This window comes from Talpa europaea (genome assembly GCF_964194135.1).
Source record: "Talpa europaea genome assembly, chromosome: 1".
In the NCBI taxonomy this organism is placed as follows: Eukaryota; Metazoa; Chordata; class Mammalia; order Eulipotyphla; family Talpidae; genus Talpa; species Talpa europaea.
Window position 1 is genome coordinate 33,602,137 of NC_140073.1, and position 66,499 is coordinate 33,668,635.

At 42.0% G+C, this 66,499-nt stretch overlaps 1 protein-coding gene across 2 annotated transcripts; it reads left to right on the forward strand.

Annotated features, from left to right (window-relative positions):
• Nucleotides 1-283: 283 nt before the first annotated feature.
• On the forward strand, nucleotides 284-16,291 carry WEE1 (WEE1 G2 checkpoint kinase; the record flags this gene model as incomplete). 2 transcript variants are annotated; one of them, XM_084241209.1, is made up of 11 exons in its annotated part: nucleotides 284-956; nucleotides 2,380-2,585; nucleotides 3,106-3,166; nucleotides 3,376-3,548; nucleotides 4,017-4,138; nucleotides 8,044-8,190; nucleotides 12,285-12,380; nucleotides 12,716-12,801; nucleotides 14,282-14,452; nucleotides 14,546-14,691; nucleotides 16,138-16,291. In XM_084241209.1, the coding sequence occupies exons 1-11, from the start codon at nucleotides 375-377 to the stop codon at nucleotides 16,289-16,291; spliced, it is 1,944 nt and encodes a 647-aa protein (XP_084097335.1). In that variant the 5' UTR covers nucleotides 284-374. The 2 variants fall into 2 exon arrangements, with proteins under 2 accessions (XP_084097335.1, XP_084097336.1); XM_084241210.1 differs by lacking the exon at nucleotides 8,044-8,190.
• Between the last annotated feature and the right edge of the window lie 50,208 nt (nucleotides 16,292-66,499).

The window sequence follows — 66,499 nt, forward strand, 5'->3', positions numbered from 1 at the left end:
GCTCCACCCCCGCGGGCTACGTCGCGCCTTCCTTTTTTTTCAAACCCCGGGCTGGGCGGGGATTGGTGGGCTGGGCGCTCACGTGGTTAACGGTCGCGGGAAGCCGCGGAGCCCGAACCTGCGGCCGGACCAGCAGAGACCCCAGCCCCGGCGCCCGGGCCGCCCCGCCTCTGCCGGACAGTCCGCGCCGCCGCCGTCGCCGCCGCCGCCGCCGCCCCGAGCGCCCCGGAGCCGCCGCCCGGAGCCGCGCAGGCCGCCGCCGCCGCGGCCCGGCGCGCCCAGTCGCACGTGGCGGACCCGCCCCCTGGGCCGGCCGGGCCCTGGACTCCGCGGGCCGCGGCTCTCCCGTCCTCCGCCCCGGCCCCAGGGGCGCGATGAGCTTCCTCAGCCGGCAGCAGCCGCCGCCGCCCCGCCGCGCCGGGGCCGCCTGCACCCTGCGGCAGAAGCTCATCTTCTCGCCCTGCAGCGACTGTGAGGAGGAGGAGGAGGAGGAGGAGGAGGAGGGCAGCGGCCACAGCACCGGGGAGGACTCGGCCTTCCAGGAGCCGGACTCGCCGCTGCCGCCCGCGCGCAGCCCCGCGGAGCCCGGGCCCGAGCGCCGCCGCTCGCCCGGCCCGGCGCCCGGCAGCCCCGGGGAGCTGGACGAGGACATGCTGCTGCGGGGCGCCGGCTCGGGCGCGGACGCGGACGCGGCGGGCGGCGGCGCGGAGGGCGACTCGTGGGAGGAGGAGGGCTTCGGCTCCTCGTCGCCCGTCAAGTCGCCGGCCGCCGCCTACTTCCTCGGCAGCTCCTTCTCGCCCGTGCGCTGCGGCGGCCCGGCGGACTCGTCCCCGCGCGGCTGCGGGGCGCGCCGGGCGGGCGAGGGCCCCTGCTCGCCGCTGCCCGACCACCCGGGGACGCCCCCGCACAAGACCTTCCGCAAACTGCGCCTCTTCGACACCCCGCACACCCCCAAGGTGAGAGGGCGCGGGGCCCCGGCGCCCGCAGCCCGCGCCCGCGCCGGCCGAGCCTTTTAAAAAGGCCGCGGCGCTGCCCGGGTTCGGTTACATAACCGCCCGGCCGCGCCCCGCCGGCGCCCCTGCGCCGCCACCGGAGAGCTGGCAGCCCCGCTCTGGGGCCCGGCCCAGGAGTCGTCCGTTAAGATTATGTAACAGAACAATGGGCCTCGTCTGGAACTTCTTCATCTTTCAAAGGGCGCCGGCCAGGTGGGGGATGCCCGGGGCGCGCCGTCGGGGCCGCCCCGAGCGCAGCCCCGCGGGTGGCACCGGTCACCTGGTGGGGGGCGGCCGCGCAGGGGCCGGCCCGGCCACCTGACACCCCCGGGCCCGCGGCCATATGGTGCCTTTTAAACGCTGCGACCGGCCCTGTAATTTGGGCGGCGCACGAGGGACTTTGGTTAACTTTTTTTTTTTTTTTTCCCCTCTTCATGTGCGCATCGCTCGGTGTCTTGTGGCTTTTATGGGGCGGGGGCAGGTTTGCGGTATGCAGGGGAGACGGCTCGTCGACTTGGGAGGGAAGGCTGGTCTAGCTTTTACAGCCTAAAAAAAAAAAGAGGCATTGCTAAGGGGGTAGCATTTAAACCTCTCTCCAGACGTAATAATTGGGTAAGCGATTGTTTACACCTTTGGGTTTGCAGCGCCCGAGGTGGGTGAGCCAAACTCTCACGGTTAGGGACAGTCACTGTTACACACCCGCGCTCAGGTTGTTGCTTCGCCCCGTCTGCTTTCGCACCGCTGAAAATCTGTCTTCAGGACGTGTTCAGTACCTGAGCGGCAAGAGAGAATGCAGATTACCGCTTCCAGAACTTTGGAAGTAAGAGCAGGTGACTTGAAACTAAAGTAATTGACCCAAGACAAATATTTACAAGATTAATATGGAAAAGAGGCCTTTTAAAAGTGAAGCAGTGCTGTCAGTGGTGCACCTCTGGAGACTCCGAGCTTTTGAGCTTTACTGTTAATTAGCCCACTTGCCCAAGGCAACATCCCTCTGGAAGTGAGGGGTGGAGTCTAGTGGAGGTGGCGTTCTAAGCCCAGTTTGCATAGGGGTGGGTGGCCTTTTCTGGGACTCTGACCGCTTTCTGTTTTTAGATCGATTGAAAGGGTCAACTTTTAGCCTCTGGAATTAACTTAATTTTAGTCTTGCATTTACACTCTTTTTGGGTTGAAGACCTATTTAGCGATTTTTTTTTTTTCTTCAGAAAAGATGTTTAGTAAGTGTCCAGCTTCAGACTCCTAAATTAACCGCTGTTTATTTTGCTTGGAAAAAATGCTTATATCTTGTTTTGATCTACATATATGGACATGTGACAAGCTTTCTGAAGGTTAAATTGAGAAGGCTGACTATAGGACTTGGATCCTAAAACCCGTATTTTTCTTCCAGAGTTTGCTCTCCAAAGCTCGAGGACTGGATTCTAGTTCTGTTAAACTCCGAGGTGCTTCTCTGTTCATGGATACAGAAAAATCAGGAAAAAGGGAATTTGATATGCGACAGACTCCTCAAGTGAATATTAATCCTTTTACTCCAGATTCTTTGTTACTTCATTCCTCAGGACAGTGCCGTAGAAGAAAGAGAACATATTGGAATGAGTAAGTTATTTGTTATTCAACAGTTTTCTTCCCTAACCACCCAAGATTGTTTTGATATTCTTACCAAATTTAATTTCAACTGAATGACATGGAAGTTTATGTTCTGAATTTCTTTTTCTATTACTAGCACCTAATTCTCTGGAGAAATTGATGGGAAATAGCCAGCTGTGGTGGAAAAGGAGAGACGTGAGCAAGGAAGGAACAAAAAGCCTAGATAGCTTGTGGGAAATCTGGTGTCAAAAATGAGGCAGGCACACACATTCATTCCTGAGTGTGCACTTTCATCTACAGTAATGCTTCTTTTCTGACTCAAAACAAAAAAAAGACAGTTGATTTAGAAAGGCTTTAATTTTGATATGTGTGTGGTGGCTTATCTCAGCGGGACATTTTTATCAACTGCTCTGTATCTACTGATTACAAAATTAAATACTTCCTGTTTTTATTCATTAAAATTCTACTCTACTGTACACTTCGGTGTATCTGTCCGATATGTTGATGGAAAATACGTGATATTTTTCAGTTCCAGTGAAGACATGGAAGCCAGTGATTATGAATTTGAAGATGAAACAAGACCTGCTAAAGTAAATACCTTTTTGTTTTCTTTTTATTGTTTCTGAAATTTTATTTTCTACCTCTTAACAAGTTGCCATATGTACACGCGAAATAAATATTACAGCATAAGAAAAAATTACAACATTAAATGTAATGATTTTCAATTTCAGTGTTATCCCATGGCAAAAAATTGCTTTCATCTATGTTTTTATATATATGGATATACTTTTTATTACAGAGAATTACAATTACTGAAAGCAATATGAAGTCACGGTATACAACAGAATTTCATGAGCTAGAGAAAATTGGTTCTGGAGAATTTGGTTCTGTTTTTAAGTGTGTGAAGAGGCTGGATGGATGCATTTATGCCATTAAGCGATCAAAAAAGCCATTGGCTGGCTCTGTTGATGAGTATGTATTGAAAATTCTGTCTTTTACTCTTCTCTGTCGTATTACAAGCATTAAGGCCCTATTAGGTGATCAGGGACTGAAATTCTCCGACTTTTGAGAAGTTACAATTACATACTTTTAATTTTGTGCCATCGGTTCTTACTGACCTTGGTAAAATAATATGAGTAGTCTGATTTTGGAGCCTCACATAAGTTTCTTATTTCTGCTAGCATCCTTGAACTCGTAGTAAAATGGCGTTTCATCTTTTTGAGTTCTTGGGCTAACAAGAACCGTCTTTCTAACTGACATTCTTCTTTAGTGGAGGAAGCTTTTGGGAAAATCTGGTATACAGTGTTAACATTCTCTCTTAAGCATATTGTTCAACAGAATGGTAGATATAGAAGTTTCTTTTATAAAGTTTTCAGATAAATTCAGTTTAAATTTCAATAAAAATGATTTACCAGTCTCTTAATCTAAAATTTCTCCTAGGCAGAATGCTTTGAGAGAAGTATATGCTCATGCAGTGCTTGGACAACATTCTCATGTAGTTCGATATTTCTCTGCATGGGCAGAAGATGATCATATGCTTATACAGAACGAATATTGTAATGGTGAGTAATATGATGAGTCCTTTGCAAACTGGTGAGCCCAAGAAAAATGAACACTGACGGAAAACTTGTTTTTATTTGATGTCTTGCTTTAAATCTATCTCTTTTAACTATTATAAACTTATTTATTTTAAGATTTATTTATTTATGTATGCAAGAACTGGGGTACAGGCCAGAGTTGCGGAAGGTGAGAGGATTCACCAGAGGCAGAGTGGGGAACAGAACAGGCAGACTAACTGAAATACACGGCTGAGGGGAGCAGCAGGCAAGGCAGGAGAGGTCTGCTGCGCCATGTGGGTAGCTCCCTGGCCAGCCGGGGCTCAAACTTGTGCTGTAGAGGCTGCAGACATCTTCATAGTGCTGTCTTCAACCCCTTGCGCCACCAGGGAGACCCTCTATTAATTTAAAAACCAGAAGCCTAACATCAGTTTCAAGTGCAAGTGATGCCTACTTGAATGTTAAGACTGAAAATCTCTGCATATTATTTTATGTGTCTTTGCCACTTAAACTTGAGAGGATAGTGACTTTGCCATGTATATTTTAATATTCCTAATATCTAGCAAAGTGTATGTGTGGGCTATTGTAGTTAATAACAGATTCCCTGCTTCTAACCTTCCCTATCCATTTCCTTTTAGGGGATACTAAAACTGACTCATAAAATTATGGTGACTATCCATTGACCTAAATTCTCATTTGTTCAAGACAGCCTATAATCTTGCCTTCTCCCGTCTGTACAACATATTTACCACTAGAACTTTTCTATTAAGTAAGTTATGCTCTTTTAGTTCTCTGGACTGGTCCCGCTTTGCTCTCAAAATAAACGTGTAAGGTTAAATATTGGATCGCCTGTATAGCTTTCAATTCCAGCAAGTTCTTTAAGAACCAATTCATTCTTTGTCTTTTACTAAACCGTGGCCAAAATCCTGGCCTCAATTCTGATCCTTACAGACATCTGTTATTAAATATCCAAATTTGTCTACCTCAGAGATTTCTATTTTGATATGTCTTCTGTGAATATTTTATTAGTTAGAACTTAATGAACTCTTGAGAGGACACAGTGGAGATTTGTTTTCATTGCTTCTCTTTTTTTTCCTTAAGACCAGAACAGTCATTTTATAGTTTGTGAATAATTAAGTGGTATAAGTAGTGGATTTAGGCTTTTCCTATTCAAAAACAGTGAACAAAATAGAATTAAAAAAATCCATTTCTCATATCTAACCGCTCATTGGGCTTTTTGATAGTTCTCTACATTTGAAAGAACAAGTAAATGCCTTGTATGTAGTATTGCTGCTAGTTTGTTTCACGTCTCTTGAAATGTTTCTATTCATATCATCAAAATATTCTTGTAGCTGCCTCCTGTGTCCCATGCACTGTTCTGTTTTTGAACTTTCATTTTTCAGTTTCTGAATTCATTATAATAGAGCTGGATCATGATCTTGTCTTCATTCTTTGTTCCCTTGTTACCATCTCCCTTTTAGTTTTTCTCCCTTTCACCTTGTTTATGTAACTGGTTCTCTTAACAGTATTTCACTAGCAGTCCAGGGGGCACAAATTTGTAACAACCTACCAAATTCGTGGTTGTGTAATTCAAATGAGTTTGAGAAAACTCTTGGCTGGAAAGTGTAGAGGAGTGAGTTGTCTTCCCACCCTTTCAGATTAGAAAGTCATCCCATGATAAAGTTAGATCATCAGATAATCTTTTGGAAACAGTTTATTATTTTGAGCACTGTAATATACTGTAGATTTTTTAAAAACATAGATTTGTGTGAAGCAGAGCTGCTTCTCTATGATTGTTCTACATAGATGAAAGAAATGATTATCCTGATATGTTTGTATGCCTTTCCTTCTTTTGTTTCCCTCTACCACCATATCTACAGAAAGCTTTAAATGTCCTAATAATAGGACTGATCTTCAAATCCTTGTCCAGTTTCACAGGGAGAGGATTCTGTTATCATTCATTTGTGCACTTTGGGTAACTGATATCCTTTATCAGTACTGAGTTTCTATATTATCTCACAAAGTCATTTACATTTTAAACCTTTTGTTTTAGTTTGGTGTTAGACTGCAGTTTCTATCTTCAATTAACAAATGTAGAAAGGGCCTCCTGGTTGCACAAGGAGTTGGGCACAGCACTGTGAGGCTGTCCGCAGCCTCTGCGGCACGAGTTCGATCCCTGGCCTGTCAGGGAGCTACCCACATGGCGCAGCAGACCTCTCCTGTCTTGCCCGCTGCTCCCCTCAGCCGTATATTTCAATTAGTCTGCCTGTTCTGTGCCCCGCTCTGTCTCTGGCGAATCCGCTCACTACCCCTGCACCCCACCCTCCACCTCTGGCCTGTACCCAGTTCTTGTATGCATAAATAAATAAATCCTTTTTAAAAAAAAGTGTAGAAAAATGTTGATGGACAGAAAAAGAGAACCTGATATGTTAGATGAGTGTTTTGCTCTTTTCACTTCTCTTGCTTGCCCTTCCAGCAATGAAGTAGAAGGAACTGACACAGCTAAAGTTGCCAGACCCACTAAAAAGCAACCTTATTTTTTTTTCCTAACTTGATCTAGGACTTGTCTGGTAGTTTTATTGACTTGCTACCTTCTGGAAAATCCTCTTTTTCCCAGAATTCAAGAATTGTGCAGGTTTAAGTATGGAGAACATACTAATCCTAAGATATCCAGGTGTATGATTTATTTTTATTTTTGAAACACTTTTGACATTTTTGTTTTTCAGTTGTGCTCTTATTGTAGGACCTCCTTTCCTGATTAATGTATTGTTAACATTCCTGATGTTATTACCCTGGATTCCTAATTAAGCTTTAGGAGGTTTTTTGCTTGTTTTAAATAACTTATTTCCTCTGAGATAAAATGTAAGCATGTGAAGTTTTGAAAAATAGAAGAAAATTAGCTGGTTGGTTTGATTAAATCTATATAAGCAAGTTATGATCTTACTCATAATAAGAGTAGTAAAATTAAAACTACAGTAAGATACTGGTTTTTACCTATCAAATGTATAGAATGTTGACAAGGGTAGGGGAAAACAATAATGTATTTGTATACATTAATCGTGGACGTATATATTGACACAGTCTTTCCTGGGAGGGGGCAATAGGTACGTATTGCCCACATTTGTCTTCCAAAATCCCACATTCACCTATGGCACATGCTAATAGAGTTTAAGTCTAATCACTAGATGCTGAGTACACTGTTAATTTTTTTGTGGGCTTTAATCAAGTTTTGGCTCTGAAGGTGTGAATGTCAGCCTTAAACTCTTGCAGAAACATGGCAATGACCCTCTCAGCTGTAGAAGTGTATTCTATGTGTAATAAGATAGTGTTATACACTATGCATATGTATATTATAACATTGTATATACCCTTTGACTCAGCAGTTTGTTTCTAGGAGATAGTCTAAATATATGTGAAACCACCAGTGTTCAAAATTATTTGTTAGACATAATATGTAGTAACAAAAGGTTGGAAATTATTTTAAAACACCCTATTAGGAGATTGACTAATTATCACTCAATTATATTATGAAATTCTGTAGAGACAAAAGGGTAGTCTTTGTATATTGGTAAGGAATGATCTAGAATATCATAAAAATACATTTGCATGAAAATGTTAAAAAGAATATGTAAGAAACTGATAATACTGGCTTACTTTGAGAAATTAAATCTGATGGGTTGCTGGAATATATGAATGAGATAGGGACTTTACATTGTATTTTGTACACTTGGTAAGTATATTACCAGCCTATTGACAAAAAATAGAATTTTTATTTTACGAGCAGTTTGAAGGGAATAGATTCTATAAAATGTCACTTTCTTGTTTGAGCCTGGTTATTTAGTAAAAACAGAAGGAAGAAAAGTCAGAATGTTTCAGAAAGAAAAAAATGCTAATTTTCCCATGTTTGTTAGGTGGAAGTCTAGCTGATGCCATAAGTGAAAACTACAGGAGCATGAGTTACTTTACAGAAGTAGAGTTGAAGGATCTCCTTTTGCAAGTTGGCCGGGGCTTGAGGTATATTCACTCAATGTCTTTGGTTCACATGGATATAAAACCTAGTAAGTACCTGGGTTCTTTAGACTTGTTGGGAATAAATTACTTTAATGAAACAATATGAAAACAGAAATCTTCCTCTATTTTTTCACTGTTAGTTTTCAAAGACCTTTGACCAATGTGTCTATATTGTTTTATGAGATTGTAAACTCATTTTTACTAAAAGCTGAAAAAAAATTGCTGCATCTTATGGGAACCACATGGTCTTATGCTGGGACTCTAATGGGGAGTTTGAGAACATGTTTAAAGCCCCTCTTCTGTGCTAGGTCATAGAACCATAATTCTGAATTAATGCTGGTGCTGCTCACATGGTAGCATTTGGAATGAGAAATTTGAAAATGTTTTGAACACTTAAGTGCTTTACACATGTTTCAGTTTATAAAAGAAATAATAAAACTGGATGACTCAGGGGAAAATGATAGATATGCTGATAACTACATAAAGGTTATAAGTGAGTCAAGACTGGAAAATACAGGAATATAGTGGTTTTATTTTTCCCCTTAACTTTGTATATTTGTATATTTGAAATTTTTAATCCTCAAATGCCTTAGTATTTTCAAGTTTTCTACTTAAAACTAAGGGTCTACTATGTCTGAAACTTAACACAAGATCTGAGTGCAGGCAAACCACATAGTTCATATTTACTGCCATCAGTCTAAACCTATCTTTTCCTTTTTGAAAATAAATTTGTAATAAGTTAACATACACATTCTTCTCACAACTAATAGAATTAAATGTGTAAGAGGACTTCAATTCCCATGAATCACATAGTTCCATAGACTGAAAAGCTCATTAAAATCAATTTAAGAACACCTATCCTACAATGTTTATTTATTTTTTTTAAAGATTTATTTATTTATGCATACAAGAGCTGGGGTACAGGCCAGAGGCGCGGGAGGGTGAGAGGATTCACCAGAGACAGAGTGAGGAACAGAACAGGCAGATTGACTGAAACAGACTGCTGAGGGGAGCAGCGGGTGAGTCAGGAAAGGTCTGCTATGCCATGTGAGTCAGCTCCCTGGCTGGGGATTGAACTCGTGCTGTGGAGGCTGCGGACAGCTTCATAGGTTGCATCTTTTTTTTTTTTTAAAGTAAATTTTTTTTTTTTTAATAGAGGCATGTTTTATTTATTTATTTATTTGTTTGTTTGTTTTTTGTTTATACATGCACTGGGTACAGTCAGAAGCACGGAGGGTGAGAGAATTCACCAGAGCCAGAGCAAGGAGCAGAGCAGGCAGAAGGACCGAAGTACACTGCTGAGGGGAGCAGCGGGCGGCAGGAGAGGTCTGCGCGCCATGTGGGACCCTCCTCCGGTGGCCGGGGAGCAGCCGGGGATCGAACCGGCGCCGCAGAGGCCGCGGGCAGCCTCGCAACCCAGCGCTCAACCGCTGCGCCACCGGGGAGGCCCCATAGGTTGCAGCTTAACCCCTTGTGCCACTAGGGAGGCCCCTACAGTGTTTAACTTGAAACCATCGACCTTTTAATTTCCAACTTAAAGGATACATAAGGTTCTCCCCTATATTTAGGATTAAGTTAAATGATGCAAGATACCAACTGGTCAAATCCAGAGGGAAAGACATCTTGCAAGACAAAACTTGTGTTTTTTTTTTTTTAAATAGGGGAGGGGTAATAAAACCTAAAAAGAAAAATGGATGTAACTAGATATAATGCATAGGGTTTTTTTTTTTTAAAGATTTATTTATGCATACAAGAACTGGGGTACAGGACAGAGATGTGGGGGGTGAGAGGACTCACCAGAGACAGAGTGGGGAACAGAACAGACAGACTGACCAAAACACACTGTTGAGGGAAGCAGCGGCGAGGCAAGAGAGGTCTGCTCGCCATGTGGGTTGCTCCCTGGCTGGCCAGGGATCAAACTCATGCTGCAGAGGCTGTGGATTGCTTCATAGGGTGGTGCTTAACCCCTGTGCACCACCAGGGAGGCCCTATAATGAATGGTTTTTGAACTAGATACTATTCTGAACAAATCAACTACTGGCTTGGGCCACCTTGGGAAAATTGTAATATGGTGTCTCTACTATGAGATGAAAATTTACCAATGGAAAAGCAGCAATAGTTGACTTCAAAAGTGATGAGATTTCACTGTACTAAGTTGTTATTAGAGGATTCACTTGCATCCTTTTTTAAACGCCAATATAATTTCAATTCAAATGCCATTTAATTTCTACATATAGTACATTTTCGTATTTTACAGGCGAGAAATAACAACTTTGTACAGCACTTTGTTTTCAAAGCATTTTCACATCTCAGTTTATTCTAACAACCCTTTCAGCAGCACTGGCATTATTTTATAGGTTTAATTACAAAGATTAATAGAAAAATGGGAACTTACTTTTTTTCAGTCTGGCATACCACAGTTTAAAATATTTTTACAACGTATTTATCACTAGTTCTGTAATAAAATTTTGTTTCAATTTACACTAAAATTGTATAAGGCTACATCTTCATTAGTACCAATGTTCCTTCAATTAGAAATCTTATAAGCTCTTTGTAAGCCTCTGAAAGAACATTCTGAGGTTGTTCTGAACCATAATATGTAATCTATTATAGCCATTTTATATAAAAATCAAACCAAAAGCTTTTAGCTAAAAAACAATCTAGCAGGGCCTCCCTGGTGGCACAAGGGGTTAAGCACTGCACTATGAAGCAATCCACAGGCTCTGCAGCATGAGTTCAATCCCTGGCTGGCCAGGGAGAAACCCAAATGGTGAGGCAGACCTCTCCTGTCTCACCCGCTGCTCCCCTCAGCAGTGTGTTTCAGTCTGCCTGTTCTGTTCCCCACTCTGTCTCTGGTGAATCCTCTCAACCCCCCGCATCTCTGGCCTGTACCCCAGCTCTTGTATGCATAAATAAATAAATCTTAAAAAAAAATAGACATTGTAGGATAGGTGTTCTTAAGTTGATTTTAATGAGCTTTTCAGTCTATGGAACTATGTGATTCATGGGAATTGAAGTCCTCTTACACATTTAATTCTATTAGTTGTGAGAAGAATGTGTATGTTAACTTATTACAAATTTATTTTCAAAAAGGAAAAGATAGGTTTAGACTGATGGCAGTAAATATGAACTATATGGTTTGCCTGCACTCAGATCTTGTGTTAAGTTTCAGACATAGTAGACCCTTAAGTTTTAAGTAGAAAACTTGAAAATACTAAGACATTTGAGGATTAAAAATTTCAAATATACAAATTCCACTATAAAATAATTTGTCCTATAAAGTGAAACTAGATGACTCCAGTGAATAGGACATTAAAAAATTCAATACTATATTGATAAAATTATTAAAATGAAATCTATTTAACTTAAAATTTAGGTAATCATGAGCTTGCCTAAATTTGAAGAAAGAATACTGTGTGTGCGGTGGAAATAGTGAACCACAAAGCCACTTTGGGATGTAAAAGCTATATGATAAGATAGACGCACTAGCTAAATGATTTGTTCTTTACACACCAGCCATGCACCATTAGATTAAAACTTGTCCTTTGGCAGCATCACACATTTGCTAATAATTGCCTTTTGTATTGTTTTAAGTAGTAAAAACTGCTAAGGATCAATATGTAATTGACATGGGTCTAATGCAGTGGTTTCCAGGTGTTCAAGGACCAGTGGTAGACCAGATAATGCTTTCCTGGAATAGCCCCATTCCCCATCCCCTGAGATTCGTTGGACTTGGATTTAAGTAAAACATAATCTATATTTTAAAAAACTTTCTGGATGGGGCCTCGCTGGTGGTGTAGGGTTTAAGTCTCAGCGCTATCATGCTGTCGATGCTCTGGCCTGAGTTCGATCCTTGGACGGGGAGCTAACCCACATACGGTACAGCAGACCTCTCCTGTCTCACCCACTGCTCCCCTCAGCAGTGTATTTCAGTAGATCTGCTTGTTCTGCTCCCCACTCTGCTCCGGTGAATCCTCTCACCCCTCCCATCTCTCGCCTACCCCCAGTTCTTCTATGCATTTAAAAACAAACAAACCGAAAAATAATTTTTGGGATGATGATTCTAATGTACAACCTTATTTGTGAATTTTGGTTATACTACTGATTGTTTGTGTGACTTATGTAAATAACTGTTTGACAGGTAATATATTCATATCGCGAACTTCAATCCCAAATGCTGCCTCTGAAGAAGGAGACGAAGATGATTGGGCATCCAACAAAGTTATGTTTAAGATAGGTAAGAAAGCAGCAGCCCCTCTGCCCACCCGTGCGCCTATGAAGGTGCTCCTTGTTGCCAAGTTTTTCTTTGCAGGGCAGCAGCCCTTCTTCCCTCTTGTGATTATGCAGGCCTCTTTCAGTAAATCTGTCTCTTTCAGGGACACTCTTTCTGCCTGCTTATGTTTGTGCAAGTGTCCTTTATTCCTTTCTCCCTTTTTATAATTAACCTGCCCTTTTGGATATTTTTTTTAAAAAAAAGGTTAAGAAAGAATGAACCAGATTATTACCTTAAAATGGGCTGTTTTAACTCTTGACAGTGTTTTTTTTTTTTTTTTTTTTTTTTAATACTGCTAGGTGATCTTGGGCATGTAACAAGGATCTCTAGTCCACAGGTTGAAGAGGGTGATAGCCGTTTTCTGGCAAACGAAGTTTTGCAGGAGGTAACTTTTTTCCTTTAATAATAATCACAAATTGTTTTGTAATACCTATCAGTTGACAGAACAGTAGAAATGCAGATGTATTAAAGTATTAAGCTAATTACTATTAGAGTGGGAATACAAAATAGAAACCTTTTAACTGGGAGTGTTTAGCAAAAGTCAGTAAAGGAAAAGATTTACAGTATTCAACAATGGTGCAGTTTTGATAAAGGCGATGTTCCCCTATACTGCCGATGGACTTTAAAATGGAAGTGTTTTTTGGCGATCAGAATATTAATATCTGTCAACATTTTAAACTTGCATACCCTTTGAATCCCAGAGTTTCACTTCTAGGAATATCCTACAGAAATATTCATATAAGAACAAAATAAGAACAATGTAACTGGGCCTCCCTGGTAGTGCAAGGGTTTAAGATGCAACCTATGAAGCTATGTGCAGCCACTGCAGCATGAGTTCAATCCCCGCACTGGCCAGGGAGCAACCCACACGGTGCAGCAGACCTCTCCTGACTTGCTCATTGCTCCCCTCAGCAGTGCATTTCAGTCAGTCTACCTGTTCTGCTCCCCACTCTGTCTCAGGTGAAGCTCTCACCCCCCCACGTCTCTGGCCTGTATCCAATTCTTATATGCATAAATAAATCTTAAAAAAAAAAAAAGAACAATGTAACTAAGTATTTAGCAATAAGGGAATGATTAAGCAAATTATGGCACATAATTAGCTCTACCATTTCAAAAATTACAATAGTATTTCTTGATAATCATTTTGAGTGAAGGTAGAACAAGTAAGTTAAATGATCCCATTATTCTTCATATATATATATTTTCTTCATATATATATATTTGTCTTTATATGTGTACATTAATATTTTAAATGTGTATGTATTTGTATGTAATTGCCTGAGAGGGACAGGAGTTTCTTCTGAGAATTTAACTGGGCTAATGATAAAGATGAGACATTCACTTTAAGAGATATATTTATAACCCCACACCGCAGTGTCATAGTACTTTGTATTTTAGAAAAGATTTATCCAAGTTTTGTTTTATTTCTGATACACACTAATAGGTCCTAAACAAACTATAATGTATCTTTGGACATTTTAATGTAGTCTGATTTCTTTTTCTTAAATATTTATTTATTTATACAAGCACTGGGTACAGTCAGAAGCGCGGGAGGGTGAGAGAATTCACCAGAGCCAGAGCAGGGAGCAGAGCAGGCAGAAGGACCGAAGTACACTGCTGAGGGGAGCAGCGGGCGGCAGGAGAGGTCTGCGTGCCATGTGGGACCCTCCTCCGGTGGCCATGGAGCAACCAGGGATCGAACCGGCGCTGCAGAGGCTGCTGGCAGCTTCGCAAGCCAGCGCTCAACCGCTGCGCCACCAGGGAGGCCCTAGTCTGATTTCTTAACCTAAATTACTACTGAGTTGTAGTCTTACTTAACTTTGACCATTTTATATTCCCTTAAAATTTTGTTTTAAATTTTACAGAACTATACCCATCTACCAAAAGCGGATATTTTTGCCCTTGCCCTCACAGTGGTATGTGCTGCTGGTGCTGAACCTCTTCCTAGAAATGGAGACCAATGGCATGAAATCAGACAGGGTAGATTACCTCGGATTCCACAAGTGCTATCCCAAGATTTTACAGAGTTGCTAAAAGTATGCATTTTATATGTGAATCACTTTATTGACATGGTTCAATATTTTGTTAAAATTGTACATCTTTACCTTAATTTTACATCTCTTTTTAAGATCATGATTCATCCAGATCCAGAGAGAAGACCTTCAGCAATGGCACTGGTAAAGCATTCAGTATTGCTTTCTGCTTCTAGAAAGAGTGCAGAACAATTACGAATAGAGTTAAATGCTGAAAAATTTAAAAATTCACTTTTGCAGAAGTAAGTGAAGTTTTTTTTTAACTTTTGTATTCTCAACCTTTAATGAGAGATAATGTAAGCTTTTTTTCAGTTAAGGATATAGTGTTTGGACATGTTATACAATTAAAGTTTGAGGACTTCTGCCTTAAATTAGTGTTTGACCTATAGATTTGTGTTGTTTCTAAACTTTGATATTATGGGCTTAAAAATTTTTAAGATTAGTATTTAAGTATGTGCAAGTGGTGATAATCCCCAGTCCTTAAATTGTAACAAAAGCTAGGTAAACCTGTACTGTTTTCCCTTCTCCCCAACTTTTACTATTAAAAAATTATTTTCCTTACAACATTCTGTTCTACTTAATTTTATGATGTTACTCTTGATTATGTTAATAGATGATTCTCATATTTGATCTGAATGACCTTTTGACCTTTTTTGAAAGGTGGTTGGAATGCTAATTCTAATTAATTTCCTTCATTGCTACCATTTTTATTTTAAACTATTAAACTGTCTTGAAATATTGAAAGGTTTATTTGCCACTAGTTTGATAGACATCATAGTACATATAAATACGAAGTAAAATTTTCCTTTCATCTCTTTTTTTTTTAAAGATTTATTTCATTTATGCATATAAGAGCTGGGGTGTAGGCCAGAGATGAGGTGTAGAGGGGGGGAGTGGGGTGTGGAGAGAATTCACCAGAGACAGAATAGGGTGCAGAACAGGCGGATTGACTGAAATACACTGCTGGGGGAAGCAGTGGGCGAGACAGGAAAGGTCTGCTGTGCCATATGTGGGTTAGTTCCCTGGCCAGGGATCAAACTCTTGCTTCAGTGACTGCTGATAGCTTCATAGCGCTGACTTAACTCCTTGTGCCACCAGGGAGGCCCTTCTTTCATCTTTTTTAAATATGGTAGATACTAGATACTTTTCACAATGTGAGTTAGCAGTCTATTTAAAATTTTTTTTTTAAGACTCAAAGTTGGACCTCCCTGGCGGCACAGGGGTTAAGGCCTCAGCATTATCTAACCCCACATGGTGCAGTAAACCTCTCCTGTCTGGCCCACTGCCCACCTCAGCAGTGTATTTCAATAATGCACCTGTTCTGTTCCCCACTCTGTCTCTGAATCCCCTTACCCCCTGCACCTCTGGCCAGCACCCCACTTCTTATATATATAAATAAATTGGCGGGGGGGGGGGAATACCCAAAGTCATTACCAGCATCTTTGTTGTATCCAAACGTATATGCTATTTTAATTCTAAAAGCACAAAATAAAATCACTTTGTAAGTTTTTTGAGCAGAAGCTCAAGTTTCATATTGTAGTTTTCATTTCCTCCATTGCATTCTAGGATAATGATGGCATGCAAAGTTCTCCCAGCTGAAGAGAATAGTTTGTGTTTGAATTCTCAGGATCCCTTCCTAGGATTAATACAGTAGTGAAAAGTCTTGTTTCCTATTTTTATATTTTTAGAGAACTCAAGAAAGCCCAGATGGCAAAGGCTGCAGCTGAGGAAAGAGCACTCTTCACTGACCGGATGGCTACCAGGTCCACCACCCAGAGTAATAGAACATCTCGACTTATTGGAAAGAAAATGAACCGATCTGTCAGCCTTACCATATACTGAACTACTCATTTCCCACCTCCCCCCAAAAAACTGTGACAAGAGGAAGCTAGGTTGAAATCACTGCTACAATCCAGTTTGCGATTACATTCTCAATCGGTGTCAGTAGTTTTACTGAATTACCTTTTTAGGACTTTTATTTGTGAATTACAGTTGAAAGCTGTATTTTGACCATGACTATATCTGGCTATCAATCTATTCTTACCAGTCTCTCTTCTTAGGATGTCAGTCACTGTTGGATGTTACACCAGCTTTTCCAGGGTTAACCACTGTGGTGGTGTGCTGCTTATAGTTTGCTGTTGCATTATAATAAAAGGTATCTTTCCCTGTAGTGACCTGTAAAAAGGACTCAAGGGCTTTATTACAAACATAATCTCCCTTTGAAAAGGGAAATGCTAAGAGACTATTACTCAGCCTTTTAATGTACCTGTGTGTCAATCTTATATTTCTTCTTTTTTTTTAATTGTGAATTATACTTGTATATCCAACTGGGAGCACTTTGTAGGCATTGCATGAACCATGGAATATTTCTGTGGAAGTATTGCCTTGTGAATTTGCTGCTATTTTAGTTTTGTCTTTGCTGTAAAATTGTAGCATTAAACAATCATCGTTGTTAATAGGCTTTTTTTTTAAAACAATTATGTGAAATATATAGCTGCTTCAGCAGCTATTAACCCTTTTTTCCCCTTTGAACTTTGAAGCTAGTGCATTGGAGACATGCACCTTTCCCTCCTTTGAAATGCTGTATTAATGTAGTATAAATATTACTGGTTTTGTAATTTTTTCTGATAATACACTTTCCTGACTTTTTAAAACTGTTTCCTCCCTTCTCCCAAGTTTTGTACTTGATTGTATTGTTAGTTTGTTTTTAAATGTCTTACCCAGTTTCTGTTCAATATTTCTGCATATAAACTAATCTTGGTGATACTGTACATAGCTGTTTGAAATGCCAGAATGACTTCTGACTATTCCAAGCTTTTCCAAAATACTTTATCTGTGTTTAGCCATTTGACTAATAACACTGGCTAACAGATGTGGATTAAAAAAAAAAGGATTTGTCTATTGTTTGTTTTCCTATTAATTTTGGTTTAAAACATGTTTGCACTTGTCTGTTTGACTTGTGTTTTATTAACATTGATTGGCATATTAAAAGTCACTCTGAGCTTACCTTAATTGTCTAATGTACTTTGTGGTGCCTGTTTTATACTATTTTATCTCTATTATCACTACATTATAAAATGTAGAATATAATGTATGTAAAGTACCAAAAGCAGAGGGCACATTTCTGATAGACTATAAAAAACATCGATTATCTGATGATGAGCTTTTAGTCTACATTAGTTACATAATCAGGATTCAAGAAAAATTTTCCTATTAATCTTGAATTGCTTTTATTTGGTATTATAAATATTTAATGTTTTTAAATCACATTGTACATTACACAGCTGATCTAGAAATGTAATAAGTTGTTTAAAATAGCTTTAGATCTTTAAGCATAATAGGACTCAAACTTTCTAATTTGAACTGAGTTGCAAAAGAGAGCTTTAATGTGGGGAGGATTTCAACTCACTAAACTAGGCTGGCTTTTAAGAATTGAGAGTGCAAATTTAAACAGTGCTAACTAATTCTACCTGACATCTTTTTCTGATGTAGATAGAACCAGAGGCTAAGGAGTAACAACCCTTAGATAAAAACATGTCGCAAGATCCTTGTGCTTTTTGGTCATGGGCTTGTTATTTTTCTTGATTATGGTCTATTTCTGCTATAAACATTTCTAACAAGATTATCTTCGCTTTTAAGTCTGGCCCCTTAAAGAGCACATCTTAGAGGTCTGAGAGGAATTGTTGCAGACAAATAAATTAACTTTTATAAAAGCTGATGCGTGTGGGCAATAGAAAACCTAACAAGTTGCATAAGCTGGAGCAGGTAACACATTTCAGAAGCCACTGAAGACAAAATTGAAAATCATTGTTAATTAGTCACTTTAAGTCATTAAGGTTCATATTCCTAGTGCACTAGCTTCAAAGAAAAAAAATCGTGTTTTTCATCAAGATTTCACAGTAACTTTTTGGCATTTCATCCAAGAATATTTAAGGAAAATTGTGGTATCCAAAGAGGGAATTCTGAAGCTAACAGAGCTGATGAGTTTGGCTTATATTTAACACAAGATACTTGAGTGCCTTTCATGTGCTAACTGGTAGATCGGTAAAAAATAGTCATTGCTATAGGGTTTCAGCATAAAATAGAGGGGCCCCATGTAAACATGCAATGGCAGAATGTGGAAAGTGCTATATTAGAGTGACTCTGCAAGGTATGGTGATGGCTCAAAGGGCATTTACATATGGGGAGATGATGGTGGCAGATTAGAAAATGGACCTGGAGAATGAAATTCAGACTGGTTTCAAAGCCACTATCATTAACACAGGGAAAGAGAAGGACAGGGACTGGGACTTTGCTCTGAGTAGAAACCAGGGGATAGGGACTTAATTAAATGGGAGCAGTGTATATTGAACAGTTTGTTTTTACAACAGAGAACTTGTCAGTGTAACGTCAGGATTGGGGGAAAACGACAAATGTAATACTGGAGCATTGGAGGAGTGACTTGTTGCAGTTGACTGCAAATTGGAAACTTTATTTTGCCAATAATCCAAGAGTAGTTCTAATGAGCAATGTCTTTTGAAGAGCTGATTTTCAAGCTTTGATTTTTTTCAGTCAACTTTGTTCTGGAAGTTCAGAAATAATGGCATTTAAATAAAATAGTGATAACAGTTAAAGCCTTAGGATGTCTCCCTAATTCTTAAGCAGCAGCTTCCTGGCATTAGAGTAGTTGCTACTCACCTCCCTCCCAGCCACAATTCATCTCTTCAAAGCATCTCACTGACTAGTCAACAGATCATATAAGTTGTTGCATCCTTGAGGTATTTTTGTGGAAATTTTAAGGCCAATTAAAGCTAATTTAAAGGCTAATTAAAGCAATCAACAAGAAGATGAATCAAAAATAATTTTGGAAGTGTTTTGGATATTGTGAAAATCACAAGTGAAGCCTGGAACTAGGAATTTGGGGAGAACTGCCTATTTCATATTGTGAGGGCACTTATAAAACTAAAAAAAGCATGCTTGAAACACTGACATTGAAAAGTAAGTAGATCAAGAAGTTTCTCTTGCAAATTTTGGTTGTGTTGGAAGTTTTTTAGAAGCTCAGCAAAGTAGGTTTTTATAAAAATGGAAGAGTAAAACATCATTCAAGCTATCTCAACACTTAACTTTCAAAAATTTTAAGAGGCATTTATTTGAACATCATTGAATATTTTTCTGTGTGGCAGATGACCCATATTTTCAATGCCCAATTTTCAATAACCCTAATTTTCAAAGATGTCTGAAGTAAGAAAAACTAAGTATATCCAAGGAAGATGTGCCAGGGAAAGACGTCATGTTTGTCCTAACTTCATTAGACAGAGTCTAGAAAATCTTGACCAGACTAGGCCATGAAGAAAAATACCCTAAAGGAACACTTTTATAATAGTTAATATTGTTTATTTTTATATGGCTAATAAATATTTTCATGAGCACATTATTTAAGTTTTGACATTCTTATGCTAAGAAATGGGTTTCCAGGCCTGGAATTACTATTTATAAATGCCTACTAATCCATTATGCTGATGGGGAATAAGGTTCATTCTACAATGACTCCATTCAGGATTAGTATGCAGGAGAAGGGTCATCTTTTTGCAGATGAGACTACAGAAGATCAGATAAATTCAAAGTTTAGGAAACCAGTGTAGTAAATAGGAGAGCCAGAATTCTAACTCAGATCTCACTGCAAAGGATCAGCTTTTTTCCAGATATATGAAAGTTGACAAATATCAATTAAAGGACAGAATGCAAGCAGTAAAGGAGAGTAAGAAGGAGCAGTCTGGGAACTGGGAAAATTGGGAAGATTCTGGTGACATGGCAACTAACAGAGAAGTTTGAAGGAGAAATTGATTAACTGTGACAGCAAAAGAGTATTAAGTGACTCAAAGCTCCATGAAGGCATCTAGGGTTCACTAGGAAAGCTTTGGTGAGCAGTGTCAGGAGAGTGGGAACAAAAGTCCGGCTACAGTGAGTTGGGTATAAATGGGATATGAGCAAATAGAGACAGCAGATATGAATCATTTTCAGGAAATATGGTTGGAAAAGAAGGGCTATAGCAAGAGCGGAACCTTTGGGTTTTGCTGTTTTTGCTATTTATCGATCACCTATCATGTGCTAAGTATTTTACATAATGTCATTTAATCCTCATAAGAACTCTGACAAAATTCCCATTTTACACTAATCTTTAGAAACATAAACCCAATTCATGGATTAGAAAGCTACAAGTGTCAGGATTCAAACCTGAAGTATTTGAACTAGCCAAATGCACAGCAAATCCTCTGAACTTTGAAGAGAGGAAGAGTGTGTGAATGAGGCAAGTTTGGAGGTGTTTGGAGAATGCAAGAAATGGGGGGAGGGATTTCAGTCTAATGGCCTCTGAGGACACAAGAAAGTCCCAAGAACTGAAAGGACTCAGGACAGTGGCACTGCAGATGGAATCCTGTCTCACTACTCTACTTTTTTTCCTACGGAATGAGACAGTTTAAAAATTTCAGAATATACTATACAGATGTTTAAAGGACTGTTCCAAGGAAGTTTTATAACTTGGAGAAATGAACGTGTTATGTTAAAGTGAACAAAATCAGGAAGTAAAATGTCTGTAGGGGATTTAAAAATGTAAACATTAAATAAAAGCAAGGGAAGTTAACAATGGCTGCCATTAGGATGCTGGGATTATGGGACATATTCCACTCCTCTTTCTTCCCTGAATTTCTATATTTTAAATAATGTGACTATTTTGTAGTCAGAAAAACTAACTTTGAAAATATTTGAAGTTATAAATATATGCAGTCAATATAAATTAGGAAAGTCACCTGATTTTCAAAGATGTGTCCAGTGATGGAGCCTGTGCTCCCCCACGTTTCTGATGATGGAGAGCATTCATTTGGAAACAGGGGCATAGATATAATCTGGACTGGGCAAAATGGACTTTTTCCTGGACCTTTGTAGATGCTCCATTGGCTGTGTTAGCAAAGATGGGAAAACCAAGATTTCCATGGCCTGAAAAAAACCTATCTATAGGAGAAGAGAATAAACCAACATAGAAGGAGGAGAGAAAGAAGGAGAGTAGGGTCTGACAGTGTATCAGATCCGAAAGTCAGTCTTTGCTTGATTCCATATCTGTGTATATATTCCTTTTCCTGGCCAAAGCTACTTTGAATTAAATTTGTTACTTGCACTTGACTGACGCAAAGTATTTCTCCAAACTGGAATTCTAATGCAGGAATTAAATATACTAGGAATTGTATGACTGAGAAATGTATCCATATATCCTGGGGTTTCCAGATTAACCCCTTTGTTGAGCCTCCTACTATGACAAGACTAGGGTGTGACAGCAGCAGATTCTTCAGCACTTCCTCTTAACCATCCTCATTTTCCTAATCACTTGTGGAATTAACACCAATTTTCTAGAGGCTATTTTATGCAGAGCCAGAAAGAATTCTGCCTGCAGATCTGACCTCTGTTGAACAGAATTAGGTACCACACAGTTCCACTAACAGCTAAAGAGACTTACACAACCTGGTGGCTTGGACAATAATTATAAAGCAGAGTTTGCTTTCTTGTCTGCCATGTCATAGGGCTATAGCTATCAAAGATGCTGTTCTTGAAGAAAGAACCTTGAGAAAAGGCAATGAGGACTCTTGAATTAATATTTGGGGTATGAATTTGAGGAAAGGTGGTATTTTAAGCCTCTTTATTCTGAGGGGATGTGACAAATACTAAAGTCGGGGAAGACAGAGGACCTAGAGGTGCTTCCAAAATAGAGTCCTGGCTCTGACTTTGAATGATCTGAAATATAGAGTGGAATTGCACATATTTACTTGTTGACTGCATTTTTCATTCATTTTCTCTTTCGAAATTTTTATTGAAGTCATATTGTTTTACAATTATATATAGGTTTCAGGTGTATATAGACTTATAGTTCAACATCTGTATATGATACCTTATGATCTCTTCTTGCAAAAGCATAGTTTCTATCCACCACTAATCAACTAACCCTCTTCACCCTATTTGCTCACTCCCTAAACCTCTTCCCTTATGATTACCAGCAAAGTTTAGTTTTTATGTGTCACTTTGGTTTACTTTTTCAATCAACATGTATTTTGAGAACCTTACTGTACTAGGGGCTACTGGCTAGTGCTAGGTACTGAAATACAAATATAAACATGCTAATCCTCTCCATTGCCTGCAGTTATGTGGAGGTATTAGACAGAAACAACTAACCCTATATAGTAAAATCAGTGCTCTTTTAGAGAATGCTTAGATCAGTATGGGACGATTAATCCAGAGGATAAAGGGGTAGATGTTGCTGTTCCCAGAAGAGGTAACTCTTCATCCAGGTCTTGAAAAATGAATAAGAGCTTGCTAAATGGAAGAGGTAGAGGGTTTCCTAGGAAGAGGGATTACAATGAATAATGCCCAGAGGAATGAGACTGTGTGGCATAGCAGAATGCTGAGAACATATCAAATGCATTGGAGGGAAGAAAGCTGGCCCTTTTTGTGGGAATTCAGTCTCACTTTGCCTAGTTCATGTTTTCCATTTTTGGGTCTCAATTCTGTGAGAAACTCCTGAGAAATGTGGATTTCTCTTCATTCTTGCTCAGAGAAGAGTTGAAAATAATGATGAACGAGCAAATGAAAGAAAAGTGTATTAGAGGTCCTAGGCTTTGGTGTTCCAGGAATAGAAGTCATAACAACTCTTGGAGGAAAAGGAGAGAACTTCAATCACCATCGCAACTTGGGTCTCTTCTGAGCCCCGTCTTTTCCTGGCAAGTGCCCCGCACAGCTGCTCCTACCATAACATCGGCCCCACTGTATGCTCCTTCATCAGGTCAGTTCTAGGCACTCTCCCTTCTGTCCCTTCCAAAACTCTCCTGTTCCCAGTGTCCCTGGTGCTGCCTGGGCCCCTGCGCCTGAACCTTCAGCATTGCTGCCTCCCCCCAACCCCCCCCCACTCCACCCCACCCCACCATGCCCCTTTCTATCTCCTGGTTCCTGAAGCCGAGTGGTCCCAGCTGACATGGGACTGGGGGCTGGTGGTGGAGGGCAGGGCTGTGCTTTGTTATTTTTTAAAAATATTTATTTATTTATGCATACAAGAACTGGGGTAAAGGCCAGAGATGAGAGGGGTGAGAGGATTCACCAGAGACAGAGTAGGGAACAGAACAGGCAGACTGACTGAGATACACTGCTGAGGGAGCAGTGGGCGAGACAGGAGAGGTCTGCTGCACCATATGGGTAGCTCCCTGGCTGGCCAGGGATCGAACTTGTGCTGCAGAGGCTGAGGATAGCTTCACAGTGCTGTGCTTAACCCCTTGCGCCGCCAGAAAGGCCCCATTATTCTTTGTTTATCACCAGACTTCACATTTCTCTGCACCCTTTGATCCAATGACCACAGGTCAGTTTTGGAAGCCCCGTTACCAGCGTTGGCATCTGTCTTTCTAGGAAACTTTCAGTACCCTTATGTAAGCCCTGATACCTGTCTCTGAGAGCCCACAGTTCAGGAGAGGATATGAGACCCAGAAACTGGAGTGACCTCAGCTGACACCTATTTTTAGCTTTACAGATGATTCAACCTGTTCTCAAAAAAGCGTTATATCTGTAATAAACAAAGCATGCAGACAAATGCACAGCACCCACTGACCTGGACCGTTCTCCATGACTCATGTTAACTGCCAATCCAAGACAGGCAGCTGGCCAAGGCATAGTATTTCCTCCCAAAATCATCTGTGGGAGAATTCATGGTTGAGCAGCTCAGAACTTTAAGGGGGAAACAGGATTATAATTACTTTTACATTCACTCACTTGCTGAATAAAAGGAATGTTTGGGACTTTGTAATGCTTGCTGAATTTGTAAGAATGAGTACTGTTCAAGTTTCCTTTTTCGTCCAGGGGAGAGACAGCATCTGACAGTCCTAACATAGACTGCCATTTGACACAGGGCGTAGCGTTTTCACCAAGAGAAAGGGGAGTTCAAGCTACAGAATAGAAAGTTCAGTTTTGGACATGGTGAGTTTAAGGTCCCTGCGGGGCAGACTGTTGGTATTATCCAACGGGCTATCAGCTATACATCAAGCCCCAAGATTTAGACTTGGGCATTATTGGCATTTGAATAGTTACTGAAATCTTGGATGAGGGTGAGATCATCTGAGAAGATTTTGTAAAATGAGAGGAAAAGCAAGCCTTGACAGAACCCTGGGAACAGCAGCATTTGTGGGATTGATGGTGAGAGGGCTGCCAGGGGAGGGAGGAGCCAAGGAGAAAGCACGAGAAAATACAGGCAGGGAGAAAGAAGAAAATCAGGAGTGAGTGGTATCTCAGTAGCCTCAGGAGAAGAGAATCTCAAGAATGAAGAAGTAGTCCATGTACAGAAGAGGACTCGTAAGATAAGGACTTAAGTGTTTCTCTGGTTTAGTCTCTGGTGACACTGGAAAGAGCGGGTTTGGTGGTGTAGTAGAGAGAGAATCCAGACATCTGGGTTGAAACTGCAGACCTGGCACCGGTTCACAAGGGAGTGGGATTTTCCCCATGACTACTCAGGAGTATGTGCTGACAAGAAGATGGAAGGATAAGGGGCAGAGGACAGAGTGAGATAAGGAAGGGAGGGCTGCAAGAATAGGTGTCTATGTTTGGAGAAAGGGATTTCGTCAGAGAGTGCAGCACTTCTGGGGGATGATAAGGTTCAATGGCGAGATAACAAGTGTGGCCAAGGGGATGAGTGGCCCAAGCAGTAAAAAGGGCAAAGGTCACGGGAGACGAGGGAGTCAGCGACTTTAAGGTTAAGATGTAGAATGTGTTCTCCGCGTAGATACTTCAAGACCCTAAGTCATCCAGCTTGCTGGCAATATTTCCCCTGGGAAGACTGCCAGGGAGAAACCTAAGTCCTCAGGGAATGCTGGGAGGTAGGCATAAGAGAATGCCAAGGTATAGAGCCTTGAAGCAGAGAGGCTGTGAGGGGAGGGAGGAGGCTGACCCTCTCCTCCTTGTCCCACAGTACGCAGGAAATGGCATGCCCTCTCTCAGGAGCTTAGCAAGGGAAGCCATGCCCGCAGTCAGGTTTCGGCTAAGGCAGAAGGTAGTGTGAGGTCCTTTCAGGAAATGAACAAACTTTCTGGGTGACATAGGTTCAGAAAGTTGGGAGTAATTATAGGAAGGGCAGAGGGCAGCATTAGCCCAAGAGTGTAGGAAATACCAGGTTTCTGGACTGACTTGCATTTTAGGGATTAGCCTGGGGTGATGGAGAGAGGAGGACAAGGGAGGACTGTGACCAGGGACCAAAAGGAGACTGGCTGAAGTGCCCTCCGTACTTTGCAAACTGAGGCCTTGTTCCGTTCCCCACTCTGTCTCTGGTGAATCCTCTCACCCCCCCACACCTCTGACCTACACCCCAGCTCTTGTATGCATAAATAAATAAATCTTTAAAAAAAAAATAACAAAGCACAACCCTGCCTTCCGCCACCAGCCCCCAGTCCCATGTCAGCTGGGGCCACTTGGCTTCAGGAACCAGGAGATAGGAAGGGGCACAGTGGGGTGGGCTGGGGTGGGCTGGGGTGGTGGGGAGGCAGCAATGCTGAAGGTTCAGGCGCAGGGTCCCAGGCAGCACCAGGGACACGGGGAGCAGGAGAGTTTTAGAAGGCACGGAAGGGAGAGTGCCTAGAACTGACCTGATAAAGGAGCAGACAGTAGGGCTGATGATGTGGTAGGAGTTTGGCAGCCTCCGAAGGGTCTGGTCCTGGTGTCTGGGTGTATAATTTGACCTGAGCTACAATAGAAATTGGACCCCCAACCCTGGGTGGAAGTGCCTTCATCATGGATTCTATGACTGATTTCCTACCCTCTCTTCATGGGAATGAACCTTGAGCTTGAGGTAGAATTTTCTTTACTTCCAGTCCCAGCACTGTGTCCTGAACCAGTTAGAGAAACTCCATCCCCCCTTTCAGTGATGGATTCAGGAAAGGACCTAAGCCAGCTCTGTCTTACTACCTGTGCTGCCTTACTCCCTGGCTGCAGGGCTGATTGGGGGAGGTCAGTGGGCACATCACAGACATTGGCTCAATTGTGTTGAAGTTCAGTAATCTGTTATGGAGGGTGAAGTGTGCAAGCCCTCACAAGGTTGAAAATTTGCATATATAAATTTGACTCCCCCAAAGCTAATAGTTTGCTGTTGATGGAAGTCTTACAGATCACATAGTTGACTAAGGCATGTTTTATATGCTATGTGTTTTATATTTGTATACTAAAAGTGATGGAAAATACTCAAGAAACCTCCAGAAATCACTTTTTACCATGATGCACAATTCATTTGCAACACTTGAATTCACCACAATTAGAAACAGGAAGTTGCTACAAATGATTATAGTAGTACAGTATGCGCTACAGTTAATTTTATAAAGCTATGATTTAATACTGCATCTTTACATTTGTTTATATTTTCTGGGCTGTTCATGTGTGTAGGTTTTGATAAATTTTAATTTTTTAATAACAGATTTTTGTGTACTTTATGGTAGTAAATAATAGACTATTACCTAATCTTTTATGCCGTCACAACATGCTTTTTTTTTTTTTATAATTCTAGGCTATGCCATTCATCTGGGAATTTTTTCATATAGTTTCAAAAATTTCCAACATGTTTTTCAATATATTTATTGAAAAAAATCTGTGTACAAATAGAACTGCTCAGTTCAACCCCATGTTCAAAAGTTAACTGTAAAATCAGGCCTCCCCTGGTGGCGCAGCGGTTGAGTGCTGGGTTGTGAGGCTGCCCGCAGCCTCTGCAGCACCAGTTTGATCCCCGGCCACTGGCGAGGGTCCCACAAAAAAAAAAAAAAAAAAAAAAAAAAGTTGACTGTATAATCTAAACAAATTATAGTCAGGGCCTCCCTGGTGGCACAGGGGTTAATGTCTCAGCGCTATCAAGCTATCACCAGCCACTTGCAGCCTTAGTTCAACCCACTGGCCAGGAAGCTAAACCACATGGCGCAGCAGACCTCTCCAGTCTCTCCCTCTGCTCCCCTCAGCAGTGTATTTCAGTAGATCTGCGTGTTCTGCTCCCCACTCTGTCTCTGATGAATCCTCTCACCCCTCACCCCATACCACATCTCTGGCCTACACCCCAGTTCTCATATGCATAAATAAATAAAATAAATCTTAAAAAAAATTGCCGTCAGTTCTGCCTCCATGAGGAGAAACAGCTTATGGACAACACAACGCAGAGAGGGCAGAGTTGATTGAGTGCAGAGAAACAAAGCCCTTGAAGATGCCAGGAAGTTTTGAGTCCAGCCATTGGTCAGTCCTCATTGTCTCTGAGACAAAACAGGCTTTTCATTATTTAAATCAGTTTGATTTCAGTTTTCTGTTACTGCCCCTTACCTGACAGCATCCCAGCTGAGAGAAACATATTTTAGGTATTCCTTCGTCCCATCAGCAATTCCACTTCAACTTCTGGGCCAAGGCTGTGCAGGACATGGCACCAATTCTGGGGTTCTTACCAGGCAGAGGATGATGACCCTGGGGACCAGCTGGATAGAAGTGATGAGCTAGGGAGGGGCCACTCTTCTCTGTCAGAGTATTTGGCCTCCCCTCGCTATCCTGGTGACCCAGAAACTTATTTCTATTTCACAGAATCTTTTGCACTCTCAGTCTGTATTTTAGTAATCTTCTTTAGTTTGCTATTAATGAAAATGTTTCCCCTAGTCTCTGATTTTGACCATATTGTGATGATCTGTTTTTGCCTTCCTCCACTCATTTATTCAGCGAATATTTATCAAGTGCCTACCTCATGGCAGTCCAGTTCTGAGCACTGGGGGTTTGGTCTGTGAACAAAACAGACAACACCTCCTGCCCTCAGAGAGATACAGACAATAAAGAAAACAAGTGATTACACATATGTATATGCATACACATATACACACTCATGCACACACATATGTACCCGCACATATGCACACATGTATATACACCCATGCATATATACACATATGCACACACATGTGTGTATATATACATATCTAATAATTTTAGATATCGCTAAAGTAGAAAAGTCAAAGCAGGGAGTTATTGGTTTGCTTGGTTAAAGGAGAAAGTTGCTTTGGCTTTTGAGTAAAGATCTGAAGAAAGTGAGAAATGGACCATGGAGGGGCAAAGCATTCCTGGCAAAGGGAACAAGTCCAAAGTCTGTGAGATGAACATGTGCCTGGCGTATCTCAGGAACAGCCCAGAGGCCAGTGTGAAGAGAAGAGTGAGAGAAGGGGAGCGTAGTAGTGGAGGAAGTCAGGGAGCTTTTAGGGCACAGTGAGCACATCAACTTTTATATCTCATGGATGGGAAGGCAAAGGTAGTTTTTAAGTAAAGGACCAACATGACTAGATCCAGTTTTAATTTTTTTATATATTTTTTAAGATTTATTTATTTATGCATACAAGGACTGGGGTGCAGGCCAGAGGTGCGGGGGGAGGGGGGTGAGAGGATTCACCAGAGACAGAGCGGGGAACAGAACAGGCAGATCGACGGAAATATACCGCTGAGGGGAGCAGCGGGTGAGTCAGGAGAGGTCTGCTGTACCATGTGGGTTGCTGCAGTGGCTGTGGATAGCTTCATAGGTTGCGTCTTACCCTCTTGCGCCACCAGGGAGGCCCTCCATCCAGTTTTTAAAGGAGAGGGAGGACGTCAGTCACCCTTGCCCCCATCCTCCCCATCTGGTCATATCCTGTCCCTTTGGGTGTCACTGACCAGGTGTCTATTCTGAATCAGCTGCAGTGGGGACATTTTCTAACTTTCCAGCTCCTGTCCTGGGTGCCCTGTCCTGGGCTGACCCTAAGGTACAGACCATGATTAACATGGTAAAGGAAAAGGCACTGGAAGTGGCTGAGGACCTGGCCCTGGTCCTCAAGTAATGGAAGTTTAAGGAAATAGGTATTATCATTCCCAGAAGAGTTTGTGACAGCTGGAGATCACTTTGGCCCACCACAGTCCAACATGGCAATGGGTTACAGGGGAAGAATTGAAAGTGAAGGTTTTCCTACTAAGAGGAAAACATTTTTTCATCACCAAAAATGTGTCATGCTAATGAGCTGTGCAAATAATGGAATATTTAGATGAACTGGAAGCTGTCTTTGAGGATGATGGTGGTGGGGGATGGCTAGATACTTAACAAGTACTGCAGGAGTGACTGAAGCAATTAAGGAGATCACACTGGAAAGGAAGGTCAATACAAAGCTCCAAGATTTGTCAGTATTGTATGAGGTGGAGGGAGAGGAAGGACAAGCTGCAGATGTGGAAGAATACTAGAGAGTGAACTACTGAAAACAGATGAAACTACCCTGGACACAAGGAAAATAGCAGAATCTTGTAAAGCCGAGCTCATGAGGAGAATCGTTGAGACTGTTGCAGAGCAGAGGGAGAACTTAATGTTCACGTGTACCTTTTATTTTCTTGAAATTTGTACAAGCTGTCATTCTAACAATAGAAGATGGTTACACAAGACACTTCACAATGTAGTGAAGAGAGCCCTGGCCCTCCAGCTGACAGAATCTATCCTACTGGTTCTGATTTTTTTAAAGATTTATTTATTTATGCATACAAGAGCTGGGGTACAGGCCAGAGGTGCGGGGGGTGAGAGGATTCACCAGAGACAGAGTGGGGAACAGAACAGGCAGACTGACTGAAATACACTGCTGAGGGGAGCAGTGGGCGAGACAGGAGAGGTCTGCAGGGCCATGTGGGTTGCTCCCTGGCCGGGATCCAACTTGTGCTGCAGAGGCTGCGGATTGCTTCATAGTGCAGTGCTTAACCCCTTGGGCCACCAGGGAGGCCTGGTTCTGATTGGCCCAAAAATGTGAACCATAGATGTGACCATTGACCATGTTCACCAATATATATAAATTCTCTAATAAAAGACCTATATGTTTCTGATTAAATTTAAAAATTTTGCTAAAAAAGTAAAGAGAGGATTCGTGCATGACTTCAAGTTTTTGGTCCAAGCAAATAAAAAAAATTACTGTTGCAGAAATAAGTGGTGTGTGTGCATGTGTGAATTTGGGGGAGGTATCATAGAGAACAGGTGATCAGTTTTGGACATTTGTGTTTGATATCCATTTGCAGAAGTCAAGTAGACAGAGGGTTGTTTTGATTCTGGAGTTCAGGACAGAAGTTCAAGATAGGGATCTGTTTGAGAATCACTAGGATAGTGAAAGTATTTAAAATCACAAAACTGGATAAACCCACTTAAGACCTTTATTTTTCACTTTCCCTTAACTGTGATAGTACTTTAATTCATATCTTTAAATACTTTATTTAGAAAAGGACTAAGGGTACTGAAAATGAAACAGTATCATTTTATATCTTATTCACTCCAGCTCTGAGAAGATGGTGTGAAATAATCTTTTTGTAAAGTCACCCTCCATTGAGGCTAAGATTTTGTTAGTTTAGTGAAGAGGAAATAACAGATATTTGACTCTCTCTAGCTTAATGAGCTCAACACTGTTTTCATGTGTATATAAAGTAGATCAGTTTTTAAAATACATGGCTAAAAGGTATCATGGTATCATGTTCTCCACTAGTCACATGCTATTGCCCCAGGGTCACTGTACTCTTTCCCCTTTAACCTGGAACATTATTCCTAACAAACGAGATTTGCTACTTTGCTTTGTTCACATCTCTGGTTAGATGTTATCAGAGAGGTTTTGCTCTAACCGAATTCAAATAGCATGTCCCATCACCAGCTGCTCTAATTTTCTTCTTAGCATTATTACCACCTACGTCATGTATCTGTTTATTGTCTGCTCCCCTTCATTACAATGAACTCAGAGGCTGTTGAAGGAATGAAGGTCACAATATTGTTTTTAAAGAGTTGTATGGGGCCTCCCTGGTGGCCTAGGGGTTAAGTCTCAGTGCTGTCACCACTATGGCTTGGGCTCAGAGGCCAGATTGCAAGATACAATCTCCTTTGCGGCCTAGCCCCAAGCTTCCCAGTTCAGTTGGTGGATGGGGTGTGAGGCAAGAACGATGTTTCTTGTGCACTGCTGAGGCTGGGACTAAGATCTAAACCAAACAGACGCTGAAATCAACTGAAAGGAATGAAGAAATGAAACTGAGTATCTCTCTCTCTCTCTCAGTATCTATATCTATCTATATATACAAGTGATGTGCATATATGATATATATGAGAGATATATACTGTAACAACAGAAAATATAATAAGCAGAAAATACCTCAACTGAGTGGGGTAGGGAGCTAACCCACATGGCACAGCACAACTCTCCTGTTTTGCCCATTACTTCCCTTAGCAGTGTATTTCAGTAAAATCCACCTGTTCTGCTCCCTGGTGAGTCCTCTCAGTCCCTGACACCTCTGGCCTACACCCCAGCTCTTGTATGCAAAAATTAAAAAATAAATTAATAAAAATAAAAGAATTGTGTGAAGTTATTGTGATTATTATTTTCCTGCTTTGCTAACATTATACATTACAATTAAAAATTTTTTTTGCTACTTTAGTAGATGCAAATGAAATGTCAAGACATGTTTTAAGTTTAAAAATTTGTTTATCGGGCCTCCCCGGTGGCGCAGCGGTTGAGCGCTGGGTTGCAAAGCTGCCCGCAGCCTCTGCAGCGCCGGTTCGATCCCTGGCTGCTCCCCGGCCACCAGAGGAGGGTCCTACATGGCATGCAGACTTCTCCTGCCGCCCACTGCTCCCCTCAGCAGTGTACTTCGGTCCTTCTGCCTGCTCTGCTCCCTGCTCTGGCTCTGGTGAATTCTCTCACCCTCCCGTGCTTCTGACTGTACCCAGTGCTTGTGTAAATAAATAAATAAATCTCGTATAAATAAATAAATCTTTAAAAAAAAATTTGTTTATCAAGGATAATGAACATTTCCTCATGTACCTGTGACTAAATTTATTTCTCCTTGTGAATTATATCCTTGCCTTCTCTAGCAATTGGTATCTTGATTGCTTTTATACATTTAAGCAAGTTTTTATACATTTGAGGTATTTTCTGCTTGTTATATTTTCTGCTGTTACAGTATATATCTCTCATATATATCATATATGCACATCACTTGTATATATAGATAGATATAGATATAGATACTGATATAGATAGATAGATAGATAGATAGAGAGAGAGATAGATAGATATACTGTTTCATTTCTTCGTTCCTTTCAGTTGATTTCAGCGTCTATTTGGTTTCGATCTTAGCCCCAGCCTCAGTAGTGCGCAAGAAACATCTTGCCTCACTCCCCATCCACCAACTGACTGGGAAGCTTGGGGCTGGGCCGCTAGGGAGATTGTATCCTGCAATCTGGCCTCCGAGCCCAGGTGGATGTGTCGCTCTGCTCCTGCAGGAGCACTAGGAGTCCACTTGAAGGCCCTCCTTCTATCCAGGTCTCCTGGGACCCGAGCTTTCCAGATCCATGTCTCCAATACCCAGTGAAGTTGAGCCTGTATCCAACCATCGAGTAGGGACTGTCCCCTCCACCTTCGCGCCTTTCCACTTCCCTGCCGCCCCGACCCCACGGGGCCCGCTGCTCCTGCAGTCAGCCTGGTGCTGCGCGGGATAGGCTCTGCGCCCCGACCTTCCAGGTCACCAGAGCGGGGTGCTGGGCCAGCCTATGCTCCTCCCCTGCCTCCCCAGCTGTCCGCTCTTTCCCAGCACATCGCCGACCGTACCCACTCCTAGAAGGGGCTCAGTGTTGGAAGTGCTGCTGAAGCAGACGCGCTTCAAATACGAAAAAGAAAATATTACATTTATTCAACAGATGTGCACACCTACTGTGTGCCAGATACTGTTGTCTGGTGAGCCCCGCACTGACCCAGACCGGGCCACCTACAATGGATTGCTCCTCAAAGTCCAAGCGCGGCATCTGGGGGATGAGTGGAGAGCTGGAGCGGGGCGTGGGGGGTCCTGCCGTCGTGGGTGATGGGATGGGCTTTGCTGTGTGCGCCTGCCCTCGCCGTGGCCCCATTAAGCCGCGGGCCGCTGGGAAAGGTGACGGAGCCTCACAGCCCGACGCCGGGCACCGCCCAGCCGGAGGTGGGGGCTTGCGGGGAGCAGGATCCCCGCGCCGGGCGCGCCCCTCGAGCTGCAAGGCCGTCAGCTCCCCGGCCCGGTCCGGGCGCCCGCGCGCCCCGGCGCGGCCAGCAGAGGGCGCTCGCGGGCAGGACGCGCTTCAAGCGGGCGCGGCGGGGTGACGGCCCCCCCACCCGGGCGCCAGGGGCTCCCCGCCCGGGGCGCTCCCCGGAGGTGGCTCCGCTGGCTGAGTCTCGCTTCCAACACGCGCTAGCAGGCCACGTCCGGAAAGCCCGGTCGTACTGGAGCGTAAACTTAAACACACGTGAGTCAACAAGCAGCTGCAGCTTTTCTGCTGAAATTCCCCCAAAAGTTGGGGCCGGCTCTGCGGGGGGCCTCAGGGCCTCGGAGGTCCCGGGTCTCGAGCCCTGGGCCCTCAAGTGCCCGGGCCCTGGAGCAAGCGGAAGGGCCACTTTGTGGGAGAGACTCTCGCCAGGGTAGGAGTGATGGGCCTCTCTGCAGGTGCAGGCGCCCCCTTGTAAGTCTCCAAATTCCAGTCTTTCTTTTACATAAACTTCTGTTTATTCTTTTACACAACCCAGTCAGACGCGGAAAATTGCATGCGGGTTGTATGCACGGTGGTAAGATATTGTATTTGTTCATCTGTGGGTGCAGGGACGAGTAGGAGTAAACAGGTTTCGAGGGTCCATGACAACCTTGAAATTGTGTCAAATTTGGGGGCTGATATGTATTTTTCTGAGAAGATGCCCCATAGCTGTTATGATTAACGAGTTCATAACCTTAGTTTGGTAAGGAAATGGTAGGCTCAAGTCAACACTCAGGGAGCGGACGGCTTCAGAACCCTTGACAGTCACACCGAGGCCCGGAGTCAGGTTCGCCTGTGTGGGTCGCTAGGCTTGGACTTGACGCTTCCTCCTAACGGAAGGGCCCCCTCCCCCAATCACAGAAAAACTCCAGGGGCGCAGACGGTTTCGTTTTAAAGATAAGTTAAGCAGATTTACTTCTGCATTTCTCTGAGCTTAAATAGAAATAACTGTTTGGTAGTTTTTCCCCGGATTAGTCATGCAAGCCTCTATGCATCACTTACCACTAGGTTTCAGAATTTGAGGCAGCCTTCTGCACAGGTCTGGCCCAGGACCCCTCTCTCACCACGTGAGCGTCCCGGGGGAACTTGGGTGCTGACTTCACCTGCCTGGGATTTTCCTCAGCCGTGTGCCCAGGGAATTAAACCATATTCCTTTCAAGGAAAAAACAAAAACAAAAACAAGTTTTTGTTTTTTTTTAAATTGTGAAGGAAGAAACATTACAAAACCACCCATAATTCCAATAATAGACCTAACACAGTAACTAATTTTTTATTTTTAATATCACCTGTCCTATGTTACACATTTTGCATTACTGTTATTATAGCACTATGGTAATTATATAGAAATATTCGATTGTACAATCTACTACTTTTTTAAAAAGATTGATTTATTTATGCATACAAGAACTGGGGGGCCTCCCCGGTGGCGCAGCGGTTGAGCGCTGGGTTGCGAAGCTGCCTGTAGCCTCTGCGGCGCCGGTTCGATCCCCGGCTGCTCCCCGGGCACCGAGGAGGGTCCCACATGGCACGCAGACCTCTCCTGCCGCCGGCTGCTCCCCTCAGCAGTGTACTTTGGTCCTTCTGCCTGCTCTGCTCCCTGCTCTGGCTCTGGTGAATTCTTTCACCCTCCCGCGCTTCTGACTGTACCCAGTGCTTGTATAAACAAACAAACAAACAAACAAATAAAGAAAGAAAACATGCCTCTAAAAAAAAAAAAAAAAAAAAAGAAGTGGGGTGTAGACCAGAGGTGTGGGGGGTGAGAGGATTCTCCAGAGATGGACTGGGGAGCAGAATAGGTGGATTGACTGAAATACACTGCTGAGGGGAGCAGCAGGCAAGACAGGAGAGGTCTGCTGCGCCATGTTGCTTACTTGACATTTCCATCTGAATGACCTTTGGTTGTCAGGTTTCCAACCTGAAAGACAACCTAAGCTCACCATGTCCAAGCCCAAAGATCTGGTTATACTCCCAAACTGCTTCACGCGCAGCCCCTGCCTTCTCAGTTGATGAGAGTGCCATTCTTCCACTGTTCTGAATAAAACCTGGGAGTCATAAGTTACTTTTTACCCTCACCTCCCACACCTAATCTGTCAGGAAATCCTGTTGGCTCTGCCTTGCAAATATATCCAGAGTCTACTCCCGACACTTCTTACCACCTCCACTGCTACCATCCTGGTCAGAGCCACTGTAGTTATTTCTTGCCTGAGTTACTACCATAGCATCCTACAGTTTCCTTGCTTACACCCACCCCGCCAAGTCTATTTTCAACACAAGAGCCAGAGGGATTCTTTTGAAGCATGTTAGAGCAAGTCCCTCCTCTGCTCAGAACCCTTTCACAGCCTGTTGTTTCACTCTGAGTAAAAGACGAATTGCTTAATAAGAACCAGCCTCCACCACTGACCCTTTCTTCTACTGTTCTCTTTACTCTTCACTTTTCTCCAGCAACACACGTCTCCTTGTTCCTCAAACATGCCAGACACGCTCTGCCTCAGTTCCCTCTGCTTAGACTGTTCGGCTTTCAGCTACCTGCTCTCCTTGTCTCATTCCTTCACCTTTCTTTCTCTCTTTTTTTTTTTTTTTTTAGAGATTTGCTTATGCATAGAATAACTGGGCTATAGGCCAGAGGTGCAGGGAAGGGGGTGAGAGGATTCACCAGAGAGAGAGTGGGGAGCAGAACAGGGGAATTTATTGAAATACACTGCTGAGCATTCAAAAAAGATAAACACATGCAATTTGCAGCAACATGGATGGCGCTGGAAGGGATCATGCTCAGCGAAATAAGCCAGAAAGAAAAAGAAAAATACCGGATGGTCTCACTCATAGCAGGAATCTAGAAAACTTAAATAAGGGACCAGGAAAATGAATAACTATAAGAAGGAAAAAAATCAAAATCAACAAACAACTATGAATCAGAGACACTCTATGGGGGGTGGGGGGCGGGGAAAGGAGGGATTGGGGTCAAAATAAGGGGGTTGCAATTGTATGGGGAATATAAAAATAAAATTAAAAAAAAAAAAGAAAGAAATACACTGCTGAGGAAGCAGTGGGCGAGACAGGAGAGTTCTGCTACTCCATATGTGGGTTAGTTACCTGGCCAGGGATTGAACCCAGGCCTTAGTGGTGATAGCGCTGAAACTTAATTTCCTAGCCCACCAGGGAGGCCCCTCGTTCCCTCACCTTCTTAAGGTTGTGATGGTGAAACTGAAATTGGGGGGTGATGGAACAGCAGGTAAATGTATGATGTTGAGACTCCCTCTGCACTGGGTAAAGGGCTCAAGTCAAAAATTCTGAAGACTGAACCAAGGCAGGGAATGGAAGCATATTTAAAACGGGACAGTCCTTATGGGGCTTCCCTGGTGGTGCAAGGGGTTAAGTCTCAGCACCATGAAGCTATCTGCTGCCACTGCAGCATGAGTTCGATCCCTGGCCAGGGAGGTCACCCGCATGGCGGCCAGGGAGGTCACCCGCATGGTGCAGCAGACCTCTCCTGTCTCACCCGCTGCTCCCCTCAGCAGTGTACTTCAGTCCATCGCCTGTTCTGCCCCCCACTCTGTCTCTGGTGAATCCTTTCACCCCCTGCACCTCTGGCCTGTACCCCAGTTCTTGTGTACATAAATAAATAAACCGCTTCTCGGCCTTTTGGCTAAGATCAAGTGTAAAAAATAAAAAAAAAAAAAAGGGGGGACAGTCTTTAAAAGCTGGAAGTTATAGAGAAATCAGGTAGTATTTGCTCAGTTCATTCACTCATTCATCAACTGCTTTCTCTGTACCTACAATATGGAAGATACTGGGAGTATTAATTTAGTGTCCAGTCAGAATCTGAAGGACTCAGACTGAAAGATGTGGTATAATCTTGGAGAGGGCATTTGTCTGTCTCATCGGGTTAGCAGCACCATGTAGAAGATGTCAAACATCTCAGAGGTGGGAAAATTGAAAGGAGAGTGAAATGAATTGGCTGGTTGCTTCTCTGGCAATCATTGTTAGCTCTTTTGCTGCCCAGGGACTCCGGGAATGCCTTGGGTCAACGAGAGCACAAATATGGTATAAGAACTCCAAAAGCTTCCCGAACAGTAGTGTTCAGAAGCTATGCAGGCTGAGATTTACCTTACTCTCCTTTCTCTCCTTCACCCCTTGTGAACTGAGCTCAGTCAAGTTCCCAGCGCATGAAGTGTTGGTGGTGGAGGGAGACCTACCAATTAGACAAATTAGAGATTCATCTGGATTAAAAAGTAGGGTTTTCAAATTTTCTTTTTTTTTTTTAAAGAGTAGTTTTCTTTTATTTATTTATTTATTTATTTAGTGTTGCTTTTCTTTTCTTTTTTAAGATTTATTTATTTATTTATACAAGCACTGGGTACAGTCAGAAGCACGGGAGGGTGAGAGAATTCACCAGAGCCAGAGCAGGGAGCAGAACAAGCAGACAGACGGAGGACACTGCTGAGGGGAGCAGCGGGCGCAGCAGGAGAGGCCTGCGCGCCACGTGGGACCCTTGCCGGTGGCCGGGATCAAACAGGCGCTGCAGAAGCTGCGGGCAGTTCGCAGCCCAGTGCTCAACTGCTGCGCCACTGGGGAGGCCCTTCAAATTTTCTAATCATTGAAAAGACTGAGATGAATGGGAGCTAAGGTTAGCAGAACCCTGGGGCAGTGAGGTATGAGGGTAGTAAGGCCAGGGAGGAAGAAATCGACCTCCAGCAACTAAGCAGAGATAAAGTTCACAGGACCCTGTGGTCAGGAGGCTGCTGGAAAAACAAAGGGTGTAATATTGTAGTTTGTTAAGTGTGTGTGTAGCTTGTCATATAGCTTTAGACCTTCAGGGCAAGCAGCGATCTGGATCCAGGCCAGGGTGACACAGGCTTCTGGATCCTCACCTTTGGACTTTTTTCCTCTCTGGCTATACTCTATGTCCTCTCGAACTGTGGTTGCTTTACAAAAATGAAATTGGGTAGATGATCTGACTTTTCACTATTTACACTTTGTGTTATTTGAGTTTTTTAAACAAGCAGGTATTATTTTTGTTGTTTAAAATATTGGTGGTGAATGGGGATTGGGTAATGAAATCACTTCAAGAAGGGTCTGAGGTTGAGTGTTCAGTGTTGGACTTAGACTTTTAACAAGTTAGTCTTTTGTTTTTTAAAGGAAAATGTGGAAAGAAGACACAGACATATATGCAAGCCATTTGTCAGAAACCATAACCATAACCCTGCTGCCTGCGGTTCAGGCTTGACTGCCTTTCTGCATGTCAGTCAACCCCATGGTTACTCTTTGATCTGCAGAACACAGTATAGTTCCTAGCACAGAGTGACCAGTCCATCAATAAATTTTCAAAGTGAATGGACTATGGCAACACTCTCCTGCAGGACTTCTTGCCTCTAGTCTTATATTTGCTGCTAATTAAATTCAGCAAAGATTCACTGATGCACTTAGCATAGGTCAGATATTTCCTACTATTGTTTTCCTCCAGCTGTCTTCAGACTTAAGCCTCTGTAGTCCCCAAAATCGTCTTTAGAATTTGTATTATAAGTTGAAATAATTTTAAAGGATGTCATTTTGCCTTATTGTATGCATTGATATTTAAAACTGTTATAACACCTTTAAAAATGTATTTAATGGTATTTAAGTTAATACCATTAATGGCATTTAAATTAGTAGATTTATGGGGCCTCCCGGTGGCGCAAGGGGTTAAAGCTCAGCACTACGAAGCTATCCACAGCCACTGCAGCACAAGTTCGATCCTCAGCCAGGGAGCTAACCCACAAAGCACAGCAGATTTCTCTTGTCTCCCCTGCTGCTCCCCTCAGCAGTGTTCTGCTCCCCACTCTGTCTCTGGTGAATCCTCTCACCCCACCTCTGGCCTACACCCCAGCCCTCGGATGCATAAATAAATAAATCTTAAAAAAAATAAATTAGGGGCCGCCCCGGTGGTGCAGTGGTTGAGCGCTGGGTTGCGAAGCTGCCCACAGCCTCTGCAGCACTGGTTTGATTCCTAGCTACTCCCCGGCCACTGGCTGAGGGTCCCACATGGTGTGCAGAACTCTCCTGCCACCCGCTGCTCCCCTCAGCAGTGTACTTCGGTCCTTCTGCCTGCTCTGCTCCTGGCTCTGGCTCTGGTGAATTCTCTCACCCTCCTGTGCTGCTGACTGTATCCAGTGCTTGTATAAATAAATAAATAAATCTAAAATAAAATAAAATAAAATAAATTAGTGGATTTAAATGCCATGGCAGTTTTGATGTCCACCATAATCCATTTTAAAAAAGGCAAACAAAATTTGAAACCTGGGATTTTATCTTGTGCCTTTTTCCTCTTGAAGTAAAATCCACTGGGCTGTTCCCCACAAAATTTTATCCTGTTGTAACATATTTTTTTTTAGCCTTGAAAGCTTTTTTATTGACTATCTTATAACTCTTCTGGACAAAAATATGAGATGAAATTAAAAAAAACTCTTCTGACCATCAGATTAGGTGTTAAATTTTTTCTGAACCGAATTAGCTTTGCAATTGTTAGTAATTTGCAAATATGTCATAAACCACAAAAATAATAATCATAAATTATATGACATAAGTATTCTATGTCATTTTATTAAACAAGAAAAAAATTAGTGAAAATTTCCCATTTAATGAGATGGATGGGCCTGTGTTTTTACTAGTTCATGTATTAGTGGTTACATGTTACCTTGTTCACATAATAAGTAAATGAGAATGGAAAGAATATTTTTTTTTTAAGATTTATTTGTTTGTTTGTTTATTTATTTATATATACAAGCACTGGGTACAGTCAGAAGCACAGAAGGGTGAGAGAATTCACCAGAGCCAGAGCGGGGAGCAGAGCAGGCAGAAGGACCAAGTACACTGCTGAGGGGAGCAGCGGGCGGCAGGAGAGGTCTGCGCGCCATGTGGGACCCTCCTCTGGTGGCCGGGGAGCAGCCGGGGATCGAACCGGCGCCGCAGAGGCTGCGGGCAGCTTCGCAACCCAGCACTCAACCGCTGCGCCACCGGGGAGGCCCGGAAAGAATATTTTTATTATAGATTTTCTCAATTATTTGGGTCCCTTTTGAGTTACCAAAATTCATGCAGCAATCTATGATCAAAAAATGATTTTTAATAATCTGTTAGCTGATAACTCAATGTTCAGTTTTGTTGAAAGCAAATGAGAAAGAGAAGCATTGGAAGATTATCATATTTTATTTATTTATTTAAGAAAAGATTTATTTATTTATGCATACAAGAACTGGGGTACAGGCCAGAGGTGTGGGTATGTGTGTGAGAGGATTCACCATAGACAGAGAGGGGAGCAGAACAGGAGGACTGACTGAAATACACTGCTGAGGGGAGCAGTGGGCAAGACAGGAGAGGTCTGCTGTGCCATATGGGTAGTTCCCTGGCTGGGGATCAAACTTATGCTGCAATGGCTGCAGTTAGCTTACTAATGCTGAGACTTAATCCCTTGCGTCACCAGGGAGACCCAATTATCATATTCTAAGAGGGTCTCTCCCACTGTTGTGTGGAGAATAGGCTGAAGGAGAGTAGTGAAGGAGGCAGGAGGGACACTGGAATTTAGGTTCGAGATATATTGTGGCAAACTAAACTACCTTATAACTTGGATGCTTAGATGCAAATATATTCATAATTAATTTTTATTTTAATTTAATTTTAACAATATATCATGATCATTTTTCCTTAAAAAATTCTTGTAATTGTTTTGTTTTTATTGTTTTCATTATTGTTTGTGTATAAATCATATACAACACTGTGTATATGATTTAGGGCTATAGGTTCCGCTCTTCAGATGTATGTTGCCACACTACAACCACCACCAGAGTACCCATAATCCTTCACCATAGTCCATTAGACCCCTCCCTCTCTTTGCTCCTCACTGTCCCACTCTGGTAGCCTCAATTCTACAGTCATATTTCTAAGGTTTACAAGAAACTTTTAGTGTTACTCATGGTTCTGTGGGCTAATAATTCAGATCAAGAGCAGCAGTGATAGCAATTTCTTTCTTCTTCCTTTTTCCCTCCCTCTCCCCCTCCCTTTCTTATTGGGGAAATGTTGGTTTACATTGTTGTTTGTATTTTGGAAGTATAGGATCACCCCTTTCAAGTGTTGTTACTATAGCTCTCCCACCCCGAAAGCACCCATAGTGCGCCACCATAACCCAGTGTGGAGCTAGCAGTGTCTGCTGGCCTGGAATGTCATTCACATGTGTTCACAGAGGGCTGGGGTTGATGGCAACAGTAATAGTGGGGTCACATATATGATGGCTTGGTTCTGCTGTTGGTTGGATTCCTCAGTTCACCTTCAAGTAGTCTCATGGCCTCTCCTTTTTCATGTAGTCTCATGGCCTCTCCTTTTTCATGTAACCAGAGTTTTCCATGGCAGCACAGGATTTCCAAGAAGGCATATGTGGCAGCTATCAGGCCTTGTCAAAGCTTAGGTTCACCACTGGCAAATATCAGTTCTGCCATGTTCTTTTATTTAAAGCAGGATCTAGGACCAGCTCAGATTGGAGGGCAGGGAACCAATCAAGAATATGCATGCAGGAGCTGTAGTTCTCTGGAGGTACCACAGTGATAGACCAACACTACTGAAATGAAAATTATTTCAATAATTGAGGCAAGATGTGATGGTGGTTTGGGGACCAAGGTTTTAGCAATGGAGATGGTGAGGATTCATGAGTTTCTAGATATGTTTTGAAGGTAGGATTTCCAAATGGCTTTGCATAGGGGCGTGAGACAGGAAGGAGTCAAGGGTGAGGCTGAGGTTTTCGTATTGAGCACCTAAAAAAGTGAGAAGTGCAAGACTGAGAGAAGGGCAGTTTTATGAGGACTATTGGGAATTCCAATTGGAATTTTAAGTTTGAGATTTCTACTGCATATATATATGGGAATATCAAGGAACAGCTGAGTATGTAGGTTTGGAGAGATCTGATATAAATGATTTGCAAGTTTTCAGTGTATAGATGATATTTAAAGTTTTGAGACAGAACAACATCAACAATGGCTTGAAAGCAAAAAATAGAAATTCCTAAGTGCCAGAAACCAAAAGGAATCCAAAACTAGCAGAGTGAGTAGGATCCAAAGCTGGGACAGGATAATTCTTAGGTAATAAAGATGAGCTTTTAATGTCGGCATAGTGAAAGGAAATGAGGTTTTGATTGATAAGACTTGGAGCCAGAACGGAAGGTCCCAGAATAAAGTATGAAATAATCCATTAAAAGTCTAGTTGGGGGCAGGGGGAGGGGAGGCAAAATGAATGAAAATTGGTACACAATAAGAAATTCCAGAACTGTAAAGAGATGTTCCTAAGACCTTTTAGGCTCAAGGATAAGAATGCATCTGAATTCTCAGCTGTCTCATGGAAAGCCAGGAGGCAGTGAAAAATACTTTCAAAATACTAAGAAAAAGGGAATTTTCAACTTAGAATTCTAACCCTACCAAGCTATCATTTTTCAGACATGTAAAGTCTCAAAAAAAAAATTATTTTTAATGCACTCTTAGGACACAACAGGAGAAAACAAGGGAATACACCAGAGGAAAGAATGGGAAACCAGATGAGATTTTGTCATAAGAGAAAGGTGAAGGGAATCCCAAAATATGATGAATGGAGAATCCAAGAGACAATGGTGCTCAGGCTTAGAGGCCACAGTTCATACTGGAGCAAGTCCGAGGTTCCAGGGGAGACATCTTCAAGCAGATGGACTCAATAGAATTCCTAATGGAAATACATATACTTGAAAGGAGATTAATATTGTTGGTGGAAAGTACGAAGATACGTTGAGATGAGTAGATAAAGAATTAAACACAAATTTAGACAATTTTTAAAGGGAAAGTAAAAATCGCTGCCAATTGATTATAATAAATGTTATGAACTCAGAAATGTTAAAATGTGAACAAATTTATGTGTTAGGATCGAAATCCATGGAACCATCAACAAAAATTCATGTGCTCCATAATGTTTATTGTGCATTATTTACAACAGCAAGGATATCTTAGTCCACTCAGAGAGGACTGAATAAATATGTGGTATATCCACACAATCAAATACTATTCAGCAATAAGGAAAGATGAATTGTTACCATTTACAGCAAAATGGAAGGACCTTGAGAGAATTATGTGCAGCAAAATAAGTCAGATAAAGGCAAATAGTCAATGATTTCACATCTACGAGTAAAATAAGGAGATAAAGTGGGTGAAATGACAAAGCACAATAATTATAAACTAATGGACATTTGAGTAGTGAGGTTTCTGAAATTTATAGGGGGGACAGGGAGAACAGCTCAAAGGAGTAGTTGGTGGGGAAAGTATAATCAAAGTCCAGTAGTTCATTTAGTAAGGTTTTGTGAATATATGGAAATTCCTCTCCTCTGCCAAATACTCTTGAATAATGGTTGGATTGAGTATAAATTTCTTTCATTTCTAGGACTTTTTATACAAATCTTATAAAAATACACAGTAATACTCCCTTCAAATATTAATTTTCCCATCTCTTCTTTCAGTTCTTTTTCTCTGTAATTCCTATTATCTAAATATTTGAACCTGTAATCTGTTTTCCATGTTTTAAATTATCATTTCTTTTTATTTATCTCATGCTGTGTCCTGAGTTCCTCAGTTCTCTTTTCTGATTCTCTAATCTTTGAATGTGTTCAATCTAGAGTTACTCCCATTTATGACCTTTTAGATTTCAATTAGGGTATTTTTCCATTCAAAGATTTCTAATTGGTTGCCTTTCAGGAAGTTACATTTCAGGTATTTTTTTTTCTTTCTTAATAATTTGCCTTTGAAATAGTACATATGCACTCATATCTGAACATTTTCAACTTACAATTTTAGTCTTTTTATACTTGTTTACACATTTCCAGAGAAAATTTCTGGTCAGATTATTCATTTCAATGGCTGTCTTCCTCACCAGTAGATTCTTTCATCTGATTTGAAATCACAGTTTGCAAGTTCTTTTTGAGTGAGAAAGTATTTGTTTTCTTTGATTTCTCTCTCTTTCTTACTTTCTTCTCATCCCTTCCCAGGATGTCTCCCTCTGAACCTTTGGGCATTGGGTGAGCCATATCTTCAGATCATAGTTCTCCTGTCCCTGGATCTATATTAGGGATCTGGTGGAGCTAGTCATTGGTCCAGAGGACAGCTTGACAGTTCTTGGTAGCAAGCTATTCTCTTCATTCCTCACCTCCTTAGTCTCTAATAAAGCAAGAACCTACGGATTGACAGCTATTTTTTTCTTCAGCTTCTTTTTGGGACCCACAGTAGCCTCTGGTATAAAGCCATAAACTTCAGTCCCCACATTGTGGGGTGCGCTTATCTTTATAAGAGCTAAACCCCTATTCAGCTGCCAGTGTTTACCTTCTGGATGTAGAGCCCACAAACCTGGGGCTTCAGCCCCACTCATCTTACTACGCCTCTATTCCACTTCTGGCTCATAGAAATAGGTGAGTCCTGCAATGTCTTTTTTAAAAAAGCTTATTTTAATATTTTACATTTCCTGGCTGTGTATTTGAAGCAAAATAGTTTTTGGAGATGTAAACTTGCTTGTGTTGACTTCAAGCTTCTCATACCTGTTTTCTGTCCCTACCCCCTCTGCTGAAAACAATAAATTGATGTTACTGGTGATTTCTAGATTGCCAAATCCAATGGGAGAAGTTCAATAGATCAACAGTTTTAAGGTTCTTTTGTCGCCTGGTATTTATTGTTGCTGATGAGTAACTGATGAAGTTGGTCTTTTGTAGGCTGTTTTTTTTGATAGGTTGCTTGTAAAATTATTGTTTCTTATATTTTTTATATTTGGTGTTCTCCACCATCCAGGTGCTGTCTAGGTATGAATTTATTTGTATTTTTCTCAATATTTTGTGACCTGTACCAGATGGGTCATGTGAATTCAGGTTCCACATTGGTGCAGAAACAGGCTTGGGGTTCCAATTTATCATAGATGATTATTTTTCTTCCTGTTGCTCAGAAAATCACTAGTTTTTTGCTCCTTCCCCAGGCTGTTAAGTAGCTTTTCTATTTTCTTGTGGGGAGTTCCACCTCTAGGTGTTGTCAGTGCTGAAGGCCTCATCTTTTTTCCCCTCCAACTTAGAATGCAAATTACTTTATTTTTAAACTTCTAAATTTGAAAACAAGACAGGTGAAATAATACAGTTTTCTAAAGCTGAATGTGCTTATTGGGTGCTGAGTTTTTCTGCCTGAAGTGCAAAAACAACTTCTTGATGCTCCTGGGCAGGAACCTTACTGTATTGATCTGTGATTAGACTAATTGATCAATCTCAGTTGGTAACATCCCTTTTTTTTCTTGGTAAGCATTTTAAAAATTCTAGAACAGATGCATTTTTCTAGTCTTACAGTGACAACTTCATGTGAAATGTCTCCTGAGGGGCACATGCCATGTACAGGAGTCCATCTGCAACCTTCTCATTTTCATACTCCAGAAATCAGGGTGGACACACTCAACATGCTGTGTCCTTTCACTAGCACGAAGAGGCCTTGATTAGCATTGAGCTCTAATCTGATAATCTTGATGACTCACTCTGCTGATAAGATCTGGATGAGGAACTTGGTTTTGTCCAGGACAGGAAGCTGTTTCTCGCCTTTGTACCTATATTATTCTCAGGGATATTGGTAGAATGCTGCTGGTAGGGCTTGGCATGGGAGGGGGGCCGGGTGGCGACGAACATAAATGATCTGTGGCTCCAGACAACACTGAAGGCAGAAGTCAGACTGCAGCGATGGCAACTTCCCTTGTAAAGGCTCATCTTCTATAGCTACATCAACCTTAAAATTTCATCCTAATAAAGAAGACGTGGTGTATATATACACAGTAAGATACTCCTCAGCCATAAAAAAGATTTTTATCTGTGACAACATGGATGGACATTGAGGTGATTTTGCTAAGCGGAAATAAGTCAGAAGGAGAAAGACAAATATATGTATGATTTCATTTATTGGTGGAATATAAAGAAAAAAATAAATGAACTGACAAGAGAATGGTGGTTACCAGAGAAGTGGAGGTAGGGTAGGGAACAGATAGAGGGGACCAGTTCATTGGACCTGATGGTGACCGGACATTTTGATGGCGGGTATGGTATGATATATGCAATTGCTGAGATGAGCAGCTTATATCTGAAACCTATACAGTGTGATAAATTAAATTAAAAAAAACCTCAATTAAAAAAAAGTCCCTTATATAATCTCTAAAACTTACCCTGTTTTTTAGTTTTGGATTCTGCTCACCATGCTAGCACCTGGGAATTCCCTTTTCTTGCCTTTTTTTTTTTTTTTTTTGTGCACAGAAGAACTGGGGTGTAGACCAGAGGCCCAGGGTGGTGTGAGGATTCATCAGAGACAGAGTGGAGAGCAGAACAGGTGGATTTGCTGAAATACACTGCTGAGGGGAGAAGCGGGAAAGACAGGAGAGGTCTGCTGCATTCTATATGTGTTAGCTCCTTGGCTGAGGTCGCAGCAGTGATTGCGCTGAGACTTAACCCTAGGTCACCAGGGAGTTCACCCCTCCTCCCCCGCTTTCTTACTTTTATGTCTTAAGAAAAAAATTAAACAAATTTTTAAAAAGATAAAGAATGAATAAATTATCCAATATTTTAGTGTGAGAGGCAATTTTTACTTCAGTTTATTCAGCTTGTCTTGGCTTCAAGACACTACTGTAGAACTCAAAGCCAAGAATTTGACCCTTTCTCCTCATTGAGTTCTTTGGATTCCTCTTTTCTGGGTTAATAAAGCTCATCTATAAGATCCAGTACAACTAAACTAGGCAAAGTTGAGTTTTGATCACTGGAAGTCAATCTTTAATATAAAGAGTTCTACATCGTTTGATTATAACATTGTTGAATAAAAACAATCCCACATTGGCCTCCCTGGTGGTGCAGCGGGTTGAGCACCACGCTGTGAAGCTGTCGGCAGCCTCTGGAGCGCCGGTTTGATTACCAGCCAGCCAGGGACAGTCCCACATGGCATGGCAGACCTCTCCTGCCTCGCCTGCTGCTCCCCTCAGCAGTGTACTTCGTCAGTCTGCCTGTTCTGCTCCCGGCTCTGCTCTGGTGAATTCTCTCACCCTCCCGCGCCTCTGACTATACCCCAGTTCTTGTATAAATAACTACATTTAAAAAAAAAATCCCACATTATTGGAGGATCTGCTTTCTTTCTATGTCATTTGGCTTAAAGTTGCAGTTTCCAGGAACCTATTAACAATGTTAAGTGAGGATTTACTGTACCGTGAAGTTCGGGAATTTCTAACCTTCAGGATAAAGTTCAAGTTCCACAAACATTCTGATCCTAAATATGCTTCTAATTCTATTTCCTGTTATCCTCTGTTACGCACCCAATGCTTTTGATAAACCAAAGTACTTATTATTCTTCATTACCCCTGAGTTCTTCATAGTCATGACCTTGCATATACTCCTTTTACCTGTGATACTTTTACCATCACTGCAGGGCAAATCCAACCTGTCAAAGTCCAGCTCACTTGGTCTTCCAATTAACCCTGGCTAGTCTTCCTCTAGATTTCTGTGACCATGGGAAGCAATTGGGTTGTGAAGGACTGAACCTGAGAATTGAGCCAGGACTTGTGGTTTCAGGACCTGACTCTACTAATTTGCTGCCCCTTTGTCCTTCTCTAACCTTCAGTTGTTCTTATGTAAAATAAAGATGGCAGTATCTACCCTGAAGAATAAAGTCTCTTTTAAGACTCTGGTCTTGAGTGACAGAAAATAAGCTTTTTGATAAAAAGCATTTATTGGTTTATATACGTGAAAAGTCTAGAGGCAAAGATGGCTTTAGGCATGGATGAACTCAAAGTTCGAATGATATCAGGATTCTTTTTTTAAAAAGATTTATTTATTTTATACATACAAGAACTGGGGTACAGGCTAGAGGTGTGGGGGGTGAGAAGAGTCACCTGAGACAGAGCGGGGAACAGAACAGGCAGATTTACTGAAGTACACGGCTGAGGGGAGCAATGGCAAATCAGGAGAGGTCTGCTGTGCCATGTGGGTGGCTCCCTGGCTGGCCGGGGATCGAACTTGTGCTGTGGTGGCTGCAGACAGCTTCGTAGGTTGTGTCTTAACCCCTTGTGCCTCCAGGGAGGCCCCAGGATTCTTTTTTTTTTTTAAGATTTATTTTATTTATTTATGCATACAAGAGCTGGGGTGCAGGCTAGCGGTGGGGGGAGGGTGAGAGGATTCACCAGAGAGTAAGTGGGAAGCATAACAGACAGATTGACTGATATACACTGCTGAGGGAAGCGGCGGGTGAGATAGGAGAGGTCTGCTGTGCCATGTGGGTTAGCTTCCTGGCTGAGGATCGAACTCATGCTGCACTGGCTATGGATAACTTCAGAGCTGAGACTTAACCCCTTGCACCTAAGGGAGGCCCTGATATCAGGATTCTATCTCTCCTTCAGCTCTGCTTTAGTTCTGTCACCTTCAGTCTCAGGTCAGAGAGTAGTAGCAACATGGTAGGCAGTAGTCCCAGAACCCAGAGTTTTTCTGCTCAAGCCCACAGACAAGCTTGAGAATTTCCTTCCCAGCTAAAATCTGAACCAAATGCTTATTGCTCTGACTGGGTCATGACCCCATCTTTGAGATGATTACTAGAGCCAGGAGAATTTGATGCTTGAATTGATTGGGGCCTAGGGAACTTGTTTACCTTAGCTCTACAGCCTGAGCAGCGACACATGAGGAGAGTGGGTGGAAGGGTGTGTGTGTGAATGGCCTCCAGGGAGAAGTTCAGGTACATTTTCCAGAATGGTGAAAGGATACTAGATGAGAGTAACTGCAGACAATCACCAAAAATGTGCTGAGACTCTGTTGGAGACCCCTAAGGCATAAAGTGCTGAGACAAGGAAAACATCAGGTCATGACTGGAAGACTGGTCATGGCTAAGACTGATCAGCACAGGTCAGAGGTCAGAGGTGGGAGGTCGGAGGACCAGCCCATGTACAGATCAGGATGTTATTTCTTGTGTCTGTGAAACTATGTCTGGGGGACAAACTAAATTAGAAAAGAAACAGAATAACCTGATAGCGCAGAACCTTGGCTGTGAATGTGAGTCCAGACAAGGCTAAATACTAAGCGAATGACTCATTATCTAATAACTAACAAAGAAGGGAAGGGGGCAGTTTGTATCAATAAAAATGAGTTGCACCAGGCATTCCAGACACTTGAGCACAGAATGAAAGGCCTGGTGTCCCCTGGGCCCCACTTCTCCTAAACTGTATTTTGTGTCTGTCATTTCTTTATTCCTTGGTTCTTTCTGATTCCTCTCTCAACCCTGTTCACAGGAGCTGGACTTGGCAAGAATCAAATGAGATAATATCAAGAAACTGACTTCAAAAGTCCCATTCATATATAAGTGGTGATTGTTCTTTGGTTATAGCTCTCTTGCGGTATTTAGCATTTTCTTCCTTCTGTTTATAGTCAGCTAGTTCATGCTTTATCTCCCCTACTACACCCAGAGCAGCTTGAGAGCAGCATCTCTGTTCTAGACATTTCTGGAACATCTTACTCAGCACCTAGAAAATAGAAGGCACCCAATAAGTGATTGTGGAATAACTGAATGAACTGAAATTTGAAAGCATTCCCCAGAATTCTGTTTGTCCCTAGGTTGAACTCATAGAAAGCTTTGGCAAACTTTATACTTTCACTTGAATCATAAATAAGTCAGTGGGGCAAGATAGTTTCAGGAAGCTGAATTGCATTGATTTATTAACCTGTCCATGCTAAGAGCTGTCAGAGAAAAGAAAATTCCTTTTGATTTGTTTATTAATTTCTGCTTTATTTTTCTCTTTCCTTCCCTGCTAATAGGGGGTGGGCATCAGAAAAGCACAGACTGAGTAGGAGAAATTCTCAAATGCCCTGCTGGTCAGGGCATTAACCCTTTGTAAATGTTCTCTCCTGCTCCTTAAGGCCTGAGTTTCCAGGAAGTTTTGAGTTTTATTGAAGGAACTGGATAGCAGTTCTAGTCAAACAGCTGGAAACCCAGTCCTATGAGTTTGTTCTCCTGTATCTCTGCAGTTGGGTTTCTTAGATTTCCTATTTGAACACAGAGCCTGAGTTTAGGAAACTGAGCTCTTGGAAAAGGGAGTATAGGCCATGGATCACCCCTTGAAATGGTTTCTAGGTACCCTCCTGCTTCAAAGTTTTTTGGGGCTGCTGTTTTGCTGATTTTGCAATAGAGATGCTAATTCTTTTTAGCCACAAGCTTTATAGAGGCTTAATGCAATATATTGGAACTAGTTTTCAACACGCCCTCCCTGATGTCACAAAGATACTATTCCAGCAGCCTGGTCTCTCATAGGGCAGAAACAACAGGGATGCCGTTTTAGAGAAGGAAAGTTACATGATCATAGATATTCTGAACATGGACTTAAGCATCTGAATAAATTGTAGAGTCATTGCTGGAAATAGTGTTTCAGCTCTAATACATCGAGACAATTGTTAATGGGTGGGGATTGAGAATGAGAATTGTACAAGAGCATTGTTAGCAGGTCGGAAGTGACCAAAGGAAAATTTGAGCTGGATGGGTCAGCAGCAGTACCCCATGTGGTACTTGGCAGCCCAAACTGGGTGTTGTTTAACACCCTATTCATTACCTTCACTTCCTGGACAATCCATGTCAATGCAAGCTCATTTCCGGAAGGAGAGCCGTTGACTTTCAAGTTGTGACATTGCCTCCCCTGTGTGTCTCTGTCTTGACCCCAGTTGGCATCTTATCTCTTCCTGAATCTGGCTTTCTCTTTGTCCTGGGGCATGCTCTCACAACTTTTTGGGCAATGTTCCCCACACTGAACCTACCCTTGGGTGTCTGTCTCCCATGGGTGCTCTCTGCACAGGAACCTGCAGCAGCATGATCTTATAGAAAGAGCCTGGACTAGGAAGCCACACAAAGGTGGGTTCTAGCCCTGTTATCCCTACCATTCATTTGAGCAAGTTATTTCATCTCCTTGAGGTGCAGTTTTCCTGTAAAATGGAGATAATTTATCTTAGTGGGTTTTTATAAGGATTTTATAAGATAAAGGACCTAGGACAGTGAGTAGATTAGCCCATTGTAAATGGCAGCCCTTATTTGAGAGTAAAGAGTCCCTGGAGTAGACAAATCACACAAACACTGCCTTCCCACCTACTAGTGATAGCATCAGGCCAAGTTTACCCTAGCTTAAAAGGCCAGCATAGACAGACTCTACTTCCTGATTTGTAACCTGCTGTAATATTTCACAATCTGTTAGTCAAGAAACTGTTCTTAATATCTAACCTAAGTTCCCTTTGGTGCAATATATCATGTCCCTTTTTAAAAATATATTTATCCATACAAAAACTGGGGTACAGACCAGAGGTGTCGGGGGTGGGATGGTGATGAGAGGATTCACCTGAGACAGAGTCAGGAACAGAACAGGCAGAATGGCTGAAATACATTGCTGAGGGGAACAGTGGGAGAGACAGGAGAGGTCTGTCTCTCCATGGGGGTCACCTCACTGGCTGAGATCAAACTCATGCTGCAGTGGTTGGAGTTAGCTTGATTAGTTAGTGCTGATTTTAACCCCTACACCACCAGGGAGGCCCAGAACATAAAAATTTCTTAAACTGTATTTTTACATTTAAATCCTGATTACAAACTGTGTTTGTTTTGGGTGAAGATAGCAAAAAACAACCCAGACTTAAAGTGACTTAGTAAGGAAATGTAGGAAACTGTATTGTCTCATGGAGGGAGGAGGGGACAGGGTGAGAATAAGATTGGGGGAAAGCTCAGTGGATTTTTTTTGAGGACTGTGGGTGCTTTGGTGGTAGGAGAACTATGGTGACCACACTTGAGGGAAGAAATCCTATACTGTGAAGAAAATTAACAATGGTACTGCATTAAAAAAATTATATATATACATATATACACACAAAACCGCACTGTATCACATCGCAAGAGCCCCCTGGGTGGGGTGGGCTGTGAGCACAGTGTCCAGGGTTTCAGATCAAGCAATTCTTTTGGCACCATCCTTTTCTGAGGCTCTGCAGCACCCTCAGTTATAGCAACGTGGCTGTCACAATGGCTTTATCAAATCCAGATGCAGCAATTCAGAGGAAGTGGGATTCTTATTTCCCTTTTTTTGGGGACTGTGGGAATCTCACCCAGAAGCCCTACAGTGAACTTTTGTTCACATCACAACTAACTGGCCAGAGTTGTGACAGATGCCCCTGTCAAAGCCAGTCACTGAAAAAGAGCATGGCATTGTGAGCTGACTTCCACTCACTGTCCCAGAATAGAATGAGTGTGGGGCAGACCACAGTGATTATCAGTAGGTAAACTTCATTAAATTCCTTTAAACAATCAAAATTATAATCATAAATCCAGTAAGACTGAATTCCTGAACATTCCAACACACCAAATAGAAGACAGAAACAAAAAATAAAATAATCAAAGACCGTACCTACATCTAAATCTAATTTTAAAATATTAAAATCATGGACTTAAATTCTTTTTCATTACCTCTATACTTATTCTTAAATATAAGTAGCATTTATTTTTATATTTATCTAGGGTTACAGTAAGTTTACTAGATCCTACAATAAAATAATACCATCTCATATGAACCAAAGTTGTATGTTATTCATGTCCGTTGGAGTTATTAATCATTGATTCATGGCTGTAGTAGGGAATCGAAGATGGTGTATATCAGGCTGCCCTTCTCCCTTTCATAGCAACTTTATTGAGATAAAATTCATATTCCACAAATTCACCATTGAAAGGATACAATTCAATGCTTTTTATTTTTTATTTATTTATTTTTAATAGATCTGTTTTTTTTTTTTTTAAGATTTATTTATTTATTTATACAAGCACTGGGTACAGTCAGAAGCACAGGAGGGTAAGAGAATTCACCAGAGCCAGAGCGGGGAGCAGAGCAGGCAGAAGGACCGAAGTACACTGCTGAGGGGAGCAGCGGGCGGCAGGAGAGGTCTGCGCGCCACGTGGGACCCTCCTCAGGTGGCCAGGGAGCAGCCGGGGATCGAACCGGCGCTGCAGAAGCTGCTGGCAGTTTCGCAACCCAGCACTCAAGCACTGCGCCACCAGGGAGGTCCAATTCAATGCTTTTTAATATAGTCACGGTTATGCTGCCACCACCACAAGTTTAGAACATTTTAAATACTCTAATAAGAAACCAATTAACAATCACTCTTCATTTATTCCTTCCTTCGAATCCTAGGCAACCACCAACCTAGTCTCTGCCTTTGGGTTTACCTGTTCTTGACATTTCATACCCATGGAATCATATAGCATGTGGAGGTTAGGTCCCTTTCATCATTAAAGTTTCCTTGTTCCATTAGTGGCAATTCCCATGTCTATATCTTTCATAGGGGATTTTTTGAAATGATTATTTTGTTTATATTAATATTATGTTGCTTATGTCAGTATTATGTAATTGGCTGTATTGCCTTTTGTTCTGTATTGATCTAGTCGTAGGGAATGATTGGAAGTGTAATATTCCTGATATATTCAGCATTCACTCCCTTTTTTCCTCCATGCCTTCCTTCCCTTCTTTATTCCATAAATAAGCATTGAGTCTCCTCTCTGTATCAGGTATCATGCCAGGCCTTGGATGTACAACAGTGAACATGCAGGTAGGGGCTTCGCTTTGTGGACTTAGCTTGGTGGAGGTCTGGTGCCTTCTGCTCATGTGGGTGCTGCTGAGTTCCCATCCAGAACTGTTCAGTGTGCTCTCAGTATATCAACAGCTCCCTGTGCCTCTTAATTTCCCAGTCTTTCTTCATCTCTCCAACCATATAACCCTTGGTGGTGTATAATTACCATCATTATACATCATTACTTAATTATCTGTTTACTACAATGACAACTCATGAAATATGTATCATATTTGTCTAGTTATTAAGTTTTATCAGATGACAACACTAAACTGTTCAGTTGTTTCATATTTATACTTAGATTCTTCCAAAAAAGGATTTAATTGAAGCAGAATACAGGTCATTTATAAATAGCCAAAGCATAGATGTTAAAGCTAACTGGAAAATACTAAATTTATTTTGGACTAAAAAAAGAATGCAAACAAATTTGCATCAACCAAGAGACTTTTGAATGGTGAGAAATGGTTGGAAAAAAGCTTATAAAAAGGCAGTTACTGTCATGGTGAGGGATTAAAATTTAAGGAAATAAATACATGGTATGTTAAGGAAGTCTATTTTTATATTAGTACAAAAATGATTTCGAGTTGAATAAAAATAGAAAGTTTTAGCACCAACTGATGAATTTAAAAAGGAAAATATTCTTCAGATCTGTCACATGGAAACAACTTTACTCACTATCAAATTGATTTCACACCCTATATACAGGTTTTGGATTCTACGATGCTTCTTAAAAAAGAAAACAAACTTTTTTGGAGCACAGCCATTTCCATGTCTTGAAGCAGGGAAAAATTAGGAGGGCTTCTAATACCCCAAAAAAGGATGCTTCCAAAAATATTTGAAATAGTGTTGATTGGACAATGAAACCAGTAGAAGAGAGTCCCCTCGTCTTCTAGGTTCATCCATGTTGTCACAAATGTCAAAATTTCCTTCTTTGTAAAGACTGAATAATAGTCTATTGTTTAAATATACTACATTTTCTTATCTATTTATCCTTTGATGGACATTTAGGTTGTTTCCGTATCTCGGCTTCTATGAATGATGCCAGAGTAAACATGGGAGTGCAGATATCTCTTCAAGGTACTGATTTAATTTCCTTTAAATATATATCCAGAGTGAAATTACTGGATCATAGAGTTGCTCTAATTTTTATTTTTGGTGGAGCCTCCAAACTGCTTTCTATACTGATTGTGCTAGAAGAAAGCATTTGATGCTTCTCTCTGAGGGAGAAGATAGAAAGAGATGACCTCTTCTCTATTAGTCTCTCCATCATTTTCCTTTGAGGGGTATGAGGTTTACATCATTCTGTCCTTGTTGAGTCAATAAAAGGGCAGAAGGAAGAAGGATATTGATATTTAGCCTGAAGCTGTACTGAACCTAGGACACAAGTGTTTGGATTCTTCTAGCTTGCAGAAACTCTGTGTCTGTGGCTATAAGAGGTTCCCAGCAGATTCAAATCATAAATGTTCTCCAATAAAATAGGAGGGAAGCAGATGAGTATCACTGGATTAGGATTTCAGAGGGGCTTCACAGTGTTTCCAACTCTTTTCTCCACCTGTGCCCCCTCCTCCAGCTGAAGTAAATAGCCAGGGTAGCCACAATTCAAGCTTTAAAAATTTTTTTTTTTTTACCATTTTCTAAGGCAGGTAGGTTGAAATTTCATCCATTAGAAATTAATTTGCACTTGGGGCCTCCCCAGTGGCGCAGCGGTTGAGCACTGTGTTGTGAAGCTGCCTGCAGCCTCTGCAGTGCTGGTTCGATCCCCGGCTGCTCCCCGGCCACTGAGGAGGGTCCCGCATGGTGCTCAGACCTCTCCTGCCGCCCGCTGCTCCCCTCAGCAGTGTACTTCAGTCCTTCTGCCTGCTCTGCTCCCCGCTCTGGCTCTGGCGAATTCTCTTATTCTCCTGCGCTTCTGACTGTACCCAGTGCTTGTATAAATAAATAAATAAATAAATCTTAAAAAAAATCTATTAAAAAAAAGAATTAATTTGCACTTATAGATTGATACTCAAGGACTAGCGGGAGGTAGAGAAGCATAGTCATTCGCTCCTGAATGTGTATTACTTGGGTTGCTTTTCTACACTAAGGGAAAGGGGAGTTTTGATGGAGAGGGTGAGAGGAAGGACCAAGAATGAGCATAGGGATAAGGGGCCCGAGGACAGGAAAGTAGGGCTAAGAGGGGATTCTAGGGACTGGGGAGACTTTGGCCTTCTCTGGTGGCACTGTCTCAGCCTCTTTTATGAATTCCTTTAGAAGCCATTCCTTGAATTTTGATGTTCCTTGGAATGTTCCAGAACCTGTCTCAATTTGTACTTTCTACTCATTTTTACTTTCTAACTAATCTTATCCATGTATCTACTTGTACACCACATCTGGGCTGGACATCACCCAGAGCTCTCAGGTCACATTCTTGTCTTTGGTCTTAGGAACCGTATACAAATATCAGATATTTTTAAGGTTCTACCTTCCATCCTTGGGTTTGGAGGTTTGATTTGGTCTCATCTCCCTAATTTGTGCACCACTGTATTTATACCAGAGTTCCCTTCTCTGTTTAGCTCTTTCAGATTTCACTACTCATTTTGAGGGTTTGCCTGCCTTTTGGATTCGATTTCTCTTTAATCAGCCCACCCACCCACCCATCCATCCACCCTTTGTTGGACCACCTATTTGATTGCAAAGACCAATAAAACTTAGCCACCAATTATAATTTGTGGTTTTCCCCCTTGAACCAAGCAATTCACTAACACAAACTGGTGTCCATTCTGACTCAATCTACCCAGAGATATTATATTATCAGATCCCACAAGATAAGGCCTCAGTCCCACAAGATACAACCCACTTCAGGTGCCAATTGCCAGTCCAAGTGGTTCCCTGCACTTCTTACCAACTGGCTATTTAAATCCTTTTTTCACAGTCTCCTTTTCAATTAAATTAATTTGCTAATGTGACTTACAGGATTTAGTAAACCACTTTACTCACTAGATTACCAGATTAACAAAGAATATTACAGGAAACAAATCAATAGCCATGTGAAGAGATCTACTGGTTTTGAACAAAGGAGCCTCTGCCACATGGAGTTTGGGACCTTGCAAGTGGATGTATTCTTGTTCACTAACCTGGAAGTACTCAGAATCCTGACCTTATGGGTTTTTATGGAGACCTCATGACAAAGTCATGCTTGTTTAAGTCACTGGCCATTGGTGATTGAACTCAATCTCCAGCCTCTCTCCCATCTCATCACAAGGTTGGTTCCGCTAGCTATCAGCCCCCAATATTAGGTGCTTTCCAAAAGTTACTTTACTAAACAAAACAAAATAAAATTTAATTGCTCTCCTCACTTAGGAAATTCCAAGGGTTTTAGGAGTGTGGTCAGTGGACAAAGACCAATGTAATATGAATCACATATCACATATCTAAAATAACATCCTACATTCCTGTTTCTCCTTCATCTTCCACATGGTTTACTTTTTGTTTGTTTTTTAATTTCTATATTTTTGTACCTGTAGCTACCTCTTTCTGAAATACCCTTCCTTCTTTATAGCTTTGTCTTTGAGCTTTTACTAATTCTCAAGATTCAGACTCCACCTCTGAGAATCTTCTCCTGATTCTGTACTGTCATTTCTATTCTCAGGGTCTTAGGCTGACCTGGATTTTCATGCATCCAGTGGGATTGTAGATCTGGCCTTAGTCCCAGTGGAAGATCATTAAATCAGGATTTCCATAGAACACTGGGCTCAGCCTAAGCAGCAGCTACTGATGTCTGAGAAGTTTTTAGAGTTAACCCTGTCATACAGTTCTTATAATTAAAAGATCACATTTTGCTGCTTTTGCACCTTGAACAAACCGCCCAACCCTAAGGCCTTTTAGAACTCTATTATTATTCTCCTTGTTTGCCCTTAGTGCCCCTCCCATTTGGGTGAGTTTTCGAAATTAGACTGCTTTCACAGCTCTTATCTTACATGTTGCTCACAATAACCCAGTGAGGCAAAAGGAGACTATTGTTTTTGTCTCTGGAGGAGACTGTAATTTTACCTGGCTCTGAAGAAGTGAGCAGGCCTGACTCCCTGAGGCTCTGCTTAAACCTTAGACTGGCTTATAAAAATTTCCATGGAACCAGAAGCTTCTTCTCCCCAGAAAAGCTGTGGAGTAATGGAGTGGTGAAGATGTTATCAGCTGCTGCTGAGGCAAGCAACCAGAGCCCAGATACCCCTCTCATCTGCCAACTTCAGAAACAGTCATTGAGCATTTCTGTATCTTGCTACCAGATTGTATCCACTGATACAGGGTATTTCAGACCTTCAGGAAGATAAGAGCTCTCTAGGGCTAACTGATAGGTTATTAGGCCTCAAATGCTGACCTCTCTAATTTCTCCTCTCACCTTGGCAAGCTCCTCATTATTCTCCACACTTCAGCCACAATGGCCCTCTTGACTAAACCATGCTACTTTTAGGCTGTCCTTTCTGTCTGGCAGGTTCTTCTCTCACTTCTGTGTAGTTAACTGCAACTTGCCTTTCAGGTCTCAGACTCATTGTCATTACTCATTTGAAGCCTTCCAGAGCATTTATGCACTCTCATTTCAACTATTTTTCTTTTAAAGCACTTAGCAGAAAGACAGGGTGGTCTAGAACACAGTCCAAGGGGAGGGAATGCCATTTATTTGTAATACTTAGAAAGTCACAAGTAAGTGTTAACCATGACAACGCTGGTCCTGAATGAAAGAACACAATCCTTCCAGCCAAAGCTAATTTAAAATGATTTCAAGTCCTTTAGTTGCACCTTTCAAACAAGATGGAGCCATGTAGTCTCCTAGGTGAACTCCTAGAATTCCCCTGTTCCTTTTTTCCCACCCACTATCTTCACTTGCACTATAACCACTTTTTCTTTTTCTCAGAAAGTCCCCTTTACCCCAAAACCTCTACCTTGTGGTCTTCTTTTCCTCTCCTTTTCTTTCTGTTTCACTATTGCAGAAAACAAGTGCCCAAAAAATGACTGGAAAGGTAGGACTCTCCTTGGAGGCAGGGGAGAGGAAATTTGCAGAATTTCTTAGATCATTGGGGAACTATGGAAACACAACATCTTTTCCTTCCTATTGACATCTGAAAAGGAAAACCAGAAACGCTAAATGTCCTTATACTGGAAAAAAGAAGCAAGCAGAGGTCCAGAATTCTTGTAAAATCTGCAGAACAAGGGGCCTCCCTCGTGGTACAAGGGTTAAAGTCTCAGTGCTGTCAAGCTATTGCCAGCCACTGCTGCATGAGTTGATCCCCAACCAGGGAGCTGACCCACATGGTGCAGCAGACCTCTCCTGTCTCGCCTGCTGCTCCCTTCAGCAGTGTATTTCAGTAGATTTGCCTGTTCTGCTCCCCACTCTGTCTCTGGTGAATCCTCTCACTTTCCACCTCTGGCCTACACTGCAGTTCTTGTATGCATAAATAAATATTAAAAAACAAACAAACAAACAAACTGCAGAACAAACCTTCCATTCTTCTTAAGGGGGTCACCAGGATAGGCAGTTTCACAGTTTCTCAACATTTGTGCTTCGTGGCAAGCTGTGTGCCATAAGTTTTCTTTGGTGGGTAGGGGAGGGAAACATCTTGAGAACATTATCTTTTCACAACTCTCCATTTACCTAAACTATATAACAAACCACCCAAAACCTAGTGACATAAAACAACAACCATTTTATTGTGGTCATCATTTCGTGGTTTAGAAGTTGGGCAGCCCTCAGAGCATAAGGTTTGTCTTTGCTTCTCAAAGTCCAGAGCCTCAGTTGGGCTGACTCAAATGAGTGGAGATGGCAGGGGCAATTTGACAGGGGTCCTATGTCTGGAGTTTCCACTTTCTCTGTGTGGAATCAGCTGGGACTAGAATGTCCAAGACATCTCTTTTACTCACATATTTGATGTTAAATAGTTGGGGTCTGGCTAGTATTGTCCTCTCTCTCCATATGACCTTCCCATGTGACTCTAGCTTCTCATAGCACGGGAGTGAGTTTCTAAGAAAATTCCAAAGAAATCCAGGTGAAAGTTGTAAGGCTTTTTATTACCTGGCCTCAGAATTTTCATCTTGTCATTTTTACACCCTATTAGTTAAACAAGTCACTAAAATCAGCTCATACCCAAGGGGAGGGAAATCAGACTTCATCTCTTGAGATGAGGAGCACTATGTATCTATAAGGAGGGAGAGAGTTAATGGCAGCCATCCTGGAAACAATCCACCACATCCTTACCCCATATCACGTGCCTTTCATGGAACTGACTTGAAGTTCAGTCTCTCATCAAAATCAGGTTAATGTGGAAATGTTCCTTGATCAAAATTTCTCTTCATTTGAAGAACTATGAATAAAAGAGACAAATTATTTGTTCAACCCTACCCGTTCCATCCTTAAGACCAGCCCCAGGTTTAATGATCCACTAGGAGGAATCATGGAACTCAGCATGCAGTCATATTCACAGCTGAGATTTACTACGACAGAAGAATATGGAACAAAATCATGAAAAGGAAAAATCACATGGGAGCGACGTCCAGACAAAGCCAGGCGCAAGCTTCCAGAGAGCTTTCTCAGTATAGTTGCACAAGAAGTGCTTAATCTCCCCAGAAATGAGTTGTGAAATGTACATGTGAAATGTTGCCAACAAGAGAAACTCATTAGAGACTCAATATCTGGGGTTTTTGTTGCAGGTTAGTGTAGGGGCAGGAAGGCACAGAACAGGATCTCTATGATCCAAGCAGACGGGTAAAGGAGAGTCCTGGAGCTCTCGGTGTTTTTTTCAGGCTTTTATTGAGCTTTTACCAGGTACATGGCAGGCAGGGGGTCTGGGGGCGGGGTGGGGGGGCAGGAGGTTGTCAGGCCTCCTGGTCCTCATGCGTCTTCACTCTTTCTGGGCTCTCTGGTGTTCTCTTGTGGTGTCCCTGCTGTCTCTGCTTCTCTGCTGCTTCCACTACAAATACTCTCTGATCTTTCTCTTGGTTCCTTCTCCTGGTTCTGTCCCTGTGATGCTGCCCTTATAAGCCCTGTCTTTGCCTAGGTGTGCCAACCTATGCATGCCCACACCCTACTCCAGGTGTCTGCCATCAGGCATGCATGTAGGACTGCAGAGATCATCAGTGCCAATGGTGGGAGGGCAGAAAAGACTGAAAATCACTTAACCTACAGTTAGCCAGGTAGGCAGCCTCTGCCTAGCATGTATCCAAATTTCAAACTACCAGAAGGAATAAAGTTGTTCCACACAAACCATGTTGTTTGCATAAACAGTGTAGGCACAGGGAGTCACCATTATCAGTTAATGGTGGGAATCTTGCTGAAATCTAGGTTCCTAGTTGCCAAACACCAATATTTCTAAGGATACACAGTCAGGGCTCCGATGTTAACTCTTTTTTGCACACTGGTCAACATGTAATGGTAGCATGGGGACAGAATAGTTGAAATAAGCACTCAAAAAAAGTGGGGGGAACAGGAATGAGAAGTAGATAGTAGATAGTAAATAGTCACTGATCCACAGCAATTCTGAAATCCATCCAAGTACGTTTCTAGTTCCTTGACTAAGGCTTAGTCCTACTCCACATAAGTGTTTCTCTGGATTTTTGGCTCTTCCCTCTGGGTTCTTGGCTGGGCAGTTACTCACTCTTCCTTTTCCATTAAGAAATAGCCTGTGAGGGCCTCCCTGGTGGCGCAAGGGGTTAAGCACCACACTATGAAGCAATCCGCAGCCTCTGCAGCACAAGTTCGATCCCTAGCTGGCCAGGGAGAAACCCACATGGCACAGCAGACCTCTCCTGTCTCGCCCACTGCTCCCCTCAGCAGTGTATTTCAGACGACCTGCCTGTTCTGTTCCCCACTCTGTCTCTGGTGGATCCTCTCACCCCCCCACATCTCTGGCCTGTGCCCCAGCTCTTGTATGCATAAATAAATAAATCTTTAAAAAAAAGAAAAAAAGAAATAGCCTGTGTTTGCAAGTTAGTTTCTTTCTCAACCCGTTCCCTGTTTATATAAATTAGATGCCCTGAGGCCCATTTTCATTTTGAACTATGTTTGTTCTTCTCAGCACAAGTTGGTGGTGCTTCTACCAGTACAATTCTTTTTTTTAAGATTTATTTATTTATACATACAAGAACTGGGGTATAAGCCAGAGTTGTGGGGGGTGAGACAGAGTCCCCAGAGACAGAATGGGGAACAGAACAGGCAGACTGACTGAAATACACTGCTGAGGGGACCAGTAAATGAGTCAGGAGAGGTCTGCTGCACCATGTGGGTAGCTCCCTGGCTGGCCGGGGATCAAACTCATGCTTTAGTGGTTGCAGCGAGCTTCATAGGTTGCGTCTTAACTCCTTGCGCCACCAGGGAGGCCCCAGTACAATTCTTTTAACACCATTGCAGGTTTTCTAGTAACCCTATTGAGGTTCACTCTATTAGACAAAGGCCACATTCTAAAGTGTTTGAAAGATAATCACCTCTCTTCCTTGGGCTTGGAATCAAGAGACTGAGATAATGTTCTTAAAAGTCTTATGGCCTTTTCATGTATTTTGGTATGTCTATCTTATATCTGTTTTGTGTTTTTTTTCTTAAGATTTATTTATTTATTTATTTATTTATTTATTTATTTATTTATTTATTTATTTATTTATTTATTTATTTATTTATACAAGCACTGGGTACAGTCAGAAGCGCTGGAGGGTGAGAGAATTCACCAGAGCCAGGGCAGAGAGTAGAACAGGCAGAGTGACAAAGTACACTGCTGAGGGGAGCAGCGGGTGGTAGGAGAGGTCTGCGCACCATGTGGGACCCTCACCCAGCAGCCGGGGATCGAACTGGTGCTGCAGAGACTGCGGGCAGCTTGGCAACCCAGCGCTCAAACGCTGTGCCACCCGGGAGGTCTTTATATCTGTTCTTTGCTCTGAAAAAAAATTCTGAGATAATTTCTACCCAGAGACTATACTTTACTTGAAGTGTGCTGTTAGGCCTTTCCTGCTTTGTGATTTGGGTATTAGAAATAGTTTTATTTTTTTTTAAAGATTTATTTTACTTATTTATGCATACAAGAGCTGGGGTGCAGGCCAGAGGTGTGGGGAGTGAGAGGATTCACCAGAGACAGAGTAGGAGCAGAAAAGGCAGACTGACTGAAATACACTGCTGAGGGGAGCAGCGGGCAAGACAGGAGAGGTCTGCTGTGCCATGTGGGTCACTTCCCTGGCTGGGATCCAACTCATGCTGCAATGGCTGCTGATAGCTTCATAGTGCTGAGATTTAACCTCTTGTGTCACCAGGAAGGCCCAGAAATAGTTTTATTTTTGAACCCAGTAAATGTTGGCTATTTTATAGTTCCTCTAAATTCTCCTTGAAATTTGAATAACTTCTTCTTTTGTTCAGTTCCTTCCCTGTATTTTGTTTCAGACCAATAGAAGTCAATTGGCAATTTCAACATTCTAATTGGAAATCTCAGCCAGATTATAAGATTGTGAAGGACCTGTTATAGTTTTCATTAGATGCTCTATTTTTCACAATACCTCATGTCACAGTGTTGCTAAACTTTTTGCCACCTATAGTTTTTAATCCAACTCTGTTAGTTTGCTAGGGGTGCTATATAAATTACCATAAACTGGGTGGCTTAAACAACACAAATATATAATCTCATAGTTCTAGAGGCTAGAAATACAAGATCAAGGTGATGGCAGGGTTGAGTTCTTCTAAGGGTTATAAGGAAAAATCTGTTTCATGCCTGTCTCCAAGATTCTGTTGGTTTACTGGCAGTCTTTGGCATTCCTTGGCTTGGAGACTCATAACGCTGATATCTGCCTTATATTCACCTGGCATTCCCCCTATATGAGTATTTATGTTCATATCCCCCCCCTTTTTTTTTTTTTTTTTTAGAGGCATGTTTTTTTTTTAATTATTTATTTGTTTGTTTGTTTTGTTTATACATGCACTGGGTACAGTCAGAAGCGCGGGAGGGTGAGAGAATTCACCAGAGCCAGAGCGGGGAGCAGAGCAGGCAGAAGGACCGAAGGACACTGCTGAGAGAAGCAGCGGGCGGCAGGAGAGGTCTGCGCGCCATGTGGGACCCTCCTCCGGTGGCCGGGGAGCAGCCGGGGATCGAACCGGCGCTGCAGAGGCCGCGGGCAGCTTCGCAACCCAACGCTCAACCGCTGCGCCACCTGGGAGGCCCCATATCCCCCTTTTTTATAAGGAAACCAGTCATATTGGGTTTGGGTTCACCCTAATCTCCTCATTTTAACTGAGTTACCTCTGTAAAGGCTGTATATCTAAATAAGATCACATTCTGAGGTATTGGGGATTAGGACTCAACATATGAGTTTTTGTGGTCAAAATTCAACTCATAACACCCCCTTCATTAATAATTTTCTCCCTATCCTTCTAACCTTCATTTAAAACTATTTTTGCTTCTGTCATCTATCTCCAAAGCCAGTAACACACTTTTTGTTTGTTTGTTTGGTTTGGTTTGTTTTTGTTAGCTGTATCTCATTTTACCAATGGCAGTAACAGAGAACAATAGGGAAGCAGCACCAATGGAATACAGGAATTATTATAGGGATTAGATACCCCACAATTATAGGGAAGAACATGTCTGGAAGGAGGTGGCTGGAGGATCACTGAAGTCAGTGAAGAAGTGTATGCAAGGTTGTTGCCTTTGTATCCAGTAATGAGCCTGAAATTGACAGGTCATCAGGTCTAGCAGTCAGGAAGAAAAATTGCATTGATTGGGGGAGAGGACACATTAGGTTTGAAAGCACATGTTCCATGACGTTATTCTGCTTTAAAATTCGAAGTTTTTATGAGGATTGTGGGAGAAGTAAAGTTTGTGAAGCTTAGAATGTCTTGGTCATGTGTTTAAAAAAACCCAACAACCTTGAAATCTGTTTGGTGCTTCTAGGTTTGAGAGAAGAGGAGTGTCATCTAGTGGTTAAGCTGAACCTTGAATTAGTAAGGTTTCTTTTTTGTCCCCACCCAGAGTAAATTGAGTTGGCATGAAGAAATTAGAAGTTAAATTACATGTTTTTTTCTGGCTGGCATACTTGGGTTGGGGTTAGGAAAGATAAGTGATATAAACAGGGCAGAAAAAGTCCTGACAAATGGTGATGAAGTGGGGTGAGGCCTTTAGGGACTTACAATCCTTTGACTTTGCTCTTTCTCAAGAGGGTCATCCTTTCCTCTGCCCTCAAGTTCCTCAAGTTCCCTTTGACTCCAGCATATTAAAGCAGGTCCTTTTTCTGTTCAAATTCCTCTTCTTTATGATGATCTTTTAATTTTTCACAAGGTACACACTTAGGAATATAGAAAGTGAAAAGAAAAGCAAACTATCTGAGAACAATTTCTCTGAAAACTCTTGTTTTTTGTTTTTCTCTCCATGTTGTACATATTTGGTCTGGACTGGAGAGTCCAGGCTTTGTGCCTGGTGACTTAATTAAATTGGAGTCAGCCAATTATTATCTTAGGATGAGATCATTTGAAGACCTTTTCCAGAACATCTGGTGCAACCATTCTCAGCTGTAGAGAATTTGAAGCACAGAGTCAAGTGAGTATTAATAGATATTAATTAAACATCTGTAATTACAATGCTCTTCTAGGCTTTGATAAATTCTTTTATATAGTCCACTCTTTCTAATTAGTACCCATTCCAATTCTAATTGGGTGGAGTGATTTTCTGGGGTCCTCCCAGATCTCCTATTCTGAAGCAGCCAAGAACAGCAGCGTAGCTGAGCCAACACTTCCTAAGTTCTGAACTGATCCTCAAGAGCTGAGGGTTAGAAAGAAGATGCTGCCTGACCGTCTGGTTTCTAAATTCACCTCAGCCTCACTTCTGTGCAGGCTGGCACCCACTCCCTGCAAGACAGGCGCCAATAAACCTTGGTGAATGAATCAACTTCCCTTCAAAACTCTTCCCTGCCTCCCTTTACCCTACACACATCCTCTCCCATAGGGACTGCGCTAGCACTTAAATCTGTGTCTGATGAAGAACAAGAATAGAAAGACAGGAAAGGAGGTGCCCCAAGACCAAAACCTGACTTACACAAGGAGGTGGGGGTCGAGGGGAATAACACGACCATTAACCCAGCTGTAGAGGTCAGGACCCTTAGGCACCAGTGCCTTATCACAAGGCAGGAGACCTGAGCAGGATCAGATGCTATAGACGGTGGAGCACAGGCCTGAGGGTCCTGACCTCTACAGCTGCCTTATGGTCATGTTACTCCCCTTGACCCCCAACTCCTTGTGTGAGTCAGGTTTTGGCCTTGGGGCACCGCCTTTCCAGTCTTTCTACTCCTGTCCTCCATCATGTCCACAGGCTTTTCGGGTCCTGGCTGGTCCCCTCAGTGA